The 70,588-nt window shown below is 37.4% G+C and overlaps 7 protein-coding genes across 10 annotated transcripts; 2 read left to right on the forward strand and 5 right to left on the reverse strand.

The window, feature by feature from the left end:
- Nucleotides 1-6,927: 6,927 nt before the first annotated feature.
- LOC119069427 (isocitrate dehydrogenase [NAD] subunit beta, mitochondrial) lies at nt 6,928-11,382 on the reverse strand. Of its 2 annotated transcripts, none has more exons than XM_037173483.1 (7): nt 11,209-11,382; nt 11,038-11,082; nt 10,679-10,915; nt 10,169-10,540; nt 7,904-7,987; nt 7,722-7,847; nt 6,928-7,657 (listed from the first exon to the last, which is right to left on the reverse strand). In XM_037173483.1, the coding sequence occupies exons 1-7, from the start codon at nt 11,248-11,250 to the stop codon at nt 7,427-7,429; spliced, it is 1,137 nt and encodes a 378-aa protein (XP_037029378.1). In that variant the 5' UTR covers nt 11,251-11,382; the 3' UTR covers nt 6,928-7,426. The 2 variants fall into 2 exon arrangements, with proteins under 2 accessions (XP_037029378.1, XP_037029379.1); XM_037173484.1 differs by having other exon boundaries at nt 10,679-10,891; nt 11,209-11,368.
- Nucleotides 11,383-14,794: 3,412 nt separating this feature from the next.
- Nucleotides 14,795-15,727, reverse strand: LOC119069431 (39S ribosomal protein L35, mitochondrial). Of its 2 annotated transcripts, XM_037173489.1 has the most exons (3): nt 15,599-15,727; nt 15,421-15,532; nt 14,795-15,356 (listed from the first exon to the last, which is right to left on the reverse strand). In XM_037173489.1, exons 2-3 carry the CDS (start codon nt 15,440-15,442, stop codon nt 14,845-14,847), a joined length of 534 nt encoding a protein of 177 aa, XP_037029384.1. In that variant the 5' UTR covers nt 15,443-15,532; nt 15,599-15,727; the 3' UTR covers nt 14,795-14,844. The 2 variants fall into 2 exon arrangements, with proteins under 2 accessions (XP_037029384.1, XP_037029383.1); XM_037173488.1 differs by having other exon boundaries at nt 15,421-15,636.
- On the forward strand, nt 15,691-20,656 carry LOC119069423 (MICOS complex subunit Mic60). Of its 2 annotated transcripts, XM_037173473.1 has the most exons (9): nt 15,691-15,853; nt 16,346-16,485; nt 16,606-16,814; nt 16,874-17,156; nt 17,233-17,381; nt 17,442-18,137; nt 19,500-19,520; nt 19,813-20,260; nt 20,338-20,656. In XM_037173473.1, exons 1-9 carry the CDS (start codon nt 15,809-15,811, stop codon nt 20,513-20,515), a joined length of 2,169 nt encoding a protein of 722 aa, XP_037029368.1. In that variant the 5' UTR covers nt 15,691-15,808; the 3' UTR covers nt 20,516-20,656. The 2 variants fall into 2 exon arrangements, with proteins under 2 accessions (XP_037029368.1, XP_037029369.1); XM_037173474.1 differs by lacking the exon at nt 19,500-19,520.
- Nucleotides 20,657-25,511: 4,855 nt separating this feature from the next.
- Nucleotides 25,512-26,617, reverse strand: LOC119069430. Its single transcript, XM_037173487.1, has 3 exons — nt 26,448-26,617; nt 26,264-26,380; nt 25,512-26,198 (listed from the first exon to the last, which is right to left on the reverse strand). Exons 1-3 carry the CDS (start codon nt 26,500-26,502, stop codon nt 25,615-25,617), a joined length of 756 nt encoding a protein of 251 aa, XP_037029382.1. The 5' UTR covers nt 26,503-26,617; the 3' UTR covers nt 25,512-25,614.
- A 2,711-nt stretch (nt 26,618-29,328) lies between these two features.
- LOC119069433 (adenylosuccinate synthetase) lies at nt 29,329-48,017 on the forward strand. The gene is made up of 5 exons (XM_037173490.1): nt 29,329-29,735; nt 41,830-41,932; nt 46,569-46,854; nt 46,917-47,462; nt 47,522-48,017. Exons 1-5 carry the CDS (start codon nt 29,580-29,582, stop codon nt 47,760-47,762), a joined length of 1,332 nt encoding a protein of 443 aa, XP_037029385.1. The 5' UTR covers nt 29,329-29,579; the 3' UTR covers nt 47,763-48,017.
- On the reverse strand, nt 36,691-37,484 carry LOC119069435. The gene is made up of 2 exons (XM_037173492.1): nt 37,197-37,484; nt 36,691-37,126 (listed from the first exon to the last, which is right to left on the reverse strand). The coding sequence occupies exons 1-2, from the start codon at nt 37,289-37,291 to the stop codon at nt 36,886-36,888; spliced, it is 336 nt and encodes a 111-aa protein (XP_037029387.1). The 5' UTR covers nt 37,292-37,484; the 3' UTR covers nt 36,691-36,885.
- A 3,880-nt stretch (nt 48,018-51,897) lies between the features above and the next one.
- LOC119069434 (UPF0415 protein C7orf25 homolog) lies at nt 51,898-55,326 on the reverse strand. Its single transcript, XM_037173491.1, has 6 exons — nt 55,001-55,326; nt 54,756-54,945; nt 54,537-54,673; nt 52,990-53,299; nt 52,659-52,927; nt 51,898-52,043 (listed from the first exon to the last, which is right to left on the reverse strand). Exons 1-6 carry the CDS (start codon nt 55,163-55,165, stop codon nt 51,960-51,962), a joined length of 1,155 nt encoding a protein of 384 aa, XP_037029386.1. The 5' UTR covers nt 55,166-55,326; the 3' UTR covers nt 51,898-51,959.
- Nucleotides 55,327-70,588: the final 15,262 nt, after the last annotated feature.

A 70,588-nucleotide genomic window follows, 5' to 3' on the forward strand; every position in this document is an offset into this window, starting at 1 on the left:
TATTTCTTTGTTTAATTAAATAAATTGAATGGTTACATGTATACGTGCATATATTTCATAAGAAGTTTCGATCTAAAAAAAATCTTAAAAATTCTTAATTTTCTCAAGTAATTTTATTTTGATTTAGTGTTAATTGATAATGGAAAATTGTATTTAACTCTGGAATTTATCGATCGGACTGAAAGAAATGCCCGCATCGTGCGTGTTAATTCTAAATTCACAATTTTTATTCATTCACATATATGAACTCAATATATTGAATAATATTTTGTGTGTGTTGAAATAAATAAAAACAAACAAAAAAAACTTGAATAAAAACTATCACCATAATTTAACTAGCCGTTGTTTTGGAACACTTTCAGCCCCGATCGTAGTACATGAGATGCCGCAAATTGTCCGTTCGTTCCTAAAGAGTTTAATTTAAGTGAAGAATGCAGAAACTGTGGGTTTAAGAGGCATCGGTGCTTTGCTGAAAAGCATACATTAGGGCGATTTTTAAATACTGGATCTTAGTGTACTTTTGATGATATCTTTCCACCGGAATCCTTTTTGAAAAATGTACGACCGCAATTCCGACCGCGAATGTGGTAGCTTTCAACAGAAAATACATTTGGTTGTAGCAGTTTGACCGGCTCTGAGAAACGTGAGCGGTTTATGAAAATTTCGTTAAACTGCTCACTTTTCTCAGAGCTGGTCAAACGACTTCAACCAAATGTATTTTCTGTTGAAAACTACCACATTCGCGGTCGTACATTTTTCAAAAAGGATTCCGGTGGAAAGATATCATCAAAAATGAAATATGAAGCTACACTTTTAGCTAAGTATCGGTGTCTCTTAAGAGGCACCGGTACTTTGCCGAAAAGCATACATTAGGGCGATTTTTAATTACTGGATTTTAGTTAACTTTTGTTTCTTTAGTTTCTTTTTCAAAAATATACGACCGCGAATGTGTTAGCTTTCAACAGAAGATAGATTTGGTTGCAGCAATTTGACCAGCTCTGAGAACAATGAGCAGTTCATGAAAATTTCATTAAACTGCTCACTTCTCTCAAAGCTGATCAAACGACTACAACCAAAACTAATTTTTATTTAAAGCTAACAGATTCTTGGTCGGAATTGCGGTCGTACATTTTTCAAAAAGGATTCTGATGAAAAGATATTAACAAAAATGACATACGAAACACACAAATGTAGGCTACAATTTTAGCTAAGCGCCGGTGCCTCTTAAGAGGCAGAGGCATCGGTGCTTTGCACGACCGCAATTCCGACCACGAATGTGTTAGCTTTAAGTAAAAATTAGTTTTTGTTGTAGCGGTTTGACCAGCTCTGATCGTTCAAATATTGAAAAGGTAGTTGCATGCGTTGCATGCCTTTTGCTGAGTGAAAAAACATCTGCGTCTCTACAGACGAATTTTTCAATTCAGTTCAATTTTTGGGAATATTTGGGAATTAATTCTGCAACGGAGTTGTAACTCCATCCATTGAACAAAGCATTCATCTGGAAGCTTCAAAAGCGACGAACAAAATTGATCACGGGGTAATATCGGATCGCTATTCATAGCAGCGATGTTGAATAAGTGACTGTCGATCGAGCGCGTGGGACCGTTGTGGGTAATCATTGATCTCTGCTGAAAAATAGTCCCAATTCTTCATATGAATGAAGAATGCAACTCTTGTGAAATAACGGAAAAACTCTTCGTCGAATAAAAAAAACGTTTTGTGGAAATCGTTGAGAATTGCTCACTTTAAGTGATTACTAGCGTTAAAGCTCGTAATGTGTGGCAGTGGCAGATGGAGAATGACATCCAAAGGGAGCGGCTAATTTTGTGATGTCAGTTTTTTCAAATTATGTAAAACGAATGTGTGGAAATACAGTCACTAAATAGAACGTTTCAGAGCAGGAGGATTCTTATTCTGAGAAATTCTGAATTATTTGGAAATAAAATTCTCTAAAATAAGCCCTGTTTAAGAGTGTTGTTTGGCAATACTTTCTTTTCTCATCCGTAGAAAAAGGACAAAAAATATTTAGCAAAATACTTACCATGACAAATGTGCAAAATCGAACTTTTCATTAAAAATGCTAGTTTCTTTTCGGTGAATTTTATATTGATCAATTGCTTGACCAGTTCTGTTCCTATTGAAAAACTAATGGGTTGTGATATAGTTTCGTTCAACGAGAGGGGAAATCAGGGGAAATCAGATGGCGTTGCGAGTAACTCTATGATAAATTTGAATATTTGTATGGAGGATGTAAGATTTTTCTGAATTTAAAAATTTTGGAGTACGGAAATGGAGGTTTTTGATTTTTCTCGTTATAAATAAAACGTTCTGCATCGTTTAAAAATAGTTCCAGTGAATAATTATTTTTTCTTGAAATTTCATGCGGAACTATTTTTATACGACAGAAAACATTTTAATTTTAACAAGAAAAATCAAAAACTTTGATTTCCGCACTCCAAAACTTTTAGATTCAGAAAAATCTCACATCCTCCATACAAATATTCAAATTTATCATAGAGTTACTCCTAGCGTCATCTGTTAGTCTTTCTACATACATGCAATTTTTGCCAAAAACAAGATGGCGAAAATCACAACCCATTGCTTCACCGGGGTCCTGAGATCGCCCACTACACACTGGGATTTTGTTAGACCGAAATCCGTCGACTCGAAATTTAATTAATTTTTAGTTGACAGTTGCCGTTATACTCGATATACTCGAGTATAGGTCGCAACCGCGAACTCCCTTAATATATTTATAACGACACCGAGTTCTACACTCTGTAGAAAATTGACTGTAGTTGGTAGCTTTCCATTCCAAAGTTCAATGCTTCATCAGGCAACGTATTTACCAATACCCTCTCTAGCAAACAAACTTCGTTTTGACGCTGTGAAAATACCGGCCTTATTCCTTTATTTGTAGGATCATACACTGTTGACTAATTTCTAAATTTACGTGTAAAATGCAAAGGCTGCGTTGCATTTTTATCACCTTATTAAATGTAGTGAGGTTGCTAGATAGGCACAGTGGGGTTGAACAAAACTTAAATAAAGTCGCGATACCACCTCTGATTTTTTTTCATGTTCTTATTGAGGGACTCGAGTACTATAAGGAACCACATTCAGTTCGCGGATCCATCCAGCCGTTTCGGAGAGCCGGCACTCATGGCCGTACGGGACCGACGAGTCAATTTGAATACAGATTGTTATCGCAACGGATAGGGTATTAATTCTAAGCTAATTCGTGATAAGAGGCACCGGCACTTAGCTAAAATTGTAGCCTACATTTGCGTGTTTCGTATTTCATTTTCGATGATATCTTTTGAAAAATGTACGACCGCAATTCCGACCAAGAATCTGTTAGCTTTAAATAAAAATTAGTTTTGGTTGTAGTCGTTTGATCAGCTCTGAGAAAAGTGAGCAGTTTAATGAAATTTTCATAAACTGCTCATTGTTCTCAGAGCTGGTCAAATTGCTACAACCAAATCTATTTTCTGTTGAAAACTAACACATTCGTGGTCGGAATTGCGGTCGTACATTTCTGGTGGAAAGGTATCATCAAAAGTAAACTAAAATCCAGTAGTTAACAATCGCCCTAATGTAGGCTTTTCGGCAAAGTACCGGTGCCTCTTAAAATGGCTTCCCTCGACAACCTGACCATGTAGCCACAGCCAGCTAAAGTCGAAATTTCGACATTTTTAAATCGTGATATGTCCAAGATGAAGAGAGTTTGAAACTCTTTGAATGGCGATATTGGTAGAGGATTCCATGCTCTATTAAACGCTGTGAATGGACCTCACCGACGTCATTGACGTCAAATCATGTTAGAAAGCAAATGTCGACTCTGATCATTATCTGGTTGTGTCAACGTTGAGAGCACATCTAGCCCGGTTTCATAATGGACGTAGTGAAACTGTGAGGCGTTTTGCGGTGGAGAAATTAAAGGATACACGGATAGCGGAGACGTTTGCTGATAACATTAGTACAAAGCTTCAACAATTACGACAAGCTCAGCCAGGCGACACTCCTCCCGAATGGCTATCGGTGAGTGATGTGATTAAGCAGGAAGCAATCGACACCTTAGGATATCAGAGGCCTAATGATTTTAAGACCTGGTTTGACGCAGAATGTGCTGATGTTACAGATCGTAAAAATGCTGCACGAATTGAGAAGGAATCGGCGAGAACTAGAGAACGGAAAACGGAAGCGGATCAGCGCTACAAACATCTGAGGAGGGAGGAAAAGCGCTTGCACCGGCGCAAGAAAAAGGAACTTGAAGAAAGGACGCTTCTTCAGTTGGAAAGATTATGTAGTGCAAACGAATCACGGAAGTTCTGCAAACGAATAAACAACCAAAGAAGAGGCTTCAATTCTCGAATGACTATCTGCAGAGCAGTCGACGGCACTTTGCTTACAGCAAAACATGATGTCCTGGAACGATTCAAGGAACATTTCAGTGCTCTGGTAAACGGGGATGTTGAAGACGGCAATGCTACCGATGATTCTTTTCTCAACGACGACGGTCGTATCGTGTCAGCACCAACATTGGAGGAAGTCTCAGCAGCAATCTCCTCACTCAAAAACAACAAAGCTTCAGGTCCGGATAATATACCAGCGGAACTGCTGAAAATGGGTGGTGAGGTATTGGCTAAGGTGATTTATGAATTAGTCGAGCGAATATGGAACAACGAATCGTTACCGGATCAGTGGTTAGAGGGTGCCATTTTACCTCTGCACAAGAAAGGTGACAGGATGATTTGCGAAAACTACCGTGGTATTGCTTTGCTTAACACGGCGTACAAGGTTTTTGCTCGAGTGCTATTCGTTAGACTAAATCCACGGGCTGAGGCAGTCATTGGAGATTATCAAGGCGGATTCAGACGAGATCGCTCAACAACTGACCAAATATTCAACCTTCGTCTGATTCTGCAAAAAGGCAGGGAATTTCAAGTCCGGACTTACCATCTTTTCATCGACTTCAAGCAAGCCTACGATAGGACCAAGCGTAGGGAATTGTATGTTGCGATGAAGGAGCTGGGCTTCGAAACAAAACTGATTCGTCTTGTGAAAGCGACATTGGAGGGCACCAGATGTCGTGTCAAGGTGCAAAATGACTTGTCTGATGTTTTTGCTGTAAGGGAAGGGCTGAAACAGGGCGACGCACTGTCTTGCCTGCTCTTCAATTTGGCTTTGGAAATCGCAATGAGACGTGCTGGTATCCAAACCAACAAAACACTGGTGAATGGATCAGTTCAAGTTCTGGGCTTTGCAGATGACTTGGATCTTGTCAGTCGTACACATGCAGCAGCGGTAGACACTTTCACAAATCTGAAAATCCAAGCGGAGAGAATGGGTTTGATGATCAACGAATCGAAAACCAAGTACATGAAGGCCGAACCCAATACGGTTGCCAATCAACAAGGGGACGTGATAAGCATTGGAGAGTACAACCTCGAGGTAGTCGAAGAATTCATCTACCTTGGAGCGCTGATTCGTTCGGATGGCGATAATACACCTGAAATCCAAAGACGAATCATGGCGGCAAGCAGATGCTATTACGGTCTAATCAAACATTTACGCTCAAAGTTGATATCGAAGAAAACGAAGTGCCAAGTTTACAAAACGCTCATTCGTCCAGTTCTGATCTATGGATGCGAATCTTGGACGGTGAAGAGAAGTGATGAACAGTTGCTCCTAACGTTCGAGCGTAAGGTCCTTCGTACTATTTTCGGAGCGATGCGTGAAGGCGAAAGGTGGCGGCGACGATACAACTTTGAATTGAAACGTGATTTTGGCGAGCCGGATATTGTGGCAGTGGTGAAAGTCCAACGGTTGAGGTGGGCAGGACATGTAGCACGCATGGACAGGAACAGAGCCCCCTCAATGTTATTCCGAAATGATCCAGAAGGGCGAAGAGGAGTAGGACGCCCTAAAATGCGATGGATAGATGGCGTCGAATCAGATCTTCGGGCGCTGGGAATAAGAGGTTGGCAAAGTGCAGCGAATGACCGGGCACGCTGGAACCGGATTCTCGACCAGGCCAAGGCCCACAAGTGGCTGTAGCGCCGGTAAAAGAAAAGAAAAAGAATGGATTTTACAAAATTTGGCTCAATTGTACAATATTTGAAGTTTTTTATTTTCACCATCCACGGCGAAACTTGGACTTCTCTGTAAAACACAGGTAGATCCACCTTGCAACAAAACAATAATGCCTGATCAGCCTGCTGTCTAAGCTTTACAACGATACCACACTTGCCATACCAGCCTCATAACAAGTATCTGTTACGTTAGAGCCGTCCTAATTTTAAGTTGAAAAAACTGGAAGACATTTTAATTCAATTTAATTTCAATTGATTCGAAGTCAGACTCTAAATAATAATCCCAATGGCAGTGTTTAGTCGGGAGCAGCATTGTTTAATGACAAATTCGACAGCTGTGTTGTTACACGGACTAACTGCCAACTGCGAACCTGCGAGTTCTCGGCCAGAGTTTTTCCTTGAAAGCAACTGTGCTAACCACTGAGCTACTCATGTTGCAGAGAAGGTTAACTCTCCGAACATGTGCGATATTTTTGGTCATATCTCTCGTGGAAGTACTCGCACCAGCCAGTGTGTATACTGTACCTGTAGGTCTTTCGAAGGTCAACATTAAAATAATTATTTCTTGAATTATTGCCGAAAAACTGTTTTCGGGACCCTCTGACGTGCCTCCAATCGAGCCTGGCACCATAACTTTTCTTCACCAGGGTAATAAACTCTACCGAAAACACTTTAACATGTTCCGCTCTTCAATTTGGACACAGGTTTCTTAGCAGCTCCTTGACTATATGACTCTTAATCGGAATTTTCATACCACTGATAACATACCACTTCTAGCTTACATCATGTACAAGGACGCTGGGTCAAACATCTCAACAAAAGTTTAATTTTGTTTTGTTTTTTGTATTGTTTTATTCGATTCTCGGTTTAGAAAGATGTAACACCTCTACTGTATTGTCAACAAATAATTTAGTTCATTAATTACACATTTCATTTCATTTTTTTTAAACAGAATAATAAATAATTTAACGAATCTTAAAAGCAAACACAAATTTTGAATCTATCCCACACTCACGTCGTTATTAAGTTGAGCATCCCGGTGCTGCGGACCGTGGTATGCTCACACAACATTTATCTATTATTATCAATGGATTAGTCGGACCAAAGTGAGATTCACTTCAAAAATTCGGATTGAATTCCCCTAGCGGATGAGTACAGAATTCGAATAAATATGCGTGGACTCGTATGTGTGTGTCCACCAAACAGTGTGTGTAAATAAATAATGAATGTGTGGTAAAACCGTCAAAAGATGAATTTTTTATCGTTAAAATGCTCCTCAAGCCATGTACCTACATTGTCTTTCGTTTACCTCGGTCATAGTTTTTGCAAATTTACTTAAGGTGATCAATGACAGCGTACGTAAAATCAGTGGTTGTATTCTGGCCACCGAGATCTTTGGTTCGGTATTTGCCCTCGATCAAGACCTTGTTTATCGCATTGGTGATCATATCGCTGTACGACTGCAAGTTGATATGACGCAACAATTTGGCACCGCAAAGGAGCATAGCCGTTGGATTGGCCAAATTTTTACCAACTGCTTCACTGAATGTATGACGCGCACCCTGACCGAATCATAAAACAAAAAAATTGGTACATTTTCTTCGCACAACTTTGTCGCCCACTTACCGGTTCAAATACACACGTTTCGGCCGAGTAACTTGCGCCAGCTACAACACCAGCACCGCCAACCAGCCCACAGGCAATATTGTCAACAATGCTGCCGTATAGATTTGGGGTTACCATTACGTCGAACTGTGATTGGAATTGAGTGAAACATTGATGTCTCTTTCTAATCAAAAATTACTCACTTGATTCGGATTGGAGACCAGTTGCATTGTTGTGTTGTCCACGATCATCTTTTCGAACTTAATACGTGGGTACAGTTTCGAAATCTGAAATTTTTATTTTTGATTTTTAGGATGGACGTCAAGACTGTACGAAATGTATGTATGAAGACAAGACAGTACCGGTATGGCTTATTATTGGTAAATTGATATACCGAATTTACTGAAGTTCACCAAAATTTACCGAAAATTTACTGAGTTTTCCGAAGAAAATTTTGTTCGGTAAATCAATTACCAATAATAGGCACCAGAACCGAGCCCATCACTCACATATTATAGTAATTTTCATATTCTATTATCGGTAATATAGTATTCAACTGATCCGATTTCCTTAAAAATAACCCGATTGACGACATCAAGTGAAGTGATTTTTCGATCGTTTCATTGTGATCCTATCAAAAATATTGATTGTGTATAGCGCGACAGCTTTACCCAATATAAATCCTACTGAACTGCGTTTCATTCCAGCCCCAGATCACATCATATCCCGAGTCTGAGAGTAATTGTAATTGCATTGTTTTTCATCAGTTGAAGCGCAATTCAGGACAGATTAAAAGCTATTTGAGACCACCTCCCTTAGGTTTAACACGGACCACTTCAAACTAAATTGAAGCAAAGAATTAATTCCCTAAAATTTCCTAATTTTCCAGTCATTATACTTATTTCACTTCATTTCAATTATTTACTGCGAAGGCCACATATTGAACAACTTCAAACAATTTTAAATGATCATTCTTAAGATTCACAAATAAAATTTTTGAATTTTCGGGAATTTTTATTCCCTAAAAAAGGCCATGTTTCGAATAGGTCATTGGTCAAAAGACTATTATTTTTGACATGACATGTCAACCTAATTTCGGTTTCAGGTCAATTCAGGTTCAGCTGGGTCTATTTTCAATATTTTGTTTCGAGAAATTCCAGAAAATTCTAACAAAATCTAGAAAATGTTTGAATTTTAGAACCAAGGACCAGGTTTAGAAAATTCGAGAATTTCGACCAATTTCACGAATATAGGCCCTGGGTCATAAACTTCTCAGTTTTCTCCTCTCAGACTGATTAAACTGCTACAACCTGTTTTATTTTGAAAGCTAACACCTTCGTGGTCATTATAGCGGTCGTTCATTTTTGAAAATGAATTCTGGTGGAAAGATATCATCAAAAGTAAACTAATAGCCAGTATTTAAAAAAACGCCCAAATGTATGCTTTTCAGTAAAGCATTGATGCCTCTTAAGCCTACCGAAATCAGACGCATTTTCCAGTGGACTTTTTTTATATGTATCTAGATAGGACTTCAACCCTAGAAGCCAAAACCACTTTCAAAAAAATTCTTCGAAGCTTGTGTGGCTGGTGAAAGGTGATCAAAAACCGAAAACTTGCACTTTTCTTCAAAAAATTTCTTCAGTTACACGAGCCGTACATGGTCGTGTGGGGTGTCATTAGAAAGGTAATCACATGTTCTATTGAGACGAATAGGGACTTATTGGTTTTAAAATTCATCCACACTGAAATAAGTGCAGTTAAAGTTTTCAACCGAAGACTTACACTGTTCTTACAGGAAATTTCTCAAGATACACAAAACGAGCAAGGTCGTGTGTGGTATCATTTACGGCATTATTAAGACGAATCAACACAGCCATAAATTGCAGCCTGTGTGAAAAAAAAAATATTTTCGATACTTAGTCCAGAAAGGACGCGGATACAAAGTTACCATCGAAATTAAATCATTTTTGCGCACAAATTCAGGCTACAATTTAGCGTTGTGTTGACTCGTCTTAATGCAACTTTTCGAATGTTTCCGCACTGCTCTCACATGTCATCGGCCTGTTGAAATGTTCGTCATCTAATCTACCAAATGCTTGAAACATTTAAACTGGACATAACGTATAAAGGTGACTGGCGATACTATAGAGATGACTATAGTATACCGTCAATGTATTGCGGACTAACACTGACATCCGCATAGGGAAATCGACCCATAAAAAGCAAAACTTGTGAAAACATTAACCGATCTCAAAAATTCGGAGAGTTCGATGATGGGTAATATACCGACTGCGGGGAGTTTAAAATCGTTTCCGCCGCAAAACTACGGTGGTATCAAGTCAAAAAGGGTTTCGACGATACTAATCAAGGAACAAATGTCTATGAAAATCGGTTGAAAGAGCCTTTGCATTTGCAGTGAGTATGAGCATCGGTCCATTGTAAAAATAATAAAAATCCAAAATTCTCACCTCCTCACAGCTTTTCAAGAACAAACCATCGCCCAGCTTCATAATATTGGCCTTGTGCACACAGGTCACCTTCTTCCGTTGATTCTTGGTGGCATAATCGAACGCAAATTTAGCGATTCTGGCCGACTTTTTGGCAGTGATAATCTTCAAGCACTCCACCACACCGGGAATCGATTCATGTTCCAATGCCGAATATTCGCCTTCAGTTTGTTCACGAATGATGACGGCATCAATGTCATGATGACGGCTCTTCACACCTGGCAAACTTCGTACGTGCACCACGTTCGCGTACAAATCTAATTCGGTTCTCAGTTTCATGTTCAATGTTTGCAGTTCACCCGTGCGACTGAAATCCGGTGTTGCTAGAATTCCCTAAAAAAATGGTCAGCTGATTAGAGACACTGTTGATAATTAAACATCTCCTCGTCAAGAGACACACAGCTCGTATTTGACTTCCGCTTGGATTCGAAAAGGTCATGTGACTTTACCGATTTGCAACATTGATCTTACCTTGAGACAAACTTTATTTTTCTTGATAGATGCGGTGACATCCTCCAATCTAGCGCTCATGGTCGGGTTGACTTCGGAGAAGAAAAATGTTTCGAAGTCCACAGGACAATTGGCGGCCTTGAACACTTCTTGCAGTGAGTACATTAGTTCTGGACCAACACCATCTCCAGGGATTAGCGTACATGTTGTTCGACTTTCAGGTTTTGACAGCCCCTTGAGAAATTCGTCAGATAAAATCTAATGAAGGTTTGTAGGGACATTAAGAACGGTTAGTTGCACAAGAGTTCTCTCAATGTCATTTTGAAAAAAACGTTTAGACAGACCACTGACAAGCGACCGAAAAGCATACAGTTACTTACAGTATTTTGGTTCACTGCTGATGTTTGAAGTCCTCTCGTCGACACCTTAAAGAAAAATTCCAATTAAGTTCACCATTAAGATCCATTCCAGTGCTCCAAAATGTTGAACATAACCTCAATTTCTTACATAAACACTTTTGAAAATTCTTTCGTTTCGATATGACGGCTTACCTGGGCTATGGTCCGACCTAGATTTCTTGCCAGAAAAGACATTATCAAATGATATTAAGTAATGGAGATTTGGAAACTATTTTTATTTTGAACTTCAAAATCGATTTTGAAGGTAAAATCACTTGGATCCAGAGAATTTGAAAAAGTTCTTTGAAACTGTCAATGTGACAGTCCACTTTGTTCTATTGTCATTAACAAATCGTCCGACAGATGGCATTCAGAATTGGGCGCGCTACATTCAATTTTCGTGGTCGAGATTTTTTGTGTGTGTGATGATCGTGACTCTTTGTCTCTTTGTGTTTGCATAACAATGTTGATTTTTGTACAATCTAAATTTATCTACCGCAAGTTGAAAATATTTATAATTTTCAGAAACAGTCTAGTTAGCAAACGTAGTTGATTTGCACACGACGATTGTTGTATTATAAGGGTATCTATAACGGGGTAGGGTAATCTCGCACACCACACAAATTCATGGTGTGCGAGATTCACCTCTAAGTGGTGAATCTCGCACAGTCATGACTTTTCGTTACATGTCGTAAAAGGACGCATACTATGATCGCGTGTGCGAGATTCCCCGACACCTCTATAACCAGGATATACAATTACCAGAATCCGCTACAAACGTGTGCTGAAGGATTCTGCCTGGTTCATGTGGTTTTGCTTGAAAATTATGAATATTTTCACTCGCTCCGCTCATATCGGCAAACTCACATCAACTGAGCAAAACCCACCATTTACTAACTACTTAGCAATATAGCTATCCCAACAAAAATCTCTTCGAGAAAAGTGTGACGCAGTCTTTGAAATACAATTTCTAAAATGAATGATATCGCTAGAGTTGACGCTTTCAGCTTCGTTACGCAAAAATTTAATTTTACACCCAATTTTAGTTCAAACAAGCTGGCTTAGTTTTTCTCATCATCTGCCAAATAATTTTTACCAAAAAAAATTTGACTGGAAACGACCAAAATTTTACCAAAAAAATCTGCGTCGCATGTGGCAGATAAATTTTCTTGCTGGTCTGTTACTGAACATTTGCCACTTTGCGAATCTGCCCCGATTTTTGGCGCGTTCCCGACCCTCGAAAACCACACTCAGAAACCACTTCGAGGCCAATAAAACAAAATTCTGGTTTTTCCTGGGGTAATGGTGTATCACATTTTCATTTTTATGCCCACCCTGAGGTTCCTGCAAAATTTCATGGAGATTGGCTGACTAGTTTCCGAGATCGACCGTCGATAGATAGACAGATAGATAGACAGATAGATAGACAGATAGATAGACAGATAGATAGACAGATAGATAGACAGATAGATAGACAGACAGATAGACAGATAGATAGACAGATAAATAGACAGATAGATAGACAGATAGATAGACAGATAGATAGACAGTTAATAGATAGTTAATTTGGTGCATTTTCTATCAAAATGACCAACTTCAAAACGATGTATCTCCGGCAATTTTAAAGTTACATAGTCGAGTGATAGCTCGTTTTGCTCGTATTTGAAGCGCGAATAAGATAGAATAGGATACAGGTGATACATGGTGATACAGGCCAAAGGAAAGAAACTTAAATTATCGCCTATATATAGTTGCCGCGTCTCAAAAAAAATTTCTTCGTTCTTTTTTTTGGAAGTTAGACTGCGTCAAGTCCTCCGCTATCGCTCCGGACATGATTATCGCATTCAACTAAACGAAGACACATGAATTAGCATGGTTGTTATTCTCTTGACTGTAATGCATGGGTCTTATGGCAGAAAATGTATGGAATTATGTGATCGAAAATGTCAAAATTTGTGTCACACTATCCAGTTTCAGTACTCTATATTTAGAGTAACACGCGTGATTGAAATACGTTGTTGTAACCCTCAGAGAATCTCTAAGTTTTAGCGAAGAGTGAGACTTATGTAACCATCTTCAAGATACGATACTGTCAGACTTCGTTCATTCATTGAATGAGTATGAGATTTTAAACGTGGAATGCATTTCTTGATGTACCCCCTGAACACTTCGACAACAAATATATGTGAATAGCGTGTGAATAGTTGTCCAGATTTTAACGGATGTTGTTCAAACAATTGAGAAGATTTTTTACGAACCTTTGAATAGAAATCAATCAATTAATACAGTGAATAGTGTCACGTGTTCAAACGGCCTTGAAGATGATATATGTGACTTGTCCAGTAAATAATGAAATTTCAAACCAGAACAACTCGAAATTTGTTAGAATATTCCAGAACACCTTAAATGCTTCTGAATTCGGTCCGCTAGTTGACTATTTTTGACAGGAGCGGTTTCAAAGTTCAATGAGGAGAACAAATTTGTCAAAGGTAGTGAGTTCCTAGCTTATCATTCTGATGAGCCACTGCTGGTAATTGGGTTGGAAGTGACAATACTTCAGGGATTTTTGGTAGGAACTACATTCCTGAGGTCAAATGACGTAGACTGATGAAAAGAATTTTACTCATCAAAGGATACCCATCTTTAAAGTTCGTGGATTTTCATGACTTTTGACTGTGTTTAAGTTCTCTTCTGGACTTTTGTAATTATTGAGGTGATAGTAGGTTGGTTCCTTCAATTTAATCACTCATGGTCCACCATCTTCCCAGTTACAGAAATTCTAGATTTTGATCCGATCGTACAAGGAAAAATGAAGTGTTGAACGTTTCTTAATGTGGTTTTCAGGGGTGTATGAAAAATGAAATTTTTTTCCGAATGAAAATGGTTTTCAACTGTAATGGCTTTCACGACCAAACAAGCAGCGGACGCAAAAAATATTTATAATTCTAGTCGGCATAAACTGCTGTCTACCTGACTCCGTATCTAGAAAATTTTTCGATTTTTTTTTCCGGAAACGTCACCCACGACCACAACACTTAAATTTTTCTAAACATTGAACTATATTCTTGTAGCTCTCCTTAGGCCCTATCTTACCCCAAAGTATCAATAAAATAAACTTTGAGTTAACAGGTGGAATTTTCCTATGTTGAAACATGCGGAGGGATTTTTTTGAAAGTAGACCAGGGTCCGTCGGAGCTTCTTTTTTAGTGACGATTTGTTTGCATGCCCATACTAACCTTGACCCCAATAGTCTAAAGCCGAAGTTTAATTTTAATATTCTTTTACTGGCTAGTGAACGTCTACCAAAGGTCGAAAAGGGTTTTTTTGTCCGTGATTTGCTGCCGCTACAGGATATGGATATATATGTGTGGGGACTTATTGGAAAGGTATTGTTCAGGATGTCTGGGTATGTGAATAAAGCGTCGCTAAAAATAGCTCCGATGGAACCTGGTTCACTTTCACAAAAATCCCTCGTGTGAATTCCAGACTTTCTAAGACCTAAATAAGTCAGCTTATAGGCAAAAGTTGTCCCATAATTTTCTGAGAATGGCTCCAACTGTCGAATGGTACCAAACATTTGAATTGAATATCCGAGAATCGCTGTATTTCACCTTCCTACAATTTGGTCGAAGAATTCGCAAATTCCATCTTAAGTACCAATCATCAGGTGTAGCAGAGCTTGGACATAGTTATCTTGATTGATTTTATCGCCCGTTCAGCCGGCACAAAGAAACACATATTGATGATGATCATTCCACTGTTTTATTTCGTTACTAATTCCGCCAAATTTCACCATTGAACTGGTCTCCTACGCGTTGTATGATAACTTTCGCGCTTGTGATACGGTGCGTACGGATCGTTTATGTAATACTTGGGCCGTCGCCAAAATCTCGTGACCATTTTGTCCAACAGCCATGACTGTGTGGCATTCAATAAAACATGTTGCTTCAGCCGGTTCCGTAGTGAAGGAGATTTGCGCCACAGTTTCTTGTGTCGGCCCGATCGAGTCCTTATCCAACCGCCCCAATCAAGCCGCTTGAATCGTTTGAGGACGGCTTTAACCGTTTTCCGCTTGCCCTTTTGTAGCGAAAATTTGATAACATTTCGCGTTTGTTGATGTTGGACAAGATTATTCGAGAGATTGATGATTGCCGGATTGGTGGATAGGGCAAGCGGAGCCTTTGTTAGCGTGTGGAAGCTGGATGTCAGATACTTTTCACAAGACAATACCCCATTGACCGGTTTTGTCATTGTCGATAGCGATTTCTGAATCCATTGTGTGCTCACCGCTCGGTAGGCAACTGGAAAATTAGAATGTTTCAGAGCTCTCCGACCATCTTTATGAATTATTGGAGTTATGTATACCTGCACAAGCAATTCGCAACATCTTATCGTTGTTCTGAGGTTATGTTGTTGTTAGACGATTTAACGGCATAAATGCCTTCCAGCGCTTTACAAGGAGTCAACCAATTATTTACCAGACAGTTGTTTAACAAAATACGTTGAACCATCAACAATAATTATCAAATTTGTGGGTCGGTACCTTTCTTTTCGAGATTCACGAAAAAGAAACCAACACACAGTCCACATGACAGCAGTGACAGGTGCTGTCAAATTTCCTCTTATCTCACGTCATTTACGATCTTTTTACCTCATGAAACGAGGATTTAACACTTTCTGGAGCAGTAAATTTTTTTAAATAAAATAATTTTTCTACCCTTGGCCGGTCAGGCACCCTAAAATTGGTTACAAAATGATTCGAATCGCCTTCAGAAATACATTGACCACCAAAAAACAGGTAATTACATCACAAGGATGACGATTTGCATTTGAAGAAGAAATGTTTGATATTATTCTGAAATCGATTTTTGTACGAAATCTGATGTTATGTCATCTTCTGCTGCTGTATACAATTTTTTATTACGGTAATTCGGTTTCGTAAATCAAGGTTATGGCTTCAATCACTTAATATCGCTGCATAAGTAACGTGACTGTAGAGATGCAAATAATTAATTCGGTTAGCCTGTAGTGACTTGCCGTAGAGGCGCCGGATTAGTGCAGATCGAAAAGTTTGGTAAACACGTACCAACCTGCGAACAACCGCTTTTGGACAGTGTTTTTTCAAACACACATTTTTTGTTGATAAAGCTCATGAACCCATACAACATTGGACTTGGTCTCAGTTTACTTCAAGGCATAAAATCAGCCTTATCAAAGGCCGCATTAGTTGTTAGTGACCACGAACTACAAGCTTGTCGTCCTCATGTTTTTTCTTTACCTTTTCCTTTAGAATCTGTTGCCAATTTTGCGACATCAAAATCGTCGTTCGATCAATTCAGGGCTGCCGTCGTTCCAACAAGCTGGATTCGGTAAAATTATTGTGATTTTATCACCTTTCGCCGTTGTCGGTGGCACTGCCGCATATGCAAAGTGAGTATCATCAACGCGCTGGACAACACCAACGCACTCCAAGAACCGGCACGAGTTATTGGAGTGCGTTGACAACACTCCAACTGAATTTGATTTTGATTTTTCGCCTGCAAACCACAGATACGACAACAAATTCCGCCAAACGTTGGTCAGTAATGTACCGGGCGCTGAAGCGATTCTAAAGATTTTGCTACAAGAAGAGGGCAACGCTATTGATGAGGCATCGAAAAGTATTGGAAAAGCCACGCAAAAGGTCAGCGAATTTAGCAGCAATGTTACGGGCTATTTCGGTGGAAAGAAACTAGATGAACCTGCACCGGCAGCGAAACGTAAGTAAAATCGTCTTAATCACGAACGGCAAGTAAATTGTCTGGTCATTAAATTTCAGCCAAGGAAAAGGAAGTTGTTAAATCGACGAAAACCCAAGTGTCTGACTTCTCAACACCTCCGTTGCCGAAAGTATCCCCTCCAACGCCGACTGCAAAGCCAGCAGTGAATGATAAGATTGAACCGAAGCAAGCTGCTCCGAAAGCTGCACCGGTCGCACCAGTTGCTCCAGTTGTTAAGCCGCAAGAGCTTCCATCGAATATCGCGGAGCTGGAAAGAGCTGTGGAAAAGCATGCCCAAATTGCCGTTGATGAGTACAACAAAGCTGTCCGTACACTCAAGAGGTTCGAAAATATTTTTATTGAAACAAACATTCCAACCGTCGAAATCGTAACATTAAAACGTTGCATGCGCTTGCAGCTATAACGACGACGTGAAGAAAATTGTTGATGAAGCTGTCGAGAAATTGGACATGACCGCCTGGACATCGTTGAAGAATAAAACGAGTGCAAGAGATTATGCTGTTGAAGCGGCTGAAACGGCTGCTCAATCGGCTAGGGAAACCATTCGTAAGATTTAGCACACGTTTTTTAATCAACTTGACCCTAACATTCGGATCTTCCATTTAGGTAAACTTGAGCTGTCGATTGGCTCAATTGCAAAGGATACACCCACCGATGTGGTCGAAAAATTGCGCAACAACATCCGCACGTTGTCCGATCATCTGAATACGGCTAAAGAGGAAATGTATGTGGCCAAGAATTCCGCAAAGACATCCGAACAATTTTGGAAGAAGATCGATGCGGCCCGAAATTATTTTATCGACGAAATCGAGTCCCTGTTCCCCGGTGTCAATTTGAAAGACAACGACCTGAATCTATCCAAAGATCACCTGGACTTGTTCATCATTTACGCCCATTCACATTTGCTGTCGTATCAAAAGGAACTGCAAAAACTACAGGACGAAGGTGATGCTCGGCTGAAACGAGCCCTTGATGCATTGCGAGGCGATGACAATGCCGAATCGCTTAAGTCTCAATTGGAGTATTATTTGGAGAAGGAAAAGCAGATGCTGAACATTGCAAATCAAAAGAAATTGCTGCAAATCAAGGCCGATGCCGATAAGACGCTACGCGAACACATGAAAAAGCAGTCGGAAGCGCATGCGGACCATTTGAGCGATGCCATTTCGCAGAAAGAGGCTGAATTGAAACGGGTTTTTAATCGCGAATTGAGTGAAAAATTGTCCACAGAACAGGCGGCTTACAAGGAACATCTGGCTGCAATGTTGGGAAAGCTGAAGGGGATCGATGCGGCGTTGAAAGGTCAGTTGTTGTTTGTGTTTGGTTATGTCTTGAGAGAATACAAAACTCTACGCGTGTGTGTCGGTGTGACAAGTGAATTTGTGTGCGTTCGTAAGATCTTGAGTGTTAAAATCCTATCGCAAAATTAGCCGCGTACAGTGGACTATGGCTTGACTAGGGCACAAATGAAATTCACAGCAACATTTCAATGGATTGTAAAGCCTATCAGTAAGTCTCGGATTATCTTAGTGAAGTTGCGCATATCCTGTTGAGACTTTACAGTAACTTCTGTATTAAGTTCACTACTTCTGAACGAAGCCTCAAGAATGAAATGGATGGAGCTGCGGAATTCCTGGTCAGATATAAGTCAAGCATTTGTACGACCATCTTGTGACATATTTCGTAGTGGCAGCAAGAACTTTTTAATGAGAGTTGTTAATTGAAGTTGATCAACCTTACGATTTATGATCATTTTCAAGTTGTTTACGAATACTTGATCATAGAATTCAGATATGCAATTTGCAGGCTTAGGCGTTGTCCAAAAACATTTTCGATTTGCCATGATCATCTTGTCTAACTTTTCCATTCGATAATTTATTGCAACTTTTCAAGCACCAGATTCATCTCGTCCTGTGAAGGTTTTTTTTTAAGTGACCCAGGCTCCGTCGGAGCTGTTTTTTAGCAACTCGTACCACAGCTCTGCGAACTCATAGGCCTTCCCTTTGACGGATTTCTGCAACTGAAACGGTCCTTTCACGGTCGCCATATTCGAATTTTGATTAAGCTTCGGTACTTCTTTCAGGATGGCCTGACTGGATCTACTAATAGAATTGTAGCTACTGGAAGGTATATTCTCCCCGCACTTCATTAGTCCCAGAAAGCTAAATTCTTTCTACTGAAAATGAAACACTTCTATATTGGGTTGTTGCCCGTTTAACGTTCATGTTTATTCTGAATTCATTTCTCACAAGCACCTCGTATTTAAGCTAAGTTCTAAGGCCACTTCGACAATAATCAATTCAAGAGGTTGCTTGATTACGATGTCTCCACTGCCGACCTTATTACTATATGATGTGGTTAACCCTTCCAGTATTCAACAATCGGGATATTTGCTTCCAGAAGCGAAGAATTTTCTGAAGCCTAAAAATTGACAAAAATTTCCAAAGTTTTTCTGACATTTCTCAAAGATTCCCTGAGTCCTGGACGCAAATGAATCCAATTGACATAAAATAGTTGTGTGTGTGTGTGTCATGTATCAATTTTTGAATCATTTTCATCCAACATTATTCCGCTGTAGCCAATTAACCAATTGTAATAACCGTAAACTAGGTCCGCTTTCATTAACATAATTTAATCATCTTTGTATCATTTTCACGCATCCAGAAATCGATGATGAACTCAAAGGTACGTACTAATTTGAACTAAAATTAATATTCGATTGCAGCACCGACAGGTCACAGGTCACAAAATGTCGCTACAAATTCTTTTCACTCTTGTGTCGCTTATTAAATCATTTATGAAGGCCTTTTGCTAAATTTTAATCAGATCAAACTAGGTGCAAGCGTTCAAGTACAGTCGATTACTGAAATCAGCTTTCAGCTAAAACCTGGCATGATCTGATCCTGACCTTATTCCAGAAAAACCCAAAAAAAACAATTTGTCAATCCTTCAACGGTCTTTTTTCTACTATTTCAAGCCCGTGCTGATGCCGATCGTATGGTACATCAAGCCCAATCACTATGGAGTGCTTGTCAGGCTCTGTGGGCCTCACTAAAATCTGGTGAACCGGGTACTTCTTGGCAATTGAAATTGCGACCACTTGGCAGCGAAGTGTCGTCGATCAGTAGAGCGGCAGAGGGTGACGAACTGGTGACCGTTGTCTTAAAGGGCGTACCAGCCGAAGCGCGATCACGTGGCGTCTATCCGGAAGATGCGCTCAGGGAACGATTCGTTAAAGTTGAAAAATTGGCACGTCAATTGGCTTTGGTGCCGGCCGAAGGTGCTCGATTGCCCATTTACTTGTTGTCATTTCTCCAAGCCGTGTTCATCATAAGACCGTCGAATCCAATCACCGAAGAGGAGCTGAACAACGAACCAGTTGACTTTTCTCAATTTGACACATACGACATCTTGAACCGAGCCAAGTAAGTGTTTTCAGCTCGTCTGTGGTTGGCTATTACAAATGTTGTTCAAAAAACTAACAATTTTAATCTAAAATCAGATATTGGATCGAACACGGAGACTTGACACAGGCATTGAAGTACATGAATCTGTTGAAAGGTGCGTCGAGAAATATAGCTGAAGATTGGTTAAAAGAAACGAGACTGTTGTTGGAGACGCAGCAGGCAGCAAATACTCTAATGGCACATGCAGCTACCAGCGGTCTTTCATTTTTATAAGATTGTCGTGTGTTTCAAGAAATAGATAAAACTATGGGTGCCTGTAAAGAGTTGGTTCATCTAAACTATAAATTGAATGTATCCTTTCCCCTGTTTTTGTTTCCTATCATTTCAGTAATTAAATTATGTAAAGAAAACGACGACCATTAATGCGTACAGGAAAGATTGCTGTCCGAAACGTATAATTCAATTGACTGTAACGGTTACTACAGACAACGACTTTTCCGATTTCTTTATGTAATGACGTCAGTAGTGTTGCACAATAAAATGGTTCATTAAAACCTGATTCGTCATAGTAGGTAGGCATTGACTCAGCGACTATCTATTTTCGACGATGCCAAAAGTGAGTCACTTTTTAGAGCTATACTTTCACTATTATCACTTATTTCGTCTACTTCTTCTAAAATTACACTCAAACCAAGGGGAATTGAATTTCCTAATTTTATAGACATTTTTCTGAGTACACTCATTAAAAGTAAAGCTTATGCAGAATCAGCAACAGCTGATCAACAAACATACAATCAAACACATTCAACAAGTTTACTACGTGTTATGAGCGCACATAGCCCCTAACGTGTGTATGGACTGTATGTAGCTTGCCTTTGAATTGTTTTCGAAAACTAGATATTGAGATCTTCTCCCTCTCTTTGGATTGAAAATTCTTTAATTTCCTCTTGATTTCGAGACAGCAGCCGAGATTACCGCAAAATAGTTAATTCTGAAAGAAATATTTTGACGACAGTTGAATTGTTCAAGGTTGTAAACTTTGGGGATGTCACCACGGGCTTTTTAAGCGTGTATTTTACACATTGTGTGTAAAAACTTTGTAAAAGAGTGTACTTTACACACTTTTTGTGCACACACGAAAGTGTGTGAAATACACACTTGCAACAAAAAGAAAAAAAACGAAAGCGATGACTTTCTGAAGAAACGTCGAGTTCCTTGAAGAAATGACGAGCAGTCAGGAAGCTACCTTTTCTACAGGGATTGGTAATTTCTTCACATTTTGTAAAGGCTCTGACGTTAAACCATCTGAAATAATGTCATCTATGAAAATACTTCAAAAGCAAGGAAGTGGGCGGAGTATCAAACACAAAAACAAAGAGTCTAAAAAGATGCCAAAAAAATAAAAGATATTGGCCTGAAATCTACTATTTTTGTACCGTCCTATGAGGTGTTTCTCTTTTATGCACGTTCGGCGACGTTCGGAGTCTAATGTTGCGCAATGGACAACTCCCACTACTTACTTTCCACAACCGAATCCAAACCGCACAATGTTTACACATCACACACAATTTTACACACTTCTTTACTCAGCTCACATTCCAATAGTTTCCTGGCTACCTCATGCTATAGATGTCCAAATACAACAGAAAATGTGCTATCAATTTGATATTGAATTTCATAGAAAAAAAAACACAACGAACAACTAATTCGATCTAATTGACGACTTGAGTTATAATGAGCTAACATCAGGATGCTATGATTGAACAACGATTATCATTTTCATGATTTTTTCCTCCCATTTATTGCACATTTTCTGGGAATTCGTTCTACGGCCATTTCCATTTTCCCATTTTTTGCACATTTTCTGGGAATTCGTTCTACGGCCATTTTCCCATTTTTTCCACATTTTTGACATTGTATCGAGGGGTAACTCACTTCTAGATTAAATGGATTAAATGGATTAAATGGTATTAAATGGATTAAATGGTATTAAATGGATTAAATGGATTTAATGGATTAAATGGAATAAAAATTGGATTAAATGGATTAAATAGGAAAAAAGTTCATTTTACCAAATACTGTAAAAGTCTTAAAAATTGTTGATTTTGATCGAACCACGTACTACAACTCATACTACAATGTTAAAAAGCGAAAAAATCCACTTTTAGGAGTTTTTGGTGTAAAGTGGATTAAATGGATTAAATGGATTAAATAAATTTAATACCATTTTTCACAAAAAAATTTTTCCTATACCTCACGAGTTCTTAAACGAGCTGGGGATCGTGCAAATCTATTTTTCGCAATTACTTTACAAATTTTTCAGGTCGGTAGCCTAATTATTTCGGTAAAACTAAAAAAATTTTTTTGGATTAAATGGATTAAATGGATTAAATGGAAGTGCGTCACCCCTCGCATTGTATATAATATAATATTATAATATTATATATAATGTTATTGGCAACTTAAAAAAACTGAATTTCAAAACCCACCAAATGTCGGTGCTTCCACCTAGTTATTAATACACATACATAGGGACCCAATCTTAATCTATTGGCGAGAAGAATCGACGACTTCCTCAAGAAAAAGTGAGTTCCTGAAGAAACTCATTTCCTCAGGGACTGGCTGTTTCGTCAGAAAGTCACCGTTGCTTATGTCGTCGAAACTTCAGTGCAACCATTTTGTAACTGACACAGAGTTGACGGAAAACTTCTTATTTTCTTAAAATTCATTTTCTTTTTACAAATTCGTTGCAAATAGCTAGATATTAAATACTAACTAGAATCGTTCTTCCTTTCGAACCATATTCAAGCCGTGAAGGTGCCTCAGAATTTGAATTTTTAATGAATGCTCGAATGAACCGAAAAGGAAATTTCAACGCACTCTTATTAAGAACATCGCGAATTGAGGAAGAAGCAAACATTTTCTTCCTGTAGTACCAAAACCGTCACATTCACTCACCAAATTTAGTACCGAAAGAGCAACATTCTCCCCTACTATTTTCTCTCAATTTTCATTCCCGCTTATGTCATTTTCGATCCTATCTTTATTCTTTCCCAAATGTGTCAAGTTGTTGTATGTACGCGAATGTAATGTTTTTAGTGTTTTGTGACAATGCATTCATAAGGATTGCTTTCAGCATTCATACGGACTGCTTTCGGCATTCATTCGGATATCTTTCGGCATTCCTACAGATTGCTTATTTTTCGACATTTGTGAGAATACATGCACACGGAACGGACTTCTTTAGGCATTCATACGGATTACTTTCGGCATTAATATGGAATGCTTTTGCACCGGTATGTTGTTCAGTTTTGTTGTTATGTTTTGTTCGGAATGTGACTTTGGTACTCCAGGAAGAAAAATAGTATACAAACCACGGATCAAAAAGGTGTGTTTTAGACCACGGTGGTGAAAACGTCCTTAGTCTCCGCTCCGCTTCGCGTCGCTCCATCCCTGGACGTTTTCACCACCTGGGTCTAAAACACACCTTTTTGATCCTTGGTATGTAACATACTATTATTGAAGAAATAAAAGTGCTGCCCTTGTAACGCGTTTGATCCACCCAAGTGACTTTTAATTACTACTTTTTGGAAAGTAATGATCTTGGAATAAGCAGAAAAAAAATGTGTAAGAACTCGAAAAGCTGAAAAGTGTCCGTGGATGTCACGCAGATACGCGGTAGATTCATAACAGTTGACGATGAAATACAAAAATTCACCATCAGAAGTGGTGTGGTCCCACATATCTAAAAAAAGGGCGATCCGTGTGAACGACACAAAGTTTGAAAAACTTCTACAATCATTAGGAGCAAGTTTGGGTCTGGTTCCATTAGCAAAGATCAAGATAAACCCAATTTGATCTTTAAGTGCAGAGGTGTGATGTGATCGACGAAATCAAGTGAGGTCAAAGGTCAGTTTTCCATCAATTTGTAGTGACACTTTTGTTGGGCCGATACAGATCCCAGATCAAAATGTGTCGAAAAAAATCGTTTTTACGTACGCAATGGGTATATCGATTTGCAAGGGGTTAAAACGTCGCAGCCTTTGTAACATACATCAAAAAGGGATCATTCATTCTCACACAAAAACGTGAGACAAAAGATGGATTAAGTTTTTATGAGTCAATTCGCAAAAACTTCGAACAGTCAGGATTCAAGCCGACTGCGATCCCAACAAGCTATAGCTCAAACGAATCCTCGTTCCGTTCTGAGAACTTCATGGAACAACTTTTTTCTTGAAAATTTTTTGTTGGGCAACCGGTCCACCCAGCCACAAGTGAAAAACCTCGAAAAATCTGAAACTTTTGAAGTGCTCTGGGTGGCTGGTGAAGCAAGTAGGACCATGTCTTCTGGCTCTACCACGTTAATTTTAGTATTTATCATCTAGTAAAACTATAAAGAATACAATTTTGATGAAGTCGCTCGAAAGAACGTTATTTGGAGAACGTCAATGTTCGATCATTTTCCAGAATTTGATGGGTATGAAAAATCAACTCCATTTCTATCTGTGATGGTGGGTATGGTCATGTGGGGTGTCAATGGATAGGGCGTGAAGTAAGCTGCAAAACTCCAGGTTAGAGCTTCCTGCTACTTGTTTTCCCAGCCAGTTTCAATTTCTTCGAGGTTTTTCAATTGTTGCGGCGGCCGGGTGAGCCGGACATCGGCGTTTGTTGGTCAATAATATTCCCTTCATCGACCTTCGTAAACGTACACAATTTGACTTTATTGGAGCTATTGATAAAAAACGATTTTTGCGACAACTCCGGAAAAACTTTTTCTAATGGCCATGTCAGCCCAACAAAATTTTTTCGAGAAAAAAGTTGTTCCACGAAGTTCTCAGTATGGAACGACGATTCGTTTGAGCTGTAGCGGTCGGCCTGAATCCCAAGTCCATATAAGTTTTGGCGAATTGACTCTTACGTCTTGTCTCATGCTTTTGGGAGCCATCATTTGTGAATGATCCCTAACTTCCATTTTTAAAAGGAACACAAAATTCACCTTATCCTCACGGCAACAATAATCATCAAGATGGGCCTGGATATTCAGCTGATTGAATACATTATCGGCTACGAACGGCCTCAGTGACTGTAGAATGGGTAAAAATGGGTGTCGGATTTTGTAAAGAAAATAAATTTTATCAACGCACTTCAAGAATGAGTTGTACTGAAACTGGACAGTGTATCAAACAAAATGTGGAACAACTTTTACATTGAAAATAGTACTCCATTTGGCAGCTGTCACTCGGAGCACTTTTGCTTGAAGTGCGCTGATTATATAAAAAAATCGATGTATTTTTGAGGCATACCGTAGAACAAATTTTTTCTTAGAATTGTGATTTGTGTCGATTAATCGCGTTACAGATACATATAGTAAATCAATCAGAATCAATGGCTGTAACGTCGCTCCTCAACCGCTTCATTTCTTGATACATGGATGTCGTGTTGGTAATGAATCTACCAACCATACTGAGGAACATATTGTACCAATCATCCTGTGTTGGCGGCTGGATTGGATCAATTTGTCTATATCCGCATTCACTAGCTGGTAAAAGTTCAACGATGTCACTGTCAGCAAACGCTTGGAATCTCAAAAATTGCAGCGAGATCCCATCAACCCAGCTATATGAATCTGCTGTGAGCAAATTCAATGGTGGAAGATCCACGCATTCATACGACATACGTGAAGGCGTTGTATAAATTGGTGTGCTGTGTCTGTACTGCTTTGCTATTGGCAAACGCGCATCTGGTAAAACAATGCGGTATGTTACATCAACCACTGAATATTGTTGCTTCCTTTGATTGAACTGGAATGTGAATGCAAAGGAATCGTATGCAAATGTCTGGTAGGGGGATTTCCAAGACACTACAATGCTCTGTGTTCCATTGGTCGCACAATCGCCGTTGATTAGTTGCGTGTGTGTGTTGCCAGGAATGTTGTAGACGATTTTATTGACGGACTCTTGTGAAAATGAAAGGAACTTGTTGGAGCGGGAATTGGTATTTTTATAGATTGAATTTACTCACTGTACGTCTCGTATGTGATGTTCAACTGGGTGGCGACTCTGAAAAAAATGCAAATTTGTTCACGGTCATAATCATAGACTGCCCAACTTCCGACTTCCGGCTGTGGTTCTACTTTGCCTAAGAATTGCAATCGAAAAATCGAATGATTATGTCAGGTGTCTGGTATACAATAAGAAAGACCTACTTTGGACAGCAGCAACGAACAGACATAGAAAAAGTATCGGCGAAGGCAATTTCATTTTGATTTTCAGTCGACACAGCAATAAAATTGTCTCAGACTTTTACTGTTAAACTGCAAATGACTTTGCAGTTGCATGTGATTTTTGTACATTTTTCATTGAATCATGTAGAAACCCCGATAAGACTGTGTTTATCAGTAGTATCGGCGGTTTTGTAGCGATTCTTGGTACTTATCTTACTTACACTTATAATCAGCTTTTATTTGCTGCACTCAATGCAGCGGGGAAGTCCCGCTTTAACGAATAGTTAATCGAAGTCTTTTTAAAATTGCTTTAACCTGAAGTTAGTTGTGACAATTTGCTAGGGACTTGTAGAAAACGTAAATGGATTGTGTTTTTTCAGAATATTGAAATAAAAATTTAAAACTTAGAAGCCAGTGCCAGCATATCTACCATTGTAACTCCTATCTTCGGAAGTATCACTTTTATCGCAACGCTATGAATGGCTGATTAGTATCTTAAAAATGGGATCTGTTTTGGACGTCAGCTAAGCCCGAAGTCGTTATGGGATCGGAGTCCTCACCATTAAGCGATCTATTACTATGATTATGCAGCCTAGTTCTTTGGGATACATCTAAATTGCGTCTTTAACACGCTTTGTGAATAGCCCCTTACGAAATAAGCCCAAAAAAATTCCATAACAAGCACTTGTGAAGTGTAAGGCTATTTCTAAATCTGATAATAATTTCTCACGGCAAAAGATAAGAATAAGTGAATCACTATTTTAATAGAGTTAACATTTAATTTGAACGAAAATTACGTCTCGGTTATCCAAGGAAAGTTTTCTCTATAGGTAAGGTCAAATGCGAAAATTTGTAATAGCGGAGGATTTCATATAAACAAACTCACCTCTCAGTGAAAATCATTGAATGTTGAGTTTTTTTTATATGAAATCACTATTTCCTCCGGTTTGTACTCCTCCTGGTTTCTACTTTTATTGTATCGTTCGTCATCGAGACATTATTTTTGTAGATCATGTAGATCGAAACCTGATTGATGCCGAAAGGTATTTACCATAGCACTCTAGCTTTCAAGTCAATAGAAAACATTGGAATATAATACACACCGTTCAAGGTTAAACTTGAATGTATAGAAGAAACATAGCTAACGCCGACCCGTACGAAACACCTATTCGTATCAAAAGCCTTTAATGTGAAACTCTTCATTTCTCTTACTTCATTTTCTTCTCTGCTGAAAAACTATTCTCCCTTTAAAATCACTTACATTATCCACTCTTTGCCTTGTTATCATATACAACTAAATTGCCGGAGGCAATATAGACAGCCCCGTACGAAGACAAATTTCATAAATTCCTATTTAAACAGCTATATACCGCTATATTTAACTATATTTCACTATAAATAAACATTTCACAGATAAATATATGCTATTATATAGCTCTATATGCCTGTTTTTCGCTCAATATAGCTGTATATAGGTATATATAGATGTCCGTATATGGAATCCCTGAAACTCCACACACATAACAAATTATTTCCATGTTAACAGAAACTCTCTAAGTATCATTTTTCCCAAGATATTTCTATTTTACTAAAATCCAATATGGCCGCCGGCAGCCATTTTGTTAGGAGACCGGAAATAGTACCGACGCTTTACATTCGTTAATACCTTTCAAACAAAAAAAAATTCATGAAATTCGGTCAAAATTTACTCGAGATATTGTCAAAATACACCACGTTCACTGTACTTCCGAGTAGCCAGATAAGAGCTCACTCCAAGAGACCTAGCTCACGCTCCGGAGAACATAATTTCCCTGACGGTCAATACCTATCTAATAAAGCTAAAACAGACGAAATATGTTCAAATGTGGCCGACCTACAAGCAAAAACTGCTTGCCGCCCTGTGCCTGTTCCACACCAAGGGGTCTAACTCACGAGTCGGTCATCCGATTTCCATAAACTTTTTTTTTGTCGATCGGTATTGTAAATACCTTTTATTTGACGTATCACTTACAAGTTTAACGTTTAACTGTCCGGAGATATCTTCGAAAAACCGTAAAGCACTTATTGGGCCACAGCTCGGGAGGGGTCGATCCAAAATCACTCATCTTCGAACTTAGCCTGTCTTTTGACATTACCAAACGGGAAAAAAAAAGAATTTTCAAAATCGGATGCGTTTTACTCAAGTTATCGTGCAGACAGACAGACGGACAGACGGACATTTTTTTTTCGCGGATTTGGCATCTCTAGACAACCACAATAGGTTTCCCCTTACTCAGGGAGTTCAATTCGACGTGTTACAAACGTATGCGTAAACCTATAAGACCCCAGTACTTCGTACGGGTCTAAAAATGAGAATAAAAACGAAACCGAAAATACGCGATATAAACGTTCGATGTGCATCACACTACTCGTTGATACGGAGAGTAAGCTCTGCCTCCGTATCAAATTTCTCTCTTTGACGAATAACATAAACAAACTACACCATTAAGCAAAACATCGCCTGGATCCCTAGACCTGTTTGCAAGGTCTGCTGAGAGAGAACTAAAAAAGTGTGGTTTCCGATAACTTTTGACCCGAGATATTCAGTGTTTTCATGGTTTGGCGAGTGTAAAAGGTTTTTAAAAATTCTCAGTGTATATGTGAGCCTCGGTTCACAATACCCTCTCAGCTCACACACCTCGAATTTTTAAAAATCGTTTTTCGCCTCTCGTGATTTAAATAACTATAAAATTTAAAAAAAAAAAAACGCTAGGTATTTCAAATATGCCGGGAAAATGCGTTCACTGAAAAATGTGACAAAAGACGTAAACAATGACAGCCAACATTTTCGACACAAAAATTTTGGTAACACCACCGCACATTTTCATATATTTTATGGTGAAGTGTCATTATGGTATTATATACCGAAAAAATCATTCATAAAAAGCATTAGTTTCGGCATTCTCGCGGCAGTTTTGCATAACGTCGCTTCGTAGGTGAACCACATTTTTTATAGACGGGTTCTCTCTGTCAGTGTACCGCGCGTTGTGGTGGTGTGTTTTAATTTCGTCGTTCCAACAGAATTAAATGCTATTGTGATAAAGAAAAAAAGCCGAAGAAAAACTTTAGTAAACTATGTCGTCACAGACATTATTGGTAAATGGAGGCACCGAAGTATCCAGATTCAGTTCCAAAGTGACTGTTGTTCTCGGGGCACAATGGGGCGATGAAGGAAAAGGAAAAGTTGTCGATATGATAGCCACCGATGTTGATGTAGTATGTCGCTGTCAGGTGAGTAGCACGCGTTTATTTTTATTCACAAAATACATATAATTGTAAGTAGACTGTATCATTTATATAATCAGAAAAGAAAGAAGAAAAAAGAAAACGGAAGAGTTGTTACAGAATGTGTGTGTTATTTTCGAGACGTTTTCTAATTTATTTTCACCAAAAAAAAAATCAGGCGCACACGTTCCCTTGCAGTTATTGTGGACATTCAATCCATTAGACATTTTACGAATTGTTGGTTAGTTTCCTGTAATATACCAGTTCCTGTCGATATTTTGGATTTTTTTTTCTCTTCTTTTACATACGCTAACATCCAGAACGTCCGGGACTATAGCCAAATTTGTATTTTGCGAGTGTTTGCAAACTCTCTGTAACAATATTTTGTCGAAATGCCTGTTGACAGATTGGAAAACATTTTAGTCACATTGTTGATCGAATCACTATTTTATATAGGTGAATGTTGATTGTGAATAGTTTAGCGACTGATTTAATTCTCATTTCCTTATGTTTGTATTCTATAAAAATTAATTTCGAATATTTATAACAGTGAGATGATAAAGAACCTATAGTAGGTCCTATACGCTTCTTTGTAACACAATCGGAAGAGTTTTTCTTTTCTATTTTTTTATTCGCTAGACTGCTTCAACATATGTTGTCATTGCGAAATAATTATCAGATAATTTTGATCTGTCATAAGCTGCTCGTAGTTTCTGCTATTTTTTTTTCGTACATTCCTATAAAATAGACAACTGCTGTGTGGTGCAGAAATTATAAGCGCGATTTGTTCAACGTATTCGATCAAAACACTAAGCATGTGACTTGATTCGTTTCAGTGCCGCCTATTTTATGTGGGCACTTTGGGTGGAATAACGAGCTTGATTAATGTTCTTTTGTAGGCCTGATAAGAGAACGATATGTTACACGGAAAAGTTCTTCCGGACTAAGGTCCTTGTGACTATTTCTTGTCTCTAACGGAAAATATATTTTTCGGTCAAACTCGCTTTGCTATGTGATCTACAGTTACTGTGGATTGACCAGTGCGATTGTCACATACATTGTGTTAACGGTGAGAAACCTAACTGGTCTAAACCTAACAAGGACAATGTCGAAATCAGAGGATCATTGTAAATGCAAAATTCAAATTCTGAATTTTGATTTATTTTCAGTCAAACATTTTTGACATTGACCTCGGGTCCAGTTAAAAATTGATTTTCGAAAAATTACGAAATCCTTTTTGTCTTCGATTTGACACTATTTTAAGACATTCTACTTATCAAAAATGTGGCCAAACCTGTAGTTCTAGCTTCCGAGAAGTTCAAGCATATTTCTCATTATTACCACTTTTTGCTTAGAATAATGTTCTGGACGCCGATTCTCGAAACATTTGTAACTTTAAGAATTCGTAACTTGACAGTTGTTATGGGAATTTATTCAGTCACCTTGCAAGTTACGAATTCTTAGCGTTGCGAACGCTACGAGAATCTACGCCCCATGTTGACAATATCGAAATAACCGTACCTAATTGCGAAATTCCACTTAAAATTGGTTTCGTTCTTTGGCATTAAGTAACCCTTACGCATCTCTGTAAATCACCAGTTTGTCAATTTTTTTTTGGGTAATTTTGATGTACCATTAGGGATCATCTATAAAGTACGTACACGATGCACGGCCAGGTTTGACATCTTCCATGGAAAAATTTCCAAAAAGATCTAATTTTTGACCACAACTAAGAGAGTACGTACTCCATGGATGCTGGCCCTTTACAGAAATTAAGCACATTTCGCTAACATTAAGCGATTTATCCTGACGAATCAATATCATTTTACGGTATAGTCATAACAAGTATGTGTGGTCCAATCATCAATATCTCCATCAGCATTCAGCATACATTGTATTTCGTATAGTCAATCTGTCCGACCACTACAAAGTATTACACACGAAGATCGTATGACTCATCAAAATCAGTCGCACGTGTTTCTTGAATTCAAAACAAGTTAACAAAAAGTAAAAAGAAAAAAAAGTTGATTTCGCAACCGTTGAATTTGTGATGAAATTTATCCTCCCTGCGTTTGCACAAAATACGATTCGTCAAATTGTCAAGCAACCTTCACTCGTCCTACAGAACGAAACCCGAACTGGTCTTATTGGGCGATTGGGTGTCGTCCGAACGGCCGACAGCATTTTTTATTTGGATTCTATCTGAGTGAATTGCGCTAATTTCATCGTGTGATACAATAATTTCGTAAGAAAGGAATGTGTTGGATTGTGAGTTAAATGTAAGAAGGTCATCTGATAGATAGGTACCACTAAGCAACTTTCCATACAAGGGCAACAATTTCATTTTTGTTTTCAAAAGACTTCTCATCGATCATCGATAAAAATTTCTCACAAAAAATGAATTTCTTCTAGTGATAAGAAACAGATTCGACTGTCATTAGATTGACTTTGCGATTATTTCTTAATCAGAACGTTGTTGCATCACATTCGTATCTTCTTTCATCAGCGACAGTTAACTGGATGTTCATTTGTTCTGACGCCATTCTTTTCAGTATAGAGCACAAACTGAATAATTGCGTTTTGTACATAATATAAGCATTGCCGTTAATCACAATCACTTTAAATTAATTTCGTCATTAATTGTTTACAATTCACGGAACAATCGTATTACGTGATCAGAGTCTACAATTTTGTTGGATTCACGAAATATTTTGCAAAACTCTCAATACAATCAGCGATACATTAAACAGGTCCGTAGTCACGAGACAATCTTTGTCTTCTTTTTTGTGGGTACATTTTGTCGCCTAACAAGTCTTGAGAGAATTGTTTCTGAATTGCTGAGCGATGAGCATTTTATATATTTTTTGTGTGAACGTATGCTGTTCCGGAAGGTGTTTTACGCCTTCGCAGGTGGTTAAGTAACGTCAGTGTACAGAGGTCCACATGTAACAACCATTCAACAACTGAGCCAGGATCTTGTTTCTGAATGGTTGCAATAGTCGTTACACCTCACAATAGTTCAAGTCTGAATGTTACGACATAAGAAATTCACATTTCCAAGTGGCTCAATGAATACATTCCAGTTACGACCCTGTAACGTCTACTCAAATGGTGTTTCCTATTTTATGTGTGTATATTATTCACAATATATGGGTTATTATGTACTGATACTGATACGATAACTAGCAAATTGGCAAATTACGTCAGTAGCTACACGTATCACGCTATTTTTTACGATTTTTTTTTCGGTTTTTTGTGTTTAACAATACACTTAACATCGTAAAATGATAAATCTCATGAAATTCGTACATAGGAATATAATTCGTAGTGCGAGACTCATGTAAGTAAACATGTTAGACGGTTAAATTAATGGAATGATTTCGGTTTTATTGCCGCATTTACGATTCGATTATAATTTCGATTCAGAATATTTAGCGTCGAAGAAAAAGGAAGGACTTCATGTAATTAATGTAAATGAAATGGTTGGAAACATCGAATTTTTGCATCTTAAATACATCTAAAAATAATGATTCCAGCCTCGATTCCGGGGCGCTCTTCAATTAAATTTTTTTTCGTTCGTCAGCTGCTTTTCACAGTTTTTTTCTCGTTCATTTTCTTTTCGTAATTTATTTTACGAATTTCATTTATATTTCGAATATGTAGGTGTTAAACACACTGGTTTTTGATTACGCGGACGAATGTGTGTCGATATGATAACGTTATCTGATCGTCGGTGAGGAATCCAACAGTTTTAAACGATTTTTTTTTATTTGTATGCGAAAGCTGTACGAGATAATTCAAAGCTGCAATAAAAGTGTAATGCATTCGGTCATGTGCTAAGCGAAAAATCGTAGAGAATTTGCGACAATAACTGGAAATATATCTGATGTCTGACGTATGACACATGGTGTGGAAGCTATTGACCATATTGATACCCTACTTTTGTTTTTGGACGTAAGGGGTTGGGTTCATATTTAATCAAAAATTTAAAAAAAAAATCGACTGCGAGATGTGTCGAACGTTTTACCATCAAATAATCGATATTTTAAAGCTTATCCAAAAATGCATGGTACATTGGTACATTTATATGGCCTGAAGTCTATGATTACTAACGGTAGACCAAAAGTGTTGCATTGTTGTATTTTAGTACAATTTTTTTTTAAATTGTTGTATTAAAACAACACGTCTCCAACACGTAGTGAGACTTCGCCTGACCCTAAGATTAAGTCACGACAGGTTTTTTCTCTCTCGACATTTCATAGTAAAACGTCTTTGAAAAATAACATGACTTGATGGTGTCTCCTCTGAGTTGTCGTTTTGGAATCATTAGCGGACATGTGAGTGTCTCCCACATTTAACCCCTTTCGTTCATTCCAAAAAAAAAAATAATTATTTTGTTACCAAGTCAATTATCGAACGTGACGTCCACATTTAGGGGCAAGACGACACAGAGGAAATATTTGGACACGAAGAGCAGACGGTAAACAATTGATTTATAACATGACCTCTAACAAATTATTGACTTTATCGATATTTGATAATCAAATCATACCGCCCATCTCCTGGCCTAGTGTAACGACGGTCAAGTTAAGTTTGTAATTCAACTCAATTTTGTTTCTTTACAATGTGATCTAATAGGATCGGAATAGGTGATAGGGACCTCCTATAGTGTTCAGTAGAAACAAAAGTGCCACAACGAACATTAGACTCGCTTCCGGCAGTGTGAGAAAATGGCATAGGTTTGAAACCGTGACAGTATAGGGTAGGGAGTGTCATTGTGTCAATATTTGAGAGCGTGTGACTGTTTGACTTGCAGATGAAAAAATTCAAATTTAATGACAAAGAGGCCGCACATGAAATAAACTGATATGCAATGCATGCATGCTCTCACATTTTTTTCGTTCTGCTGCACTTCACTACTCTCTTCTCATCGAAACATTATTTTTGTTATAAACTTGGAACAGGCATAGTTGAACTCACAGTCGTCCGTTCTGTTGTGGTCTCCGTTCACTAAAACCACACCTTTTTCTATTGTTTAAACACAGTTCTGTTAAACGAAAAGTTACTGACGACTGTGAATCCAACTTTAAAGTTATCCTTGCAAGTACAATCGTTCGTGTACGGGTATGGGTGAAATTTCATCAGAAAAAAGCTTGTTCTTCATCATCAATCTCTTTCAAGACGAACCTCATTGCATCATGTCTAATAAAAGCTTGTAACAAAATTTATTAAAAATATAAATGAAAGTCGGGAATTTTATTAAATTGCCAGTTAAGCGTGTTAATAGAGTTACTGTATCACAACAAAAAGTTAATTGTTATTTTTACCGTACGGCTTAACGAATTATTGAAAGTAGTGTAGTCCTGTCCCTGGCCAAAATATTAAAAAAAATTGGCAATTTGCCAACTACTGTTATACAATCCAATGAAAATGCCAACAAAAATTCACAGCACTTGTTTTAATGTAATGAAATCGCTTGTTTGTATTCTGTTTTCGCAGTGGGCGAAGAAGAAATGTTCTACGGAAAAAACAGAGAGAAAAAGAATGACAAGAAAATTAATGTCTGCTAATTGTACATCCACAATATGATTAGTTGCGGATTGTATGGAGCGGCAGAAGTTTAGTAAATGCATTACATGTCGGAGGTACAAATATTGACTTTTTTCTGATCGATCGAACATCTGTGGAAACCAATAATAAAGAAAATATTTTCTCTGGTTCAAATTTTATTCAGTAGAATTTTGCGAGGAAGAGAATCCAACATAGATCGAACATATTCCTGGTTTGGAAAGTCGCGTGGGCGCATACCTACTAAAATACAAATCTAGATTTTCATTTGTTAAACTAAACTTTTGTGGAATCATTTACAAACCACAACAACACCCAAATCAGAAAATATGTTACAAACGTTTTGAACTTTATATCTTAATCGTTTCGGTACACAACTTCTCAAATACTTAAGCACGGGAAAAAGTTTGGATTGAAATAAAAAGCCACACCACTTCCACTTATAAAATGGCGATCTACACAACGCAACGTTGCTATGATGGTCTTACAATTGTGTGAATGAGACCTGTTAAAGACACATAGAAATGTTGCAGAGGTCACCTCATGAACTCTATCTCAAACTCTTACCTAAAAAGGACATCGCATGCGCGCATCATGTAGACAGAAATCTCAAACCACCGACTGCTCTCCAGTCATTTCTAAGTCTAAGAATTTAACGTATCGGCAGAAGGCAAGCTGTAAAGTAATGGTCAACTTTCTCATGCATCAATAAAATCGATTACTTCGTCCTTCGCTACATCTAGCACTTTATAAGAGGTTAAAAATGTTAATTGAGAGTTTCTGTAACACTTTTTTTGGCGATGGACCTGCGAATTCTAATCGTGCAGCAAAGACGCAAAACATGTAATTATTCGACAGTTAGACCCGCCACCGCGATGACTGAAGTGAACCTTAAGGGTTTTGATATTTTTCTGATTTTTAGAGCGAAACATGTAGCTATTGCAATAGTATCAGGACTACTACTGTCTCGACGGGCCCTAGAACATGATTTAGTGTCGTGGCATTTCCATTTACTGTTTTCATGAATTTTGGAGTTGATTTTTTACAATCAGTTCAGATTGACTCAACCCATGCTCTTCGCCCTCTCCACTCTAAGAAACCTAAGACACCTTGCAAAGACTAATGTAAACGATCGTCTTCTCAAATATTTCTTAAAATTACTCCAAAATGTTTTTTTTTATTTCTCAAGATTTTTTCAACCTTTCCCTGATACCTTGTACTGTAAACGAATTTTCAACTTCGTTCAGTCGAAATTTCTAGTTTCTTCGCCACGAGTATGTCTGATGGTCTTTTTAAAAATAATTTGCAGTGCTACATTTGATCGCTCAAGGAACAACTTTCATGGTCTCTTTCCCTCGTAGTAGCTTTGTTAAAAGTTCAAGGTTTGACTGGATAAAATTACGCATAGTTGCAGGAAAAATACGTTATAATCTGTTGAAGTAAACAATAACACAGTAACAAGAAGATGGCCACTTGTGAATCGATATAAAGAAAGGTGGCAGATCATTATTTTCACACATTAAATCCAAGTAATCACAACATCACTCTAATAACCGCACAACCAAATAATGGTACGCAAAAATTAAACTTATTTATCTTTCTTCTCCTCTGGGCTGGCGTTCTCGTTCTCTTCGACGCTGTCTCCAACTACATTTTCCAGATTATTTTCGTCCGCATCACATTTGTCTGTCGATTCTGCGGATTCTGCCGACAAAAACTGAACAAATTTTTTCGTTTTTATGGCCATCGCTTCGTTTTGCAGTTTCAGATCCTCCAGTTCCTGTTGCTTTTGTATCCACTTCGGTAAGACGAAAATGGTACAAATCAATCTACGGGGATTTTAACTTTTCATTTGAAAAAAAAACAGTCTGAGGTGCCTCGTAACTCATTTTTTGTTACCTAATTAGAATGTAGCCAGAAAATGCTAACATTAAACACGTTAAGCACGACTTTATCATGACTGTATAGTCAACAACAACTTGTTGATGTTTCATTTTGCAAATTAATTCTTATTGATATGCGAACGATTTTAATTTTGACAAAAATTAGCTGCGATGATTGGGATTAGTTTGTGCGTTTGTTTGTGTTTTTTTCGTAAAACTGAATGTATTGCCGTCTGAGATGGAAAACAATTTAAACGACCCAACGCGTTGTATTGTTTTGCATTATATGTAACCAACGGAGACACTAATTTGATATATCAACAAGCAAATTGATTTTGTCTATATGCAAGCACACAATACAGTGCTGTTCAATGAGCATTACGAATTTTCATTGACATTGGCATTATCAATGCTAAAAAAAAAATGAAACGAAATAGACCAAGATCCCACATGCATTCCGTCCCTCATAATAGCAGAGACATACATTAGGTCTTGTTAGAGTTGTGTGCTAATGATACATTCAATTCTGTTTAAATGACAATTTCGATTTCTTTACGTAACATTTGATTATCCATTTTGATTATGACGATAGTGTATTGTCAATGGACACGTCAAAATTGAATACACCAAGACCAGCCTCAAAAATAAGAACGACGTTTTGACATGTCACATTAGCGAATTATAAGGAAAACGAAATTTGTGTTTTTTTTTGCTGCTGTCGGCACAAGAACACCTGGTTTTTCTTATCGATCAGGAATCCTAAACACTTTTCATTACATCATGTAACTTTGAAAAAAGGCAAAATAATTTAATTTTCATTTTTATTATAATTCACTAATGTGACATATTCTAATTCTCCAGACTTAGAACAAGTTCTGAAAACCACTGATTCACTATATCTGATTTTTGGTTTAATAGTTAATAGTTAATAGTTTAACCCTCAGGACACAAACTGATGTGTACTTGTACTCAAATCTTGAATAATTTTTAAAATGTAATTCTATTTAGCAGGATCAAATTGAGTATGATCCCTGCAAGTATAGCCAAGTGTTTGAAACAAAACTGTTTTACGCCATTTGATTTAACATTTGCTGTACATTAAGATCACATGAATCGTAGGCTATCGCTTTAGGCCTGTTCAAATTTGAAAAATTATTTTAGATTCTATCGGCATGCTATCAGAGAGTTAGAATGGTTCAAAAAAAGAGACCTGTATTTTTTTATATAATATTTTGAAGCGTTTTTGTTCTGGGGAGGTTCGTTCGAAGGAAAATCCCGAGTTTGGCAGGTTTTTAGACAGTTTTCGACACTAAACTCAACCAAAACCTCGAACATAAGTGCACTAACTCAATTGTTGTCAAAGGATATGCAAAATTAGAGTCTCGTTTTGAATATGAGCGAATTTAGTCAAGTGGTTGGAGAGAACGAGCCTGAGAAGCGCTTGCAATCGATGCCAACGTGAAAGGGTAATCTAGTTTTTGAGGGTTAAGCACATCATTAACACCAGTGACTTGGGCGTCAAAAGATGCGTCTTTTAACACACTTTCAGGGGAAAAAAAGTTTTTGAAAATCGGTCTCGTGGTTCGATTGTGATAGTCATTTGGCGAGATCGCTTGCACAGCGATGGATAATTTTCATCAACTAACTTATGTGATTCGTAGCTTATATGTACACACTTATTTTTCCCGTGTTGAATGCTGGGTAAGTGACCGAAAAGTGTTCTTTTTGAGCGTGCTCAGGACCGGTTCCACGATTTTACTAAAATCGATTACTAGTTTCTCAACAACCTGTAGATGAGTTAGTCAGCTAAGCTTTGGATTAATTACAGCATGAAGAAGCTCTGAAATATTGGTAACAAAATTGATTTTCTCTAGTTGTTTATGCGGCGATAGTCCATATAAACAAACCAACATTCTGAATCATCTTTTTTGATGATGCCACTCAAATCAGACATCAAAATATTGGTTCGTTAATGTGGACTATCGCGGCATAAACGACGAGAGAAAAACAATTTTGTTTGCAATATTTCGCTCTCCTTTTTCAGAGCTTCTTCATGCTGTAATTAATCCAAACCTTAGCTGACTAACTCATCTACATACAGTTTGTTGAGAAACTAGTAATCGATTTTAGTCGATTTTAATCGATTTTAGTAAAATCGTGGAACCGGTCCTGAGCACGCTCAAAAAGAACACTTTTCGGTCACTTACCCACCATTTAACACGGGAAAAATAAGTGTGTACATATAGGCTACGAATCACATGAGTTAGTTGATGAAAATTAACCATCGCTGTGCATGCGAGCTCGCCAAATGTGACTCACTCTTTTGACTAACATAACCGAACCGCGAGACCGATTTTCAAAAACTTTTTTTCCCCTGAAAGTGTGTTTAAAGACGCATCTTTTGACGCTTAAATCACTGATGTTAATGATGTGCTTAACCCTAAAAAACTAGATTACCCTTTCACGTTGGCATCGATTGCAAGCGCTTCTCAGGCTCGTCCTTTCCAACCATTTGACTAAATTCGTTCATATTCAAAACGAGACTCTAAATTTGCATTTCCTTTGACAACAATTAAGTTAGCGCGTTTATGTTTGAGGTTTTGGTTGAGTTTAGTGCCGAAAACTGTCTAAAAACTAGCCAAACTCAGAATTTTCCTTCGAACGAACCTCCCCAGAACAAAAACGCTTAAAAATTATATAAAAAAATACGGGTCTCTTTTTTTGAACCATTCTAACTCTCTGATAGCATGCCGATAGAATCTAAAATAATTATTCAAATTTGAACAGGCCTAATCGCTTATATATGTCGTTGCTGTCGCCAATATTAGACTAAACATTTCTGACTGGTTAAATACCATTCTTGAAGTAAGGAAGTTTATTTTTACAACAATTTTTCGTCTCCGTAGAAGTTCGCACAAGTCTTGTGCGACAAGAGAACGAAAGTTCCCGAACAGATATGTTTCTCTTCTTTGGCTGGCTGTGTAACAATAGGTATTGATTTCAAATCGTGACCTCAGTACATAACAGTTTCTTCCTCGAGGTACACATAGCCACGGGAAGGAGATCTAATTCAAATTTTTCTATTGTTCTACTGTCAAAGAAAAGTTTGAATTAGGTCTCTTTCTCGATGTTTTGTGTAGCTCCCGTTAGATATGCACTTAGGCTCTCAGTCTAAAATAAATTCTAGTATTTGAATTTGAGAGAATTAGTGATATTCTTCGACATTCGAGTAGTTGAACGCGATTTGAGGCACTTAAACTTTTTTTTAAAGCAATCTGAATGAATTAGAGATGAGCGGGTTGAGGTTTTTTCAAAACCCGCCCGAAAACTCACAATCTAATAAAAAAAAAACATTCTACGGTGTCACTTCTCTTTTACAACAGAGGGATTCTTTTGAATTTTGACTGACCGAAATCGGCGCTATTTATTCCGGTACTTTTTTATATATGCCTAGTTAGGTCTTGGTGCCTAGGTCCCAAAACTAGTCTCAGATATTTATGATCTTACATACCTGGCTGGTTGTAAGTGGCCAAAAGTCGAAAAATGGGGTTTCGTAGCCCGGATTTCATTTCTGTAAGGTGGGGAGGACACGGGCGTGTATGGGTTCGTTGGAAAGTTGATGTCGAGTACTACCGGGGCAAATATCAACTTCATAAAATTTGATGATAAACGGCCGAAAATATGACCTCCAGAAAATTTCTATGGATTGGTTTCCATATTGCATTTTCATTTCGAATTCTTCGTTAAATAAGTTCATGTTTCCACTAACTACGGCGTTGTGCATGAACACTAAACTGGGTTAATAAAAAGAAACATAAAATTAACCATCGTAAAATTGTACTAACTGAAATGGTAATTGGTTGGTTTTGTTTGTTTTTAATTACACACACGGAATTTTGAAAACCGACACATTTTCTGTTTCTACGTTTTACTTGAGTTTCTGACGACTCCATATAAAAATACATGCAAAATTCACAAAAAAACCAGTAAACCACGAAACAGAAAATGTGTCGGTTTTCAAAATTCCGCGAGTGTAGCGGCAGTAAATTTCAAATTCAAAATATAATTTTAGTCAACAACAGGCACGGCGGAGTAAAATATCGCACTGCTCGTGCCCGATTAACTTTACGTTGTCGTGTGTCGTGCATTGAATTCTTGAAACATAATACTTGAAATTTAAACGCGGGCCGAAGGGAACAGGAACGTCCGCAATCTTTCCGGGTTACTCGTAAATTGTTTAAATTTGTTTTATTTGATATAAGCAAAAAGCGTAGCCTAACGAAAAGAATCTTGAACAAAGGGGAAGGTGTCATAATTTGTCCTGCACGACTTTTAAACTATATGACATTTTGATCGATAAATGTTTTCTCTTGCTAAATGTGGATGAAAGGTATCGGATCGGGTTAAATAATTGTCAAAAACCCTTATTAGAGGAAAATGTGACACAATTCCCTGATCATAATTACAAAACAACCGATAATTCCAATAGGTTAGAAGGAAACCCGAAGTGAACTGGGAACATAGTGAACAAGAAAACCTGAAAAATTCCTCAAAATTCTGAAGTTTAGAAGATGTTGGACCATGTGGAACCGATGAACCTCTAAATCAAAAGTCATATAAAATCAACTAAAACATTTCTTCTATTTCAGGGCGGCAACAACGCTGGACACACTGTCGTGGTGGATGGCGTCGAATTTGATTTTCATCTGCTACCCAGTGGAATCATAAACGAAAAGTGTGTTTCATTAATCGGTAAGAAATAGAAACAATTTTACTCTATCAACAGATGCCTATCATGCGTGCATACCATGACAATGTTCAATTTATCAAGCTTTCTTGTCTTTTTTATCTTCTTATAAAATAAATAAAAGTTATTTATTACTGAGTTGCGTTTTGATGCGCTTGGTATTGTAAAAACGCGAAACGATTAGCTTAGCAAAATAATTTTATCATTAATATCTTCAAGAGAGAAGTGTCACGTGTTCTCCTCTGTATATCATTGTATTTTAAAGGATTTAAGAAGTGTCAATTTTTCAAAGGAAAGGAGCTCGTTGATATCTAAGAATGGCATTAATTCCTAGTGGATGATTGTATGATGTACCAAAACGTAATCATAATGTAAAAAGAGCGAATAGATGAGTCTTGTGTTTTTGGGAATTTTTCTTTCTTCTTCTGGTTTTTAGTAATCTCTTTCCATGATCCATGGCCGAAAGTGAGTGAATTTAGGAAACTTACTTGTAATTTTATCCATTTGTATCAAAAGTTGTATTTGTCTTGGACGGTTGATTTTAGGCATATTCAATAAATGGCCCAAGACGCCGCATGTAAGCCTAAAAGCTATTCAATTTCAAATCTTTCTCTATTTGTAAAACAAACATTCTTCAGAACGAATCATTTGTGCTTCTTAGTTGTAAGAAAATATTGATAGATTGGATTCCGTCGAGGGTTCCATTCAATTCAAAAATCTTCATCTCATTTTTGGCCTGCAGGATTAATCTGAATTTTAGTGGACTTTCAACATTCCACAGCTGTTGTACCGAATTGTTTTTGGTGAGCACAAAGCGATGCTACTCTGGCAAAGATAATGAATCCGTCCATACCGTAGGCAATTTGTTTCTTTATTCAAATGATTCTCTACGTGATAGTGACGATTTGAAAAGCGTAAATAAATATTTCGCACATCTCGTCAGCTAGGTAAAAACAATCTGATTCAGTAAATTCAGCATTCTTGAATGGTAAACTACAATGAATTTAACAGGTTCACAAATCAATGAATACAATTAGAACTCTCGGTTGATTCTCTTTTGTGTCCCATGAAGTCTTAAGCGAACAAAACAGAACAAATGTGTAAAAGCTGTCTTCCGGCTGCCGCGAAGGACTTCGACCACTTTCTTATTTAGTTCAACGCTACTTCCTGTCCATCATCTCGCCACTGTTGAAAGAGTTGTCCATTTGCATCGGATGGTAAAATCGATCACCAAACATGGATTTGAGATTCGACTGAACCGGGACATTCACTCTCGGGGACTGAGACGCCTGAGCCACGTACAGATTTCCGATAAGCAACCATCGCTAAGGCAGTCTATCAGTGAGTATAACCGGCTTAGCACTGATATCCGCCAATTGACCTGCATCGAGTCGTTCAAAGCCAAAGTGAAACTCAAGGTTATGAGAGAAAGTGAGGACTATTGTACAATTTCCCCTTTTGTTTTTATAAATTAATGGAACTGGTTAAGTGATGATGAACTGTGATGTGATTGTAATACGTCTGTGATATTATTCCTTTACTGACTGACTTTGGCTTAATTTAATTTAATTTTCTTGACTCAAACAGTTCTATTTGTTTGTTTTGCTCTTAATGTATGTACAAATTTTCTATTCGTTTTATTTACTACGATGAATTATTCTGAAATTTGTTTATAATAATGTGTGGAATACAACAGTGTGATATTCAAGGAATGATAAAATAAATGCAATAATTAAGCGATGGGTCGTGCATTTGTTTCCTTAATGAAGGTTGAAATAAGTCAAAAGTGTAGTCTATTCAGGGCCGGACTGAAAAACTCGTTGAAATAACTGTATGGTATTCAAGACTGTTCGGAAAAGAAAAACGAAAAGTTCAGAAAATATCGTCTTAGCCCATTCCAAAATCCGCGAAATCATCATACTTCAAGCATGGGTGATTAGCTGCAGAAAATACTCTATTTTAAATGAAAATATTTTTACAGTGTTTTACGTTTGTATACGATACACTGTTCAGTTTCAGTACTCCATTTAGAGTACCACTCATGCTTGGCGAAATGTGTAAATTTGGCGATCACATTGGCCTTTTGATTCAAGCCAAATGATTACTAATATTCAGGAAAAGCTTTCAGAATGTCTCTTTGCATGTTTGTACAATGTTGGTATACAATTCAAAAATGCAAATCCACTCAAAACAAAACAAAAAACTTTGTTTGAAGGAACTTCTCCTAGCGAAATCACTGTATCGATACAACTCTTAATTTAATTGCCATCATCATAACTTCCGTTTGCATAACTGAACTTTGTGATTTTGAAAGGTAACAAAAAAGAAAAGAATTTATTTCCTCCAACCAAAACGTTTCAGTTTTGCAATTCCTGTTGATTATTCGGCAATAAAGCATTTTAATAAAATTATATTTAGTTCGAGCAAATAAATAAGTTTCGGATTATTTTATGTATATTTGAAATTGGAATTGTAATAAATCATAAGACGAGAGTACCATGACGTACCTTCCAATTTATTTTATTTATCATTCTAAATTCGTTTTAACAAGTAGTTAGCTGAACTGTAATTTATGCTGAGGTTAAATCCTGCGATGTTTGTTTTTCAAAAAAAATTATAATGGAAAAATGTTGAAAAGTTTGCGACGTGTGTATCGGGTCGGTATATTATTTATAGAATGTCATTGCTAATTAATCGGCAACAATAAAGTTGGTTTTTCTTTCTTTCTTGGATAATATTTAATGACAGTCTGTTGCTATACTTTTAGCATTTAATCATTTTCAATGAAAAATTGCCTCATTACGGCAGGTGAACCTGATAGACAGGCAACCGCAAACGAATTAGCATTTCACGATTGTAAACTGTGAGCGATATTCAATTGATGAACATCACATAAAGTCGGTTGAAATCGTAATAGATCGCTGGAACAATTACCTCGTACCAATGCGGGCTCTTTCTGTATGCGTAATCCTGGTGCTACAGTGAAATAACACTTTTTCGACCATGTTTCGAGACTTATTCGACCGATTTTACTTATGTTCCAACTTAGACACAAAAGTTTCCAGGAAAGCAAGCTGACCCAACCCGCAGTCGGGTTGGTTTTGGAGTTCCATTTCGACTTTAAAATTGAATATTCTTGTTGGGACTGGGTTGGTTTTAAAGAGCAAATCTAAAACCAACCAGACCAATTGAAACATAAGCGTTGTGGATGCGGTTTTCTTGAGCTAGACTGTCTACATCAAAAAGAACTCTTTGAATCACGGTTCTATTCCAGTCTGGAATCTACAATGAAACGACCAGTTTGTAGTCTCGAAGTAGACTAACTTTTTTCAGACAAATACACCATATTAATATGCTTTTGGAATTGAACTAAGGTTACTATGTCGTTCTTAATTAGTTGGACTACTAAGTTTAATCACTTCATAGAGTTATTCAATTCCAACACTCCCACTCAATTGCATGAATTTACTCCCACTTGAAACTTTAACCATCGAAACCAACTTGTTGGTGGCTCATTGCTATCAACTTGTACCATCGACCCGTTGCTTATACTCTATCGAGTTGTCGACAAGCTTGCCGACGCATGACCACCTTTGTCATCTTGACCACCTTTGTCATCTTGGCCACTTTTGGCATATTGATCACCTTTGTCATCTTGGCCACCTTTGTCATCTTGGCCACCTTTGTCATCTTGACCACCTTTGTCATCTTGACCACCTTTGTCATCTTGACCACCTTTGTCATCTTGACCACATTTGAAGCAAAATGAAGCTTTTTGTGTTGGTTTTTGTAATTCCTATTCTATTCGTATGAAAAATTTCCAAGTTTTCAGGTGGAGAAAATGATCTTATACAGACAACAATTGAGAAGTGAGAAATCTACTCAACTCAAAGCATACTAAATCATACCGAAAGAATACTTGATTCATGCAAGTAACTGAACACCTCACTAAATTCAACACAGTCAAGGGAATTATCTAGATCATAAACCATTAGAACCTACTGAACTAGGCCCTACACACCTGTGCCAGACAATTTGTCGTTGGGTAACTTTTCGTTGATGGAAAATAATGTTATCAGTAATTTTTTCTGAGGAAAAGATTACATCGAGTCAGGCTACCTGTCACAAGTATTCGTCGGAAACTCCTTTTTATCAGTGAAGTATTTCGTCGAATAAATATGAAGTATCGACTGTCGTTTCATTTACTCCCGTTTTATTTACTCTGAGTGAAGTAATTTCACAAGAAAAAAAACAATGAAGTACTGAAAATAATAGTTAAAAAAATGATTTAGAAAAATATGCCAGCCAGATTACAAACCACAATAAAGCTCCCACATCATTCCATTTTGTGCCTCGTCACTGTCACTGTCTTATTGTTTTTCACAAAATCTAATACGACTTCATGTTAACCATCAACTATCAAGAATACCTCGCTCCGCCGTTTTAAAAGTTAAAATTTCACACGCTTCAATTTGTTTGTTTTTTTCACTTAAACCATTTCCAATCTTCAAGATTTTCTTACCACAATGACAGTCGGTGCTATGGAAAACTTTTAAATTATAATCAATCGAGCCAATAATGTCACTCTAATAATAGTCTTGTTTCCTTGCACTCACCAAGTCTTTTCTTTCATCATAACAGGCAACGGAGTCGTCATACATCTACCCGGACTCTTCGATGAACTCGCCAAAAATGAAGCCAAAGGTCTTCACGACTGGCAAAACCGTTTAATCGTGTCCGATAGAGCGCATCTGGTCTTCGATTTCCATCAGCAAGTTGACGGACTTCAAGAGGCCGAAAAAGCAAACACAGGCAAATCATTGGGTACAACAAAGAAAGGAATTGGTCCATGCTATGCCAGCAAAGCGACACGTAATGGTATTCGCGTTTGCGATTTGTTGGGTGATTTTAATCTGTTTTCAGAAAAGTAAGTTTTGTCAGCCGTTGGAAGTGTTACTTTGCGTAGTAATGACTGTGTTTCGTTTACAGATTCTCGTCCATTGTAAGTACTTACGAAAAGCTGTTCCCCACCTTCAAAGTTGATGTGGACGCAGAGCTTGAAAGATACCGAGAATATGCAGAAAAATTGCGTCCGATGGTCAAGGATACCATAAATTATTTGTATCATGCATTGAAGGATGGACGGTCCGTGCTAGTGGAAGGTGCTAATGCTGCAATGCTGGACATTGATTTTGGCACTTATCCGTATGTAACTAGTAGCAATTGCAGTATTGGTGGTGTACTTACTGGCCTGGGTTTGCCTCCACAAGCAATAGGTGATATTATTGGCGTTGTTAAAGCGTACACAACGCGCGTTGGCGATGGACCCTTCCCCACCGAACAATTGAACGATGTCGGAGACTTACTGCAGACACGCGGTGCTGAAATCGGTGTCACAACGAGACGAAAACGTCGCTGCGGATGGTTGGATTTGCCATTGTTGCACTACACAGGAATTGTGAACGGCTACACAGCCATCTGTTTGACAAAGCTGGACATCCTAGATACGATGGCCGAGATTAAAGTTGGCGTAGGGTAAGTGTTAGCCTCGGTCGTCGATGATCCTCGGCGCTAACAACTCGATTTCATTGCAGATACAAAATTGACGGTGTAAAGACGGACATTTATCCGGGTTCGATATCCGATTTAGCCAAAGTCGAAGTGGAATATAAAACGTTGCCCGGCTGGCAGGCGTCGACCACAAATGTTCGGGAATTCCAACAGCTACCGCGTCAAGCTCAGGCTTATGTCCGTTTCATTGAAAAAGAATTACAAGTACCTGTTCGATGGGTTGGAGTTGGCAAAGGCCGTGAGAGTATAATAAATGTTAATTGATAAGCGGGGGTGGACCATTATATTATATGTCTACTACGATAAGAAGAAAAAAAAGGAGAAGATGATGAAACATTCATTAATTGTCGTTAAATTTCATAAGAGTCAATGCAGTCAATGGTTCATGAACTTTGCAAAAACAAATTTGTTAGCTTAAATGTGTACTCCATTCAAGGTGCCGATGAGTTCAGCTAATTTTATCCAGTAGCAATGCAAGAAAAACCAGCACAAGTGTATTTTTGTTAAGAAAAGAAAAAAAGAAGAAAAAAAAAAGATTTTATTGAAGGAATGAACAAGTGCCATTGAAATGTTCTGTAAAAAAAAAAATTCCCATTGATTTTGTCATTTCGATATTGTTTGTAAAAAACGGGATTTTATTTCATCTCTTCGCTTTACCATTTACGATTTTCATTTAAATATTTTTCGCATTTTGTTTTTCTCCTCTATCTCTCTCACTCTCATTACGAGCCAAAGGAAAAGAGAATAAATTTTAGAAGCTTAAACATCTTAACTGTACATGGGGGCATAGTGAGACTACGGTTTTATTTTTAAAATCGATTTTTTTCAAACGGATGTATGTTATACTCTCGTTACACTTATTTCTTGTTAATTATGTTTCTCTCATGCTAAAATTCTAATAAAAATTATGAAAAAAAATTTATGAATTTTGTGTCACGACTTCGACCATTCAGAAAAACCTAATAAAATCAGATGAACCCCTTCATCATCATCATCTACTCCACCAACGCCAGCGAACACGAGTCCGCGCCAAGGCTTCGACTTCATTCCAGCTTTTTCCTTGGTTGCTGACTTCTTCAACGATCGTCGTTTTCCACTGTAATCGACCGATGGTGCAAAATTTTATTTTACCTGGAAAACATACTAATTCCAGGGGTGGGCGTTATCTAATATGCAGAACGAACACCAAAACAAACAAACAGAGCATAATTACTCATCCCTTTCCCATGGATCGCATGAAGCGAAAGTGGAGATAAAATGCCGTTTAGACCTCCGGATACAGTGGCGGTCAGAGGTTAGCGTGGTCAAACCATCTTCAGTCGTTTCCACTGGTCCGTTACATCTCGTTAGTTGGTGGTGGGTTTCTAATATGTTAATCCATGAGTGTTGGGCAACCATTGTGATCCCCTTTGCAAAAACGTTCGGGTTAAGAACGCAACGACTTGAATCTACATGGCATTCTTCAATCAATGATTCGAAACTTAGAACGAGATATTGTCAACAAAATCCTATATAATTCTATCAACTTTACCTTTATTAATTGTAATCCAGTAGGACGTCCTCTCTTTCTGTTACACAGCGGTCTCTATTGGAATTTCACGGAATGACGGATTCCAATCCGAACTACTAATAGAACGACATCTTTACACCTAGACCGTTTATTAGTAAGTTACTTAAACCACGAACAAACTTACGTAATTTAAACCTAAACGAGAACCTACTATGTGAATATCAATTCAACAGGCTACTACTACTTATTGTGCTTAGCCAGTGATTCAATGTAAGAGTTGCATTAATTGCATTAGTCCAACACTCCCACTCAATTCATACAACTCATACCACTGCATCTCCATCAAACCTGGCTTATTGCAAAATACAACTATCGACTTGAACATTGCTCGTGCTCGATCGAGTCGTCGATCATTTACTATCGACCATTGTGTCCTTTGAGTATCAATCGACCGCATTGACCGACGCTTGTGGAAAAATTTGACTTCTGTACGATAAATACCAATCGGCGATTACTACTGTCTTTGCAGTTGTCTACACAGAACATTGGAACAACACTTCAATTGCATTGTTTTGTACCAATCTCTCAATTTGCTCACGCAAAGAGAATGCATGTCGTATGAAGACGCCGACAATGCCATCAGCAATTTGTTAACGAACCCTGAATACCGTCAAATCAATACTGACACGGGTCAAAACAGGATTGTACATATCGAAATGGAGTTGGAAAGATCAAGCAGACTCGGTACGCCGACCTTTCTTTTCCGGAAAGGACCGAGCACAGCCCATGTTCTTTGTGCTGCCGAACAGCAAACTGGAATCGTTCGTCTATTACAAAATATCAGTTTTTGTCCAACAGCGATCGATATCCGGTAACAATTGAAAGCGCTACAAGTACGACATTCCGAGAGCTCAATAAAGTCATCTATGTGGCGGATGCGGCTAACAATATCAACCGCCATACTTGGAGTCTCCATCAGCGCTGCCATAGCACCAACGAGCACCACAACTTTCCGTAGAACACATAACAGTTACTATACAGCGAGAGTTATTGACACCCTTTCCAGTGAAAACTGGCGCTGTCTATTAACCTGTCACATACGGATCTGTTATCGATAACGACGACAAAAATAATGACAAGCTCTGGGTAATATGGTCCTTTATAAGGTCAAACGCATGTTAAAAAAATTGAAGTACAAGATTTGAAATCAACAGATTAAAAATACTTTGATCTATGGAAGTAATAGACCCGATAATAATACTGTCTGTCACAGGTTGATTGTAACAGTTCAATGTGATTCCAATCCGAACTACTAATAAAACGACATGTTTACACTTAGACCGTTTATTAGTAAGTGACTTAAACCACGAACAAACTTTCGTATTTAAACCTAAATCAGAACATACTATGTAAATTTCAATTCACAGGCTACTACTACTTATTGTGCTTAGCCAGTGATTCAATGTAAGAGTTGTATTGATTGCATAAATCTAACAGGTTCCAATCTAGCGCAGCCTTCGCTATGTCGTCGTTGGGTCTACGTAGTGTGTGTCCGATCCAGTTCCATTTTATTCTCCTAATCATCGTTGCCATATCTTCAACTTCGGCGATATTCCACAAACGTTCGAGATAACGTTCAACCAAATTATTCTCAAAATGCGTCTTAAACATTTGTTCACGAAAACTTGGATCTGCGATTCTATTGAACCCGTCACCTTTCACTTTTCGCAACCATATGGCAATTTGTCGTGAAAATGCGTATCTTCCTTCAGGTTCCTTGAAATTTGTGATGATCCCCAAATGTTATTTACCGCTCCAAATGACTGTCGCGCTTTTTGAATTCGGTATCGAACATCTGCATCGGCGCCACCATCTTTTGATATTGTGCTTCCCTTTCCCAGCTATTTGAAGCTATCAACTTCCGTTATTTGCGTGCGATCGATTGAAAGGAAGTAGTCGGCACTATTTTTTTGAATAAATCCCAGGATAGATTTTGGTGCCAAGACTCCAAGATCGGCCTCAGATATATTCTTTTCGTTATGTGTGGCGAGGGGTCACGCACTTCTTCAAATTTAATCCATTTAATACATTTAATCCAAGAAATACATGGGATTAAATGGATTTAAATCCATTTAATCCTTAGTGCGTCTCCCCTCGATGTGTGGCCGGTTCGGTCTGACAGAAACATGAAATATAACGTTTTTAATTCTTCAGGTATTTTCTCAGGAAAAGTAGTACATGGATTGGGTTGAGTGCTCCTGGGGCTGATGTCATTTTTAATAAAATTAATAAATTAATAAAATGGCTTCGGCCGGAGGTACTTTTAATAATCGTAATACGAGATATCTAGTTACTACACTGTAATAGTATGTTCGAATTTTCTCCCAAGATACACTGAATGTTCTGAATGATCCACTACTACCTGCGTCTGTATTCTGCCTGCGTTGAGGCCAATAAACAATAAACTCATTTGGTGGATTTTTGTCGACTGTAATTTCTAATAACCAATAACTGGAACTAGTCCTGACGCAGTAGACTATGTCCTTGTTTGAGCATTTTTATTTTGACGAGTGGAACGTTTGCAGTGCATGTCTAAGGCAAAGCTATAATAGTGGAACTTTGTCAAAACAAAAATGTCCAAACGTTCCAAAATAACCGAGAATGACAATTACCGTTAATGTCATCAGGTATTTAATCCGGCTAAAAATTGTCGAAAGTATCAGTTTCTTCCTCCACATCTTAGCGAATTAAAGACTTCACTCGCTGGGACTGAACTGTCCTGACACCCTTTCATTATCTGCGTAGATTACAGAAGCTCCACTGTTGCCAATTTTACCCAGACTGGCCTCACTAAGATCCGATAAGGGTCAAACTTCAATTTTGTTTCCTTTTTTATGTTTTAATTTTGCCTAAATTGCATGATATCACATTTTCCAATTGGGAATTCACTTCTAATCCGTCGTCGGTGTTGCTTTGATTTCCTTTTGCTCAGAAAGTGCTCGGGCCGAATGTAGAAATGCAGGAATATCGATGCCCTGAAAATAAGGTGATTGAATAAATTGTTTGAGGTGATGATGACGGCGGAGGTGACGCTGGTGTCAATTATAATAATTTGCTGTAGGAGATGTTGGTAAAATAATGGAAATAAATCGGATGAAGAGAATACTTTTAAGAACGGACACTCGTTATATGTGAAGAAAACCGAGAATCCACAACAATAACCGCAAGTGAATGTGGATGTCTGATGAATGGAAAAAGTTGACATTTGTCGGTAGTATATGTATGGATGCAGAGAAACTATTTTTACTAATTTAGTTCTGTGCTGCAACTGTGGCGTTTCATTAGGCAATACGAGGATTTCAGTTCATTCATGAGAAGGGGACTTGTAAGTGTTATCAGCAACTTTAAAGTGAAAATAGTTGAAAAAGTTGGAAAATTGGGCAAATAGTTCCTCACTGTTATACTCAAAATATACGATTATTGGCCCCTCTGCCAGACTACCAGACTGCATATGAATTTTACTTCCCATGCTTAGCACAACAGACTAAGATTCTCAATATGCATCGGACAGCACGACATGTAATGATTTCGATAGTGGCAAAAATGCTTTAGTCGATGAACAACGTCATGATGAATGGAACGACACTCACCTGCATCTTAGCCGATCGAATGAACGATTTATTCGCTGTTACTGTTAACGCTTTGTGCGCTATTCCGAACGAAAACACCAGCAGACTGCGCGGCTTCACCTGTCCACTGATATTCAATTTTGCTAGTTCAGCGGGTATAGGCACATCCGGTAACACTGTTATCCGTTTGACGAATTGTTCTGCACGAATTTTTTCCTGCGGTCCGCCCACCGTAGCACAAATTTCGTTATAGCTTTTCGATGCAGTTTCACAGCAAATCAGTTCTTTACCTGGATAAAATGAATGGACTATGTGACTTGATCGATACGGAGCGCGAATCATTCGTTTTTACCCTCAAAAATTTTGTCTAGCATCGACTTCACCGGAAGACTTCTTTCCAGTGCTGACTGTTGCGCTAAAATTCTATCGGCAAATTCGAAATTTGATCCATTGGTTAATGCACTAACGTATGCCAACATTGTTGTCACATCTAAATTCAGCTTATCGATTTTATTGATGTTCTCCAAATTACTAATTTCATCATCCTGCTCATCAATTGCATTCTTATTCGTAGGCAATGGCAGTTGCGATATCGTTACGCCAATATCTTCCAATTCAGCAGCCAAATCATCGTCAATTTTGTGAGCGAATTCGAAGATTACCTGGAAGAAATGGTTTGTGTTTGAGAGAGGAAGTCTTGGTCGAAGGGTTCTTTTACGAAAAGACACTGAGACAGTGTATCAATGACGGACATATCAACAGCTCATGATAACTTCATAATGAAACTAACTCAATTGAATGGGTGGTACATGAACAAACAAAACAAAGAATAAGATACAGATTCACATTTCCTATATATCTGGGTGGGTAGTCTCGATAGGCTCAAAGTGGCCATCTATTGGTATAACTGTTAGAGTCAATGATTCAGGCCAGCGACGGGGTTTTTTACGTTACGATTCAGCAACGAACTAAATGCAACAGTAGAAGTCACCCACAGCGCGAGGCTATTTCATTCAATGAATTCAATGAATTTTATTCTCAATCTTGTACTTTGTGGACGTGTTTAAGTCAGTAGAACTTAGTATCTCTCCATAGACGATATCATTTGGAATCTATCAATCAACCCTGCTAACAGGTTATGGGCAAACCAGCAAACGTTTGGGAAATTCGGGGAAATTCACCAGCAGTAGTCAGTTAGAACTACTTGAAACGGTGAAATTCAGAGAAATTTGAAGAAGTTTAAAGAAATTCGATTGATTCGAACACGATAACAATCAACAAATTAAATAACTCAATATACCAAAATTGGAAACACAAAAGGAAGTGGAAAACGAACAAAGCAACTTTATTGCTGCCGGTATCGACGAGGACGACCGTTATGGATTCTTGTTCTATTCAATGATACTATATGGGAATGCAATTTGAGGGGTAGCGTTAGGGTAAGATATCATTTAGAATCTATCATTCACCACTGCTAATAATAACTAATTACAAAATTTGCACAGCATGATTCCTAACGTACACGGTATTCCAAAAATCGTAGATTTTAAACTTCAATGAGTCTACACCAGTTTCCCTTGAACCCATGGCACCAATTTCATTTACCTTTGCTATCATAATTCCAAACCCTACCGATTGCTACCTAAATCAGTTCTCTCTCTCTCTGTTGCCTTGGGTGCCATGGGATCCGTGGAACCAGATGGTAAAAATTTAAAAAAGTAAGGAACCTTGTTCAGAGCGTTAAATTAATTTGGGTATGCCTACGACCCTCTAACCCATTACTAGGAACACATTACCATTTTGTGGGTTTTGGTTGTATTACTTCAACTTACACCTCATATCCGTGTAATCGCAGCAAAAAATGCGTTGCACCGAGTCATGAAAATTTTACTCACTTACTTTCGGAGGTCGAAAGAAACACTGATTCTCTTGTGCGGCCTGAACAAATTCGGCAGCCTGATCCAATATTGTTTTGGTTCCGAAACCCGATCGTCCCTGTGCCGTGTCACTCAACGATTTCGGATTACGAGCAATCACTGCAAGTAGACAAATTCAATGATTGCAATGGAGGGGGTTAATGAACGCATCGAGATATTTATGAAAACTTGAAAAGTGTACCTTTCACCCAGGTCGAGCCATTATCGCAGATAATGTCGACTCGGAGTGGAAATTCCCGGTCCACGATGTGTATGGGATAGTCGAGGTTCTTGATATTTCGACACGAATACAATGTGTTGATTAAACACTCGTAATTCGGTAAATTGCTGCAGAGAACGTTGTTGTGCTGGATTTTTCCCGAGCATTTGGCCTGCAGGTTAAAATTTAGTTAACCACTTTGAATGCACCGTGTTGGTCATGCAAACCTTTTCCAAATATTTGATTTCGCGACTGATTTTCTTCTGGATTTTAATTGCTCCATCGATGTGTATGAATGGTTGGAAGCGCTTTTGGAGTTGATTCCCCATTTGGATTTTATCGTCAACCATTTTACTTAAATCAATTTCTTCGACACTCGATAACTCATTCATTTTAAATGCATTCGATCGGCTTAGTTCCGTTGCCGTGCTTTATTTTCAGATTTAATTTTCAAAACACAATTTCAAATGTAGAACACAAGTTCGCGTAGGAAAACAACAAAAAGTCTAAAAAAGCGCCTGTAAAATCTGTCAATAACAGTCATATCACTCCCAGCAAGAAAAACCCAGTCGAATAATTTGTGGCGCGCTATTGGTCTTCGTAATTTAAATTATTTCGCAAACATACGTCTTGCATCGTAGTCGCTCTGCGACCTGTCTTTTGTTGTCTTGCGGCCAGAAAACGACTCATTATCGTGAAACAAAAAACAGTTTTTCGAATTTTATGGACGCAAGACAACAAAATACCCAAAGGGGTAAACGATTCGTGTAATTGACCACAGACCTTCAAAGGAATTGCCGGAGTATCCGGGGTAAATAGTAATTGATGGGAAATCGAGAAATTTATGAAATTACAAATAATTGACCGGAATTTCCTTTTTGTTTGAATTTTAAAATCTCCCGCGCAATAATTAACAGTGTGCTGGGTTGATCTGTTCTATTTTAGAAAGAGCCAACGTTCTTTTATGTTAAAAAAATGCACCCTCAAGATCAAATAGTACTCTTGTGATAAGACAATTATTGTCATTTCACCAATAAAGAGCTAATTTCGAAGACATTGATTATGTGTCTAATAAAATGAGTCACAAATGCCGGAAGCTGCAACATAGCAGTTCCAAATTTTAGTTTGGCATGACGATTCTTTTTTCAAAATGCTTTCACGATGATCTGTTCATTTCCATACACCTAAACGTATTCATCATTTTAGCCAGTTGGTTCTCCCTCGAAAATACCGAAATGTACTATTGTTTGTTCTAACGAACTGAAGAAAAGATAATAGAGGTCCCGCGTTCAAGTAAGGGCGCGTAATTGAGACATATCTCAATTCGCATGACATATACTATTGTCAGTCTAATCCACTTCTTTAAAATTTAAAAGGAATTTACAAATGGCTAAATTGTTGACTACATTTCGGGGCAAAATTATTATTATTTTGATGATAATTTTGGACTCTTATTCTTTTTATAAAAAGTACGACCATCGTTTGGTGTTAAAATGTGTTAGTTTTCTGTAAAAATTTAAATATTTGTGCTAACCTAACTCAGAGAAAACTCAATACCAATAAACGATGGTCGTACTTTTCCAAAAAGAATGCGAGTCCATAAAGATCATCAACATAATTATAATTTTGCCCCGAAATGTGGGCAACAATTTAGCCATATGAAGATTCCTTTTAAGCTACTGGACGGCCTAAATTTGCTTACATAGAACACATTTTTTGAACGGTCCCGCAGTGGAAATAAAAAACTAAATTTATGAGAAAAATTGTGACTACAGCGTTCTGTTCTGGTGACTGTTTGTAGTGCGTTGACGTGCTCCAATCCTCCAATCTGATCTCCAATCCAAGCTGATAAATTTAACTCTATTGGCACTTTACATGCAAGCTAACACTAGCACAATACTTCAAAAATATATGCAAAAATGAGATTAATAACTTGTGACCAGAAGACCAGAAGGAAACCCAGAAAAACTTGACAAATCCTTCAATTTACTCAAATTCTGAGAGCATGGTATACCATGTAAAGTGGTGAAATTTTAAGAACTTGCATAATATAACAGTCCCAAATATCCAGAAGGCAATAAAACCTCAGAATTCGTTCAAAATACTTACGTTCTAGAGCTGGGAACATTATGTGCATGTGCAGTGACATAATTTTAGGAACTGACTCACTACCACCTCAACAGTTCAATAAATCCTGAATAGAATGCAAAAAAAAAACTAAGAGATCCTTCAAAATCCTTAAATTCTAGAATGTTTCCGTGTAAATATGAAACTCGGTTACGTCTTAAGTTACTAAAATTAACAGAAAACCCACCTATAAGTTGATTTTCAATAAATACGTGTAATTATTTATTTTAAATTAATAATAATTTCGATGTATTTTTACATGAAGAACATGTGGCGACTTCACTGTTACGGACATATCTCCGGAACGAGCTGCCCGATTTCAAAACAAAAAAAAAAAAAACAAAAATGTAGCTCTTTAAATTCTATATAAAACATCCGAAAAAGGTTGTTGCGAATTTACAGTATTTCTATCGGTTTCATGGATTTTCCTTTAAGAATTTTTTTTTCGACTTTGACCAATGGCGAAAAATAAATTCCACAAAAAAATTAGATTTTTCTCTATAACTTATCCTTTGGAAGTGGATTGATATCTCTTATCGCTTAGAGAAGAAATCATAGAAAAAACGTGATATAACGGCCGCTCACAGGAGAACTATAGGATTGTTCGAAATAGCTGTAAACACGAACTTTGACAACCCGAACCACGATGATTTGATCCATAGCAACATCGCCTACGTGATGTTTCATACAAATATGGCAACGTCGCCTACGAGATTTACACACAAATATTTTTGAGGTTATGGTTCTATGGATCAAATTTGACAATTCATACAGCCTTGGAACAAACCTATTGAGCTGCCGTCTTGGCCTCACATCAATTTCGAATCAGGAGTAGATACGGAACAACATACAACGATTTTGTAAGATGCACGATTTTGTAAGATGCACGATTTTGTAAGATGCACGATTTTTTGACTATGCAGGTCCACTAAAAGTTAATTTTGACAAGATTAGCTGAGCAACAAAAGTTCAATGAAAGTTTACTCTATAGGTATGGTCTAATGTCAAAATGTGTATGGAGCGGAGGAAATAGCGATTTCATATAAAGAAACTCACCTTTCAATGATAGGTTTGTTCCAAGGCCATATGAATTGTCAAATTTCATCCATAGAACCATAACTTCAATAATATCTCTGTGTAAATCGCGTTGGCGACGTTGCTCGATTTGTATGAAATATCACGTAAGCGACATTGCTGTGGATGAAATTGTCGTTGTTCGGGTTGTCAAAGTTCGTGTTCAGCACCAAACGATGCTTTTACTTTTTCCAAAAAGGATGCGAGGGCAATATTATCGTCAAAAATGTAACATTTTTGTGCCCAAATGTAGGCTACAAATTTGCCATGTGAAGATTGCTCTTAAGGGGTTTGCAAATGGTCACACCAAAATGGGCTATTTTTCGTTTCGCAACATAATTCAAAGTTTTGGAAACAAAAAATGGCCTATTTTGGCGTGACAATGAACTATAAAGCGTTTAAAATTGCCAAATGGCCGCAAACAGTAGCATGTATAGACTACATTAGTCCATACCTATAGAGTATACTTTCATTGAATGTTTGTGATTTTCATTCAGAGGTAAGTTTGTTTTTATGAAACTGCCATTTCCTCCAGTTTGTATGGACAGGGGACACAACATACCTAGTTTGTACTTTCATTGCAAAAGTTAAAGTCATTGAATGAAATAGAATTATTGTACGCGTTCCAACTGTTATTTCAATGATAGAAAAGTGATGCCCTCTACAGTGCACCTTAAGTGCCAAAATTGTAAAATTCGGTTAAATTTATTGTATGCTTCGAGATCGAGCCGCATTGCCGCACAACGATATAAACGAAAATTATTTCAACGCTCAAATTCAGACTTTCTTTAACCAATGTCTGGTGTGTCCCTACTAATGCGGTGTACGCTCTTAATGCAACGAAACATTCTTGACTGGTCCCCTGTTCTTAACTTAGTATACGCTTAGTTCACTCAATACGGTTCATAGACTTGAAGCACAAGATAAAACAATTCTTTATGAAAAATATAATTCAATACAAGCTCTTTTGGCTCTTATTTATAGTAATATACTTTCTAAACCTATGCACAAAAGAGAAATGTTATAATATTTAAATATGAACATGACTTCATAGAGTAATTGGGAAGTTTAAGAAAATGGGATAGGATGTATGTGGTTTTATATACATTATGGCTGTACTTTAGCTAAATTTTAGATTATATTATGATGATGTGTGTGGTGATGTAAAGTTTTCTGAATGTTAAACTGTAATTTTCCGGAGCATTACCTAAAATGTGCTTCTGGGCCTGTGGTATAGTTTCAAGTTAAGTTATAACTGCACAAAAGTTAATTCAGATTATGATGAAGATTATAGAAGCGTTAATAAATTGCATAAATTTTCATAAAAATATGCCAGGGAGTGAATATGTTCGGAAGTCATTGTGTCATATGGTAGTAATAATTCAATTTTCGTGTTCATACCTTTCCACAATAAAATATTAATAGCAGCGCCATCTTTTCAAAGATGAAGCGATTCACTTCCATGTCGTCGGACGGTGCACCACATTAGAGATCTATTTGGACCACCAATCGTTGTTTTTATGGTCTGAAAAAGTTTTTAGATCCCAGACCTCGCACTCAAAAATGGCGTGCCTTATTAAGGAAATAAGGAGGTTTTTTAAAAAAATAAGGAGAAAATAAGGAATTTTTCGGTTGAAATTAAGGAGAAAATAAGGAGCTTGGAAGTAAATTTTTGGGTAAAAATCTTGATGATTTTTTATACGCACACCCCCTGCACGCTTTTTTAGGCTCATAATCAAAAATTACGAAGTTTTTCAAAAATTCCCATACCCATATTCAACGATTTTACACTAATTTAATCCACTTAAATCCACTTAAACGCAATGGGCCACGTTCAGAAACGAAACGTTCATGACATCTGGGTAAACTTTCACGACCAAAGTACATCGTGAGAAATCTAACCTCAAAGTTAAACTTGACAGCGTTAACTCAACGAAACGAATGTTCACTCAGTGAAGAATTTTTCGTTCCTGAACGCGGCCTATGAATTACCATGGTTTAATAGTAAAAGTTAATTTGAAATTATTAACCTTAGCTTACCGCTACTTTCTTATACCATGTCAATTGTTTATTTTGTGGACTGTGAATATTTACGTGTAAATATTAATACAAATAATCCACACAACCCACAAAATAAGACTATGGCTCTTTACAACATTCCATTGGTTGTAGGTCGTGTTTTGAACCTCAGGATAAAACTGTACATTTCTCAATATGCTACATTCCTTAATTTTCTTTTAGGTGAAGTAGAGATTTGAGGTCAGAATTATATCAAATTTGTAAACAACACAATAATTTGATCAAATGAATTTAAGTTTATGTAGGTCTTGTTTTTTTGTGTGATCTACCACCAAATAGTTTGTTGGGAAAGTTTCCCTCTTAGTACATCAGTGAAATAATAAAATAATGATTCTTCCCATAGATGACTTGGAACAGGTAGATTCCATTGACCTTTTCAAGCCTCCAACAGGTCGCACACAAGTGGCGTCCACCAAAATTTTGAAACTTTGGGACCCCCTCCCCCACTGTGCTCTATTGTCGTTAGATTGTTTCTTAGACTGACTTTTTGTAAAGTCGATGCTTTAGCTGACTTAGTATGACCGCGCTTTTTAGCGTGAGACAGAGGCAATTCTTTCCAAACATTAGTCCGTTACCTTCAATTCTACCCTCCCTCCCCTTCTTCAACACCGCTCTTCCCATTGAGTGGGAAGGTAGCAAAATTACTGTAATCCACGTGGATATTTTTCTTCAGTAAAATCGACAACAAGGAACTACACTTCTATGGTTTGTTTACTAGCAGTAGGAGATCGGGTGAAGATTTACGATGACCCTATTGCTCAGTATTCTGCCGCGCAGCGATTTTTTTTATTATCTGTTATCCAAAAATGTAGTTTTCTCGTCAAAATTATTGAAAAATAAGGAAAAAAAGGAACTTTTTCAAAAATAAGGAGGAATAAGGTGGTTTTTTCAAAAATAAGGAAAATCAGGAAAATAAGGAGTAGTACGACCCCTGAGATCCGTACGAAGTGCACTGTAGGACTTTTCGGGAGGTTTGTAGTTCACAGACTGAGCGTGAGTCAAGCTGCTCGATCATACAGTGAGAGTAGTGTACGAAAGTGTCCTTGTACCTTGCTGGCAATTTTAACGCTCAGTAAATTAATTTGGACCACGAACGATTGCCCAAATGGAAAAGACTCTCTGAAAGTTCTTTTTACGGTAAGCACAAGTAAAGGTCGAACACACTCGAACAACAATGAACAATGCCGTTATATGAGAGGAAAACGTATTATATAAATCGATGTCAACCCCGGTAAGACGTAATATTCTTTTTAAAAACGTAGCGTAAGTGTCCTTAAGAAATATTATCCTGCCATTCTGTTTTGGATAGCATAATGCTACCATGAACTCTATAAGCGTATACATACATTCCACATATACCATTCGATATACAAACGGTAAAGTGGGTTCGATGTAAAGTGTTTATTTACGACTTCTTCCTTTTTGAAATAGTTTATTCTTAAAGCTTTCTGTATCTCCCTTCTTCCAAAACAATAACTGTGCGGCTGTAATACACTCTTTAGATATATAAGTTTTCTACTCGATGAGAAACCAACTCCTCACCATAAATACCAGACAAGGTAATATATTTGCGGATTCATGTGATATATGTATATTGGTGGTGCGAATTGCACACATAAAATTAGATTTACCTGGTGGTATTGTGAGTTTATATGTGTATGTGTGTACGTCTCATGGAAACAAGTTACACTTTGTGCCAGTCAGTTTTGTGTCGAAAGTTTACTTCAGCAGAACAAATCAGTTAGTATCGTTTTACCATGCATGTATAGACAGGGGCGGCACATCAAGAATTTGATGTATACACTACTACACTGCGTAGTGTAAACTTTGCGTTGTATAGTGCAAATTCAGCATTTCGGTAAGATTAATGAAAATTCTGTTGACCTGTAGAGGCGTCACAATTTTTTTTCAGTATTTCATTCTTTGCGCTCTATTTTCACTTGAAATGACTTCACTCTGGTAAATATCCATGAAATGTCATAGTTGTGAAGTTAGTTCATAAAAAATGGATTGGTGACATTAGTGTAAATGTACTAGAAATTAACGAAAATCTATTACGTTTCAGCTTTAGTTTCCAAATCAAACATCATTTCCATATTTTGCATTGGAAATCTAGCATGCGTCGTTGTGTAAAGGCACAGCTAGTTGTTGAAGTACTACTTTTGTCTTTTTTTCGACCACGCGTATATATGAAACCTCCATTGGCGTGTATAGGAAAGCCACAATTCTGTTCAGTATTTAACTTTTTGTGCTCTATCTTCTAGTGAAATACCTTCAATCTGGTAAATAGTTCTGTAAACTTATAGGTTTGTTTCAAGGTCATTTCGAAATGTCAAATTTCATCCACAGCTTAACCTCAACTTTCACGTTGACGAAAAATTTAATAAAGAAATCTGTTGACATTTAGGTTATGTTCATCACTGAGGATGAAATCGTTGTCGTTCGTGTTGTCAAAGTTCGGGTTTACAGTCAATTGGAACAATAGCAGAGCAGCTTGTTCACAGAAAGCGCCGACATTAGTTACGACGAAATGTACTAGACAATAATCTCTCTAGTAACCAAACTTCGTTTTGACGCAGTCACAATACCACCTTATTTTGACAAATGTGACGCTGACTTTTTTTTTTGAATAGAGTTGCAGTGCAAAAAAAAAACAAATTTTAAACTTTATTTCATTTTTGGTTGAGTCCTTCTGATGGGTCTGTTGTCAAAGCGTAACCTTAAAAATGTCGATTGTTCTATTTCATTTCATACTGAAATGATTGGGTGGGTATGAGGTCTCACTGTTCCCAATCTGTAACTATACATTCAATACCATTGGCACGAAGTGTGTAACACCTTACCACGTAACCAACTTTGGAGATGTTCAACAGAATTTTGTACTAAATAGGGCGAAAACGTACAATAATATATAGCCGAGAGTAAAATATGAACAGTGATTTTGTGCTACGCCAATTCATTCTTTGCACTCTGAAAGTGAATATATATACTTTATACAATACTTACATTAAAACACAGAACATTTGCAACCTCTTCTACACGCGAATTAATTTCTTTTGTATTTATTGTGGGAGAGAGAAAGTAATTAACAGCGAAATTAATTTTCCAACTGTCTTGATAAAATGTTGTTTACTTTTATGAATTTATGGGCTGATGAGTTCTTTCGGTTATATACGGTTAAAATATTCTTGCTGTGAACTTTTATTTTATCCATTAAGCTATTTTGAACTGTTTAAAATTATTTCTTTCTTCTCATTTAAAAATCGTTTTCTATATTTAATTGGAAAATGTTGAATTGTTTGCCTTTTTGAGATTTTTTTTCTTAGTAGGGAGCCGTTCATAAAATTTGATTTGTTAATGGGTTTGTTCGGGAAATTTATTCCATTGACTGAAAGTCAGGGTCTTACGACAGAAAATCGTTTAAAATGTCCGAAACGATAAGTTTACTATGATATTTTGAAAATGTTCTAAATTGGTAAGAATGCTTATCTGTTACAGACGGCAAGCATTTTTAATCAGTTGATGTCAAATCTTGTACTTCAATTTCTTTAAACAAGCATTTTACTATATAGAGGACAATTTACCCAGAACTTGTCATTATTTTTGTCGTCGATATCGATAACAGATGAATATCTGTATATGACAGGTTAAATTCTGAACACGTCCGTAACTCTTTTATTACCACGATACCTTACCACCTTGATGTATATTGTGGAATAAAATTCGCTAAAATGCTTTTTACCATAAGTTAGGAACAATATTTTGTCTATCTTGTGGCGGAGACCCGCGACAAACTTCTATTGATCAAGATTGATCAACCGACTTTATAAAACAAGGCATCAGAACAGTCGGAGCGTTTGCTGCGACTTAGCCCCGTACGACCCGTAATCCTATTTCGTCCGTAACCATAATACGTCCGCAGCTGTAATACGCCCGGAACCCTAATACGTCTACAACCCTCTAATGCGTCTGTTACCAAAATGCAAGTCAAGTTGGGCATGGTCAAATTTACTGAAAGTGTTCATTTTTAAAATTGCGCATAGCGCAATTACGAAAGCCCGTACGAAGTACCTCTCAAATAAAACCAACAATTTACGATATTATTTTAGAAACCCAAAATTTTTTGCCAACTTTCCATTGGGTATTCAATTATCTCTCAAATGAAACAAAAACTAGCAAAATCGGATGAGATTTACTCGATTTATGTGCAAAAAATACTTAGGGCCGAGTAACGACCTTTGAGCCCTCCCAACAAGCCCACGTTGCATCTTACCCAAAAACAATGTTCAGCAGCTTTGTTCTACTCGTCAATACCTTTCATTTGATATATCACAAGCAGCTATTGCGTGCGTATTTCGGTAGATATCGTCGAAAGACTGAAAAACACCTATAGGGCCCTAGCTCTGGAAGGGCCGACCCTACTTCCGAAAGAAGTTTTTTCTTTTTTTCTTGATAAAACGATAACTTCAGTATACTGTAACGAGTGTGAAGTTTACGACCAGAGCGAAGCAAGAGGCATAATTAACAAGATTTTTTTTTATTAGAGAAAATACTCTATCGTTTCAGTGCTTTTTAGTGGACAACCTTAGAATCCTACACGTGAATTTTTATAACCTCTCTTTTCTCATCGTTTAAGTCCTAAACATTAGTGACCTTATTCAGAAAATGGAGAAAATGGAAAATATGTATGTGGAGCGAATATAGCGAATGGAACGAACGAAGTTCACTGTTTGTGGTCCAGTCAGGATCAAATATGATTTTTAAAAAAATGAAAAATGTGAAAATACCCAAGGGATGAGGCATTGTACAAAAATTTATTTATTTTCGTACTTATTGCCTTCTGCATTACGTCTCAAAAATAATTTTTGCGTTTTAGTTTTTTTTTAATGCTCCCTCTTAGGATCCGACATCTCGGGAGTTGCGGGAAACGATGGGTAAGTAAATAAATATGCAGAGAACATTTTAATCACATTCTCAACACAAAGGTGGATGGAAGTCTTTCGGGTTTTTCTGGAAGTGATATTAATGGTAAACCGTCGTCAACGTTTACCTCTTTCTCTGATTAAACTAGTCACACACCAGAAGTGATGTGAGTGTCGTAAATCACGTTATTGATTTCACCATTGTCGGTAGTGACGACCTGAACGACTCATAAAGCCGCAAGTTTTCCCAAGTTCACAACAATTTCATAACGTGTTTTATTCACTAAGATCCCGGAAATAGTATGATACGTTTTCCCTGCAACTATAACAAGCCCACTTGTCTTGACTTGACTTTCGTAATAACAAGCTTGCCCCTGTGGTCTATCCCATGAGATTATTGGACGTGAGGACTTTGACTTGAATGATCACGAATGAAAATTAAGTTCTTATCCTCCTTTTTCTCTCTCCTAGACTTGGTTCATTATACACCAGAGCACAAGTGTGTACTCTTTCCGGCACATTGTGTGCGATGAACTTTGCCAGTGGTGGAGCCACTACTTGCATTACTTTGACTTATATACCAAGGATGAAGCAAGGCAACTAACTCAACCACTGTCGCTTGATCTATGTGGTCGGACTAACTACACGGCAGTGGGGAGATGAACCAACCACCTGAGCTCTTTCATTGCTCGGAAATATTTTCGTATATAATTGGTATCGTGAAGAAAATTACCTGAGTAAACTTCTTATTCTTATCTCTCCGAGCAATGGACCATGGACCTTATTAGTAGGTAACTATATAGTCGTCTGCAGCGCTTGCGTACTGCGTGCGATTGGTCCATTCATTTATAAAGTATAATTTGGCCATATATCAAGAAGAGGCTCTTCGCACTTGGTGATGATGTGATAGTGTGAATAGTATAGCTATTATCAAAATACAATTGGATTGGTACTGTGTGTGAAGAGCACTTTGCTGGAATATCTTCACCATTTCAATATTATCAAACCATTACCAGCACAACCTATTATCCCTATTAATTTTAAAATAACAATTTTCCATAACATTTCCGTTGGCGTACATACAACCGCTATCTAACTTACAGTACCGAGTACCGTATCCTCCTCATCAGCAGTATTTAATGAATTCAATTAAAATTCATGAATTTGTAATGCAAATATTAATGTGGAATGAACTTTATGTATAAGTATGAGTAAGGTGATGGTATGTGTACTTTAGTTTCTATTTCGTAGGTATTTATACAGAAGTAGACGAATTCGTACGCACTGGAAACGAATTAGAGAGTAATTTAATGAATAACGACATCATAATTAATAATTGAGAATTGTTTTTACCGCGACAGTAGGTCCTTTTGAGGAGGATTTTCTTTTATTTGTTTGACTGAAAGTCAGGGTCTTACGACAGAAAATCACTCGAGACATCAGTAGCCAGAGGAGTGTGCATTGAGACTATTTAGTAGAAACGTTGAAAACGGAAGGCTGAAAATCATTAGGTCAAGTCCGTAGATGAATAATGGGGTAGTGAGATTGGGTTAATTCTGAACAGAATTCGTTTTCCCTTATTACCACGAAAATTTTCCGATGTTTGAAAATTTTAGAAAAAAATCACAAAAAATTTACAAAAATTAGAATTTTAGAAAAATTTCCCGAAAAAATAGCAGAAAATTGAAAATTTAAATAAATAGTTCCCCGAAAATTTGCAGAAATTTGTATTACTACTCTTAACTTTCGTTTTGAACTAATCGAAGTGCATTTTGCTTATGCATTTTTGGTTATTATTCTTCCTATTCTCGAATTAAGTCTTTTATGACTATTTCAACAATTATTTTTCAAACAAACTTACAGTCTACAGTGGCCGACTTAAAATTTTGTGCACTATTTTGATTCAGCTGTTTGACCAGCGGGTCCATGTAAAGAAACAAAATCAATTAATTTTATAATTAGGAGTAGCTAAAAATGGCAACAGTGGCCATTATCGCTAACAATAAAACTGCAATTATTAAACCAAAGGCTTTTGCAGAATCAGCAACAGCTGAGCATCTCCAGCTGATCGATAAAGACAATACCTTTGCATCGAAAATAATTTGAAGGCAGGCTACATACAGTACATACAAATGTTAAGGTCATCTATGGTCACGTATGACTGTAGTAAACTCGTTGTGTAAAATGTGTTTTGATTGTATATTATACAAGTAGAGTGTGTTTTTTGATCAGCTGGTGAAGTTCAGCTGTTGTTGATTCTGCATAAGCCTTTGGTTTACAAGCTATAAAGAGAGTGTATTTGTTGTTTTTTTTTTATTGCATGCGTTGGTTGACATTTTATGCCAGAAAAGAGTAGAAGGTAAAGAAACGTCGATACGGCGCAAAATTAGAAAATTTTAAGTTAAAAAAAATAACAATTTTCTGTGAGAAGATGGTTCGTATGGAAACCATGGTTCTTATGGAAACCATGGTTCGTATGGACAACATGTTTCGCATGGACAACATGTTTCGCATGGAAAACGGGTTTCGCATGGAAAACGGGTTTCGCATGAAAAACGGGTTTCGCATGGAAAACGGGTTTCGTATGGAAAATGTGTTTCGCATAGAAAACATATTTAGCGTGGAAAAAATATTTTCTAATTTAAACAGATTAGTGAAACTTCATAAATTTTCTAGTCTCTTCATGTACATGGCACGCAATGTCATCCATGTCATCTGCCTTCTTATTGGTTCGTACTTTTCCTTTGAATTCCGATGATTAAACAACTCTTGGTTGTCAGAAGTTTTCGAGAGCATTTTTTTCCCACAGCTTTAGGCATTGCGAAGTTCAAAGTCCTAGCATCTACATTATTTTGATAAGACTTTACTCTACGTCTAAAATAATTTTAGTTTCTAAATAATCTAACGATTTGCATTATATAATCAAATTCGGGTTGAAACAAATGTTCGCACTATGTTAGTGATACATTCGACTCATGAGACTCTCTTTAGCTGTATTGGTAACGATAAACCACTGGTCAAACAGCTGTATCAAACTAGTACACAAAGTTGAAAGTCTACCACTGGTAGTCTTTTATGCAAATTATTTCCAATCGTTTTCCAAAGCAAATTATACGCAAACATTTTCAAAGCTCAGTCTTTTATGCAAATTATTTGTTTTCACTTTTTTCGAGGTAAGTCTGTCATTAAATTTTTTATTTAAAATAAAAAGTTAAGTCCCTTATGCAAATTAGGACAGTATTATCTCCTCATCTATGCCTTTGACTGTAATATTTGGTTTTACAGTCGTTGTTGCAAGAGTCCACCGGTGAACCTCATTGCCCAAAAGGTAAGGGGGAAACAACAATGGAAAATCCTGTCCCACCATTCGCATTCTAATGTCATTCGCTCATATTCTCCATTCATTCTCTCATATTTTACCGTCGTTCGCTCCATTCATTCGCTTATATTTTCCCTTCATTCACTCGTTTTCGCTCGTTTCTTCCACTCATTCGCTCGTATTTCGCTTCATTTACTCCAATGGTTAAAGCGGCAGCGGAGAATATGGCACACGCGATCATAGTATGCGTCCTTTTGCGAAAAGTCATGACTGTGCCAGATTTTTATGGTGTGCCAGATTACCCCACGCCGCTAAAGCATCCTGTCCTGCCATTCGCTCTTGTTGTTTCCCCCTCGCTAAAAGGTATTCACTAAGTAATTGATAAAATCTTCTTAAAAAAAATCGGATACTTTTACAATGTTTCAACATAAATACCTAGAACTGCATGCTGTTTACCACTTCCATTTTTTAATTGAAATGACGAAAATAAAAATCCAGTTCACTATCCAATCCGTCAAACGAACTCATCAATTACAGTCTCAATTAAGATTTTTGTCACTTTAACTACCTACCGTAAATTAATCATGATTCCTTTCTTTTCGGTTTATTTATTACTCCTTCCGACACTTTTGCAACCAAATTACCTATTCATACCAAAGTCAAATTAATAATTGATGATGTCCTCTATTCGCCGTAGCTATATTCTGCTCTCTCCCTGGGATCGTATAAAATATTTCAAAACTCATTTGTCATTCTGCTTAAACAATTCATCAAAATCTTGTTTTGTTCCAATATGCCTTTGAATGCCAAGCATCTATTTATTTATCTTTCGGATTTACGTAAAAATTTTCAAAAGATCCTTAACATTTGAAATGTTCTTTTATTTTTTCTATACTTCTTATGCCTCTCACCATTTTAATATAAACAAATTTTTTTTTTGCATTTTACAAGCACCTCTCTATATCATTTATATAGCAATTTTGAAAACAAATCATATTCTCGGCCTTCGTGTTTGTTTTTCTTTACGCTGCATTTTCGAAACAGAGAATTTCATTTATTCAAACAATTAATTATAATCTTGTATTAAATATTATTCGAGAAGCGATAACATGCTTGCTAGCACTTCTTGTTGTATATATAGGTGTTGTATATAGATGTGCATTCGTTTTCTGAGTTGCGAATGAAGCCGGTGCTGTTATACATAAATTAAACTTTGAACAAAATAAATAGCTACGATTTTACCAAATTCAACAGATTTCACTGATATATTCTTCATTCAAGACAAAAATAACTAAATTTGGGATTTGTTGAGCGAACTGGAACTTTAAGCTTGTGCTTTAAGGGTAGCAAAATGTTCTATTTCGTTGCTTGGAATTTAAAAAAAAGAATATATTGATCGTTGCACCCTCTGGTTACGACACTAGACGTTTCATTTCGATTCGAATAACCCAATCTAAATCTAATAGTATCTCATACTGATGAAATGATATGAGAATAAAAGGAAAATGTTAAAAAAAAGGAATAAGTTACACGACTCTATAATGTATGGTGAATAGGTACAGTTAAAGTCAACCAAAATTATTTCCACATTGCCTTCAGCTGTTTTACCAGCTGATCTACTCTCACAACCACCTTGCTTATACGGTTTTCATAGTCACAAGCCATTTCAACAGTTCGACCAAATTCTGTAATCGGGAAACCGTTTCCGTGGATTTTCAAAAATCGCGAAAATTCGGAAAAGTTCGTGAAATTTTGAGATAATAGGGGTCACCTTACTCGCCGATAACAATAAATTCGACCGATAACAGTAAAACTACAGTCAAAGGCAGTCAATTTTCAGCTTAAATTAGCTTCAGCTGATCCATACAAACAATCACAACCGTTTATACGTATTTATACGGTTTTACCACTATCATGAGCGGCGTGCGTGTAGCAGCTTCGACCGTATGAACAAGGAAAACCAGTTTTGATTGTACGTGTGAATCAGCTGAAAAACAGCTGAAGCAAATTTATGCTGAAAATTGACTGCCTTCGACTGTAACTGTAATCAACAGATTTTTTTAATTTTTCAGATATATAAATTGCCAAGCCGTAAATCCAACCTGTAAAAATACAAATATTAAAAATGAGAAATTTCTTCCAGTGGTTTCGACGTGGGAGTTCTATCCATTATACATTAGCGTTGGATGGCAATCTATATTTTCTGTGTCAGAACCAATTCTGTTGATAATCTTGCAGAAAATAATCTTGTTTCCTTGACTGAAAGTCATTATAAACACTCTAAAATGTTTGTC

The sequence above is a fragment of the Bradysia coprophila genome, assembly GCF_014529535.1.
Source record: "Bradysia coprophila strain Holo2 chromosome X unlocalized genomic scaffold, BU_Bcop_v1 contig_35, whole genome shotgun sequence".
NCBI classification, from domain to species: domain Eukaryota; kingdom Metazoa; phylum Arthropoda; class Insecta; order Diptera; family Sciaridae; genus Bradysia; species Bradysia coprophila.

What these genes read in the sequence shown, in the direction of transcription:
- LOC119069423 (XM_037173473.1), top strand. Translation starts at nt 15,809, where the DNA reads ATGATTCGAATCGCCTTCAGAAATACATTGACCACCAAAAAACAG. An exon ending in ACCTGCACCGGCAGCGAAAC is followed by an intron (nt 16,815 to 16,873) that starts GTAAGTAAAATC and finishes ATTAAATTTCAG; the next exon opens with CCAAGGAAAAGGAAGTTGTT. An exon ending in GATCGATGCGGCGTTGAAAG is followed by an intron (nt 18,138 to 19,499) that starts GTCAGTTGTTGT and finishes TCACGCATCCAG; the next exon opens with AAATCGATGATGAACTCAAA.
- LOC119069431 (XM_037173489.1), bottom strand. Translation starts at nt 15,442, where the DNA reads ATGTTGCGAATTGCTTGTGCAG. An exon ending in GTTGCGAATTGCTTGTGCAG is followed by an intron (nt 15,357 to 15,420) that starts GTATACATAACT and finishes CTAATTTTCCAG; the next exon opens with TTGCCTACCGAGCGGTGAGC.
- LOC119069430 (XM_037173487.1), bottom strand. Translation starts at nt 26,502, where the DNA reads ATGAAATTGCCTTCGCCGATACTTTTTCTATGTCTGTTCGTTGCTGCT. An exon ending in GTTCGTTGCTGCTGTCCAAA is followed by an intron (nt 26,381 to 26,447) that starts GTAGGTCTTTCT and finishes TGCAATTCTTAG; the next exon opens with GCAAAGTAGAACCACAGCCG. An exon ending in CATCACATACGAGACGTACA is followed by an intron (nt 26,199 to 26,263) that starts GTGAGTAAATTC and finishes CATTTTCACAAG; the next exon opens with AGTCCGTCAATAAAATCGTC.
- LOC119069434 (XM_037173491.1), bottom strand. Translation starts at nt 55,165, where the DNA reads ATGAATGAGTTATCGAGTGTCGAAGAAATTGATTTAAGTAAAATGGTT. An exon ending in AAATCAAATATTTGGAAAAG is followed by an intron (nt 54,946 to 55,000) that starts GTTTGCATGACC and finishes TTTAACCTGCAG; the next exon opens with GCCAAATGCTCGGGAAAAAT. An exon ending in TTCGATCGGCTAAGATGCAG is followed by an intron (nt 52,044 to 52,658) that starts GTGAGTGTCGTT and finishes CCTTATTTTCAG; the next exon opens with GGCATCGATATTCCTGCATT.
- LOC119069435 (XM_037173492.1), bottom strand. Translation starts at nt 37,291, where the DNA reads ATGAAACATCAACAAGTTGTTGTTGACTATACAGTCATGATAAAGTCG. An exon ending in TCTGGCTACATTCTAATTAG is followed by an intron (nt 37,127 to 37,196) that starts GTAACAAAAAAT and finishes AAATCCCCGTAG; the next exon opens with ATTGATTTGTACCATTTTCG.
- LOC119069427 (XM_037173483.1), bottom strand. Translation starts at nt 11,250, where the DNA reads ATGTCTTTTCTGGCAAGAAATCTAGGTCGGACCATAGCCCAG. An exon ending in TAGGTCGGACCATAGCCCAG is followed by an intron (nt 11,083 to 11,208) that starts GTAAGCCGTCAT and finishes TTTTTCTTTAAG; the next exon opens with GTGTCGACGAGAGGACTTCA. An exon ending in AAACGTGTGTATTTGAACCG is followed by an intron (nt 7,658 to 7,721) that starts GTAAGTGGGCGA and finishes TGATTCGGTCAG; the next exon opens with GGTGCGCGTCATACATTCAG.
- LOC119069433 (XM_037173490.1), top strand. Translation starts at nt 29,580, where the DNA reads ATGTCGTCACAGACATTATTGGTAAATGGAGGCACCGAAGTATCCAGA. An exon ending in TTTAATCTGTTTTCAGAAAA is followed by an intron (nt 46,855 to 46,916) that starts GTAAGTTTTGTC and finishes TTTCGTTTACAG; the next exon opens with ATTCTCGTCCATTGTAAGTA. An exon ending in GAGATTAAAGTTGGCGTAGG is followed by an intron (nt 47,463 to 47,521) that starts GTAAGTGTTAGC and finishes ATTTCATTGCAG; the next exon opens with ATACAAAATTGACGGTGTAA.